This window comes from Nicotiana tabacum, chromosome 6 (assembly GCF_000715075.1).
Source record: "Nicotiana tabacum cultivar K326 chromosome 6, ASM71507v2, whole genome shotgun sequence".
NCBI classification, from domain to species: Eukaryota; Viridiplantae; Streptophyta; class Magnoliopsida; order Solanales; family Solanaceae; genus Nicotiana; species Nicotiana tabacum.
The window spans coordinates 148,599,626-148,671,714 of NC_134085.1; the positions used below are offsets into that span (position 1 = coordinate 148,599,626).

Below are 72,089 nucleotides of genomic sequence, written 5' to 3' on the forward strand. Positions count from 1 at the left end.
TATGGATTTTTATAAGGCGACTGTAAACTCAATAACATGAAGCAGGTAAAAAATTCTTTTGTAAATAGGAGATTTCCAAATTTATTTTCATCTTTTAACAATTTATATCTCCGGCCAATGAGGCCACATCAATTATCAAAAATTCCAAAATAGTCAATTAAGTCATGCGCAAATCATGTCGAGGTCGTACGGCCCGATCCAACATAATATTTAAACTGCGCACTGCCGAGGGTCGAACGACGCGAACCATAGATACATATATTTAATCTGCCGAGACGTTCGGCCTGCTCCATAAAAGATAAACACATTCAACAGTCAATCAAGAATTATTTAAGGAGCAATTATCCAAGAAATTGTCAATCCTCTTTTAACGGTCAACAAAACGAAGTTTAGCCTTTTATAAATTTATTTACTAATTCGATATGATTTAAGCAGTTTAAATTGACAAGAAGGTTACAAATATTGCAAGTATAGCATGCTTTTGGGTCCTAGACTACCCAGACTTAAGCATAATAGTAGCTACACATGGACTCTCGTCACCTCCTGCGTACGTATCCCCCACATATAGAAGCACATATTGGATTATTTCACCTATGGGGTTAATTCCCTCTTACAAGGTTAGAAAGGAGACTTACCTCGCTTCGAAGTTCCATAACCTGCTCCCAAGCCCTTCCCGCAACTCAAACCGATGCCCAACACTCCAAAACTAGTCAATAATTACGCAAACCCATTAATATATACTCAAATACTCATTATAATCCTATTTACAATGATTCCCAACTCCGCTTGAAAAGTCGATAAAATCACCCTCGGGCCCACGTACCCAGATTCCAAAAAATTTCGAATATAAACTTTACCCATAACCCCACTAACTCAAATATATAATTTGTTTCCAATTCCATGCCCAAATTTATGGTCAAAATCCAAAAATATCAATTTCTAGATTTTCTTTAAAATCCCAAATTTTCTAAAAATTTTCATGTCTAAATCCATATATAGACCTTGTATTTAACTCAAAACTAGTAGAAATCACTTACCTCTTGATGATGATAGAACCCCTCTCAAAATGCTCTCAAAAATCGCCTAAGACCAAGTGGGAAATGGGCTAAGTCTCGGAATAAAAAGCCCTTATCTCAAACACAGATGTCACATTTGCGACATCTGGCTTGCAAATGCAATGGTCGCATTTGCGACAAAAGCATCGCAAATGTGAAGCCAAGTTGTCCCTGCTTAGGTCACATTTGCGACCAGGATCTTCGCAAATGCGAAGAGGACAGTCATCGCAAATGCGATCTTTCCCTCAACACCCCCATGCTCGCAAATGTGAACCTTACCTTCGCAAATGCGATGGGTCGCATTTGCGACCAATACATCGCAAATGCGATCATACCAGAACCAGCAATCCAATTTCTTCACCAGACACTTCGAAGTTACTCTTAAACTCACCCGAGCCCTTGGGGCTCCAAACCAACACCCACACAAGTCTAGAAACATAACACGAACTTGTTTTAGGCCTTAAATCACATCAAACAATGTCGAATTCATGAATCTCACTCCCAATTCAAGCTTAATGAACTTTAGAACTTCAAACTTCTACATTCGATGCCGAAACCTATCAAATCACGTCTAGTTGACCTCAAATTTTGCGCACAAGTAACCTTCAACATTACAGACCCACTCCAACTTTCGGAATCGAACTCCGACCCCGATATCAAAAGGTCCACTTTCAGTCAAACTTCAAAAAAAACTTCAAATTTCTAACTTTCGCCAAACGACTCCAAAATGACCTAGGGACCCCCTAATCCACTTTCGGACATGCCACCAATACCAGAATCACCATACGGAGCTATTTCCAGACTCGGAATCCCAAACGGACATTGATAACATAAAAATACACCTCCACCCCAAATTCATGAAATTCTTCCAAAATGCTAACTTCCACAATAGGCGCCAAAACGCTCCTGGGTCATCCAAAACACAATTCGGACATACACCCAAGTCCAAAATCATCATACGAACCTGTTGAAACTTTCAAATTCCGATTCCGAGGTTGTTTACTAAAAAAATCACACCTTAGTGAATTCTCCCAACTTAAGCTTCCGAAATGAGAATTTTCTCTCTAAATCAACTCCGAATTTTCTCTGGATGTGGAAGAAGCACCAACACAATCCTACAAGAAAATGTTACTTAACAATCATGCAATAAGCCAAACAGAGTATTACAAGGAGGAACCTCCACAATCGTTAAAGATGATAAATGAAAAGGTATTGATGGCTCAATTTCCCTCTCATAGGAAGATAAAAAATGCCTATACCAGCAGTGGTGCTTTTCAGTAATCATAAAGGGGAAAATATGGCTAAGGCACTATATCTAGGCACATGGTTCATTTATGAGAATTTTCTATCAGTACGTAAATGGGAACCAAAATTCATCTCACAAGAAGTTACATTATCTTCCACGGTCATTTGGATACGTCTGCCAAAACTACCAATTGAACTTTATGATAAAGAAATACTGGAAATAGTTGGGAGAAAACTTGGCAAATTATTAAAAATTAGTTTATGCACATCCTCCATACTAAGAGGAAGGTATGCATGCATCTGTATCCAATTCCCACTTGAAACCCCAGTGGAAACAACAGTAATCATAGGGGATCATAAACAATCAGTGATCTATGAAGGTGTAGACTCTATAGACATGTCACGACCCGGATTTCCCACCCTCTAGAGTCATGATGACATCTACTAGTGAAAGCTAGGCAAGCCAACTATTCCGATTAATTTACCATTTTCATTTTTAAATTCTTAACAATTGAGAGCTAACATATTATAACCAGCGGAAATAATAAAACAGAAGAACGAAATTTAACGATTAAGCTAATGCCAATATGAATCCATAAACATAAACCGCCAGAACTGGTATCACAATCTTAAGGACTATCAAGAATACTACAAATAGGGTCCGAACAATATAAATATGCGTATGTCTCTGAAATAGTAAAGAACAGAAGAAAACTAGATATGAAAAGGATGCCAAGGCCTGCGGACGCCTGCAGGACTACCTCGGGTCTCTTGATGGACTGAAGGCAGCAACCCCTAGCTAAGGTCCGTATGCTCCAGTACCGGAATCTGCACAAAAGAGTGCAGAGTGTAGTATCAGTACAACCGACCCCATGTACTGATTAAGTATCGAGCCTATCTTCGGCGAAGTAGTGACGAGGCTAGGACACAACAAACAATCATAACCTACAGTGAAATAGTATCTAGCAGAATAACAGTAATATAAGTAATTCAAAAGTAACGGGGGAGGGGTAACATGCTATGGGGGAAATACCAACGTAAAGAATCACGGTAATAATGGAATAAGACAATTAAGGCACTTAGACCAAAAATAGCAAGAAATCATAACAACAGGCAATAAGTGTAGGGCATCACTCTTCGTGTTTTTACTCTCAATCCTCACCAATTCAATCAAGTATGAAAATGTGCACGGCATCACCCTTCGTGCTTTATCTCTCTTCCTCACCATGTAAATATTAAAAATGTGCACGGCATCATCCTTCGTGCTTTATCTCTTTTCCTCACCATATGCATCAATATCAATAAAAATGTACAGGCATCACCCTTCATGTTTTATCACTCTTTCCTCACCAAATGCATAAGTATGAATGTGCACGGCATCACCCTTCGTGTTTTATCTCTCTTTCCTCACCCAAACAATAGCAACAACAACATCTCGGCAAGGGAATCAATAGTAAGAAATAAATACGTTCCGACAAGGGAATCAGCTATAACCAAACTTGTACCAACAATTAACTTCACAAATAAACCTCAACTGGAGCCAATGCTCAATAATAAACCAATACCAAGAAGATAATCATACGTCTTGCTCAACATGGATAACCAACAATTTTGGCAATTGAAGTACTTATTAAGAAACACAACGATCACAATTTAAGACTCACGGTAACACTTGACACCAATGTATTGATACTCGTCACCACACCTATACGTCGTACACTATACTAGCACATAGCAAATAAAGCACAATAGCTATTTCCTCAAGCTAAGGTTAGACCAAACACTTACCTCGAACTTCCACGGCCAACTCAAGCCTGAAACTGCGCTTTTCCTTAAGAATTCGCCTCCAATTTACTTGTATCTAGCCCAAATTAATTTAACAACATACAAATGCTAAAGAATTAATACCCAATACTTAATTATAGGTTTTCTATCATTTTTTTCAAAAAGTAAAAAATCGACCCCGGGCCTGCTTGGTCAAAACCCGAGGTTTAGACCAAAACCTGATCACCCATTCACTCACGAGCCCGAATATGCAATTAGTTTCGAAATCCGTCCCCAAAATGAGGTCTAAATTCCAATTATTCAAAAAGCCCTAATTCTACCCAAAATCCCTAATTCTACCATGGAAGAACAATATTTAGGCCTAGAAATCTAATGGGGTGTTGATAGAAAATGAAGGAGATGGGTTTAGGAACACATACCTATGATTTGGTGTTGATTTTGCTCTTCAAAAATCATCTAGGTTCTGATTTTGGGGAAGAAGATGTAAAATATGGCTTATTCCCGTTTCTGTTATTGTGTAAGTGTTGGGCGACAGTGTTCATCATGTTCGCGAGAGCACTGTCGCATTCGTGAAGAACTGCCACTAGTGGACATACGCGATCGCGGGAGAAGCTTCGCATTTGCGAAGGCTTAGCCTAGCCTAGCTTCGCGTTCGCGATAGAGGGGTCACGTTCGCGTAGTTCTCCCTAGGTTCCATAACCAGCCCATCATAAAGCTACGCGTTCGCGGTTGACCGGTCACGTTTGCGTAGAGCAAACCCCCAATACTCCGCGTTTGTGACCTAGGTCTCGCATTCGCATAGGGAAAATTCCACCCCCAGCCTAGTTCCCCTTCGCGATCGCGAGAGTTTCTACGCAATCGTGATACACAAAATGTCTGTGCACCAGAAGCAGCAAAACCTGCAATTTTCAAAGTGTAAAAACATCCCGTGGCCTATCCCAAATTCACCCGAGCCCTAACCAAACATGCACACAACCCAAAAAAATCATACGGACTTACTCGTCCGATCAAATCACCAAAATAATGCCTCGAACTATGAGTTTAGCATCAAAATCAAAGAAAAATCTCCATAACTCTTAAGTTCAAATTTTAACAACCGAGGGTTTGATTCACGTCATATAAAGTATGTTTCTTACCAAATTTTATAGGCTCAACTTAAATACCATATAAGACCTGTACCGGGCTCCAGAACCAAAATACGGGTCTGGTACCATCAAATTCAAACACATTTAAATTTCCAAAAACTCTTAAAATTTCAGTTACACAATTTTTTTCAAAAATTCATTTCTCGAGCTTGGGGCCTCGGAATTCAATTCCGGGCATACGCCCTGTTGCGCCCCCTTTTTCCTCTCCTTTCGGATTAGTAAGGGGTTTTTGACATTGAACAACTCTTTTCCTTTTGGGAAAAGGGATATAAGGAATTGAAGAGTCGCCATCTAACGAATTAAGGTGCATTAGGGCACCTATTATAGGTCATTTACAACACTAATTATACAACCAAAGATTGGGTAAGGGCTTGAAGTTACTTCAAGAGGAAGGTGTTAGGTACCCCTCAAAGTCCACAATGGTGGGTTCCGTCCAAACTTACTTTGTGAATTAATCCGATGCAAATAAACTGTCTAAGCACACATATGTAAAGGAAAATTGGTTTTAATAGTTAAGCAGTCTAAGCACACATATGTGAAAGGAACATTGATTTTAATAGTTAAGCAATCTAAGCACACATATGTAAAAGGATAAAGGGGGGTCCTAAGTTGTTTATCCTATAGGACCACATCTATGCAATACCCGGTAATCACTCCTCAATGAAGGGCTATACGTTGCATTAGCGCACAAGTCATCATATCCTTTTCTACCCATTATCCCACCCTTTAGTGGTTATTAAGAGAGTTTTACTTAACGAACTCTAAACGTGTTGTTACCCGTCTCTTCCTTGTGGTCCCGGAGGTGTTTGGGAACTCTAAATCTGGGCAGTTCTAGACAATCCTAAGGTATTTAAAATGGCAAAAATCTAGGCGACAGTCAAATAACATATAGGACCAGCAAATAGGGATAAGAAGTAGTTAAAAGGCTCATGTTTATCTCCGCACAGATACAACAAATAAACAGCACGTCTCAAACACAAATACATGTAGTTTCTTTTTAGAAACAATCCTAGGATAGGATCTCCAGGTGAACATTAATATACAGAATATGCAAAACATTCAATGGCAGGGTCCTAATCGATGTGCCTACTGATTTTAAGTCCTGTAAAACTTTAGCAGTTTAACACAATCAGAACGCAGTTTCCGATTTCATATAGAGATAGGTTACCTAAGGCTTGCCTAGGCATGGGATTGTATGCAATCACAATTACAAGAGATGATTACCAGTTTTAGAAATTGTTCAACCTACAATCATAATGTTCTAGGTGACACAAATTATAATAGGTGATTTATACTGATTCGTGCTTAAAGACATGATATCTATACAGGAAGTTACTTTTATACCTTTTCATGGACATTGACTTATTTCAATTGAATTAAGCAGGTTCAAACAAATGCAAACAAAGTTCCTAAAAACATGGTATCTAATGCATACAAGGATGACAGTTTATTAAGGCGAGATTATTAACCTAGTAGCAGGATTTCTAAGTGGAATTATTTATGCAAAATTGAATCATGGAATAGTGATGTAAAGCGTGCTGAAGTAATAAGTGTGAAGCCCTAAAACAGGATATCTAATGCAGGTTCGACATGGTTTGAATGTAAATGAGCATATCAATCCTAAGACATGGCTTCTAATGCAGATTCACACAATATAAAACCTATAGCATGTTTTCTACCCAGGATTACCAGCAATATCATATAACTACCCTCTCTTTTTACTAGCCACCCCAATATCAGTTTACAATTAATTATTACAAACCAATGATTGAATAAATTACATAAATAAAATAGAAATTAATTATAGGGAACCTGAAGTAGGCCCGAAGCAAATCCTGGTAATGCCAGGCCTTCAGTAGTCTCAAATGCCAAGGATTTCATAGTCAATTTCATGTCCAGATGTGTCAGAGTTCCCTAAGGACCTCAAGGATCCCCGGCAATGCTCGCACCCAGACTTTTCACAATAAGGCTTGAGTAAGTGCAGTGTGGAATAGCCATCCCACTGTGCCAGAGTTCAAAGAGATCTCAAGAAGATCCCAAGGCCGTACACACACTGGAGGGGCAGAACCTAGGGACTTAAGAGTAGAGTGAGAGTGCTTGAAATAGTTTTGACAAGAAAATAGTACCAAAATGACTCCATAAGTAAAGAGGTTTTTCTGAAAAATAAGAAGTGATTTAGTAGTAAAACAGTTTGAGAACTAGATAAACACTTTTGAAAAATCAGCAAGCAGCCTGATTGGTTATAGGAAAAACAAGTTTAACACCATTCAACACAAATTTCACACAGGGATAGTGGGGGATTGGGGACACATAGAATACACATTAACATATAGTAGCAGCACATAAACAACAGGATGCACAGAAGTTTTCAATAGTTTTATAGGATTAAGAAGTTAGTCATAAGAATGGCTGGAAGAGACATAGAGCAAATATCACAAACAACCATGTAGAAAAAAAACATATTAACACTGGACAAGTTGGCACACAGTTTTGAGATACTAGACAACTGAGCAAAGCAGATTAAGCAAGAACCTAAGTGAACAGCTTAGGCAAACATCATGAGTATTCCTAGTTCAAACATGCTGGTGTACTTAACAAGCAGATTGAAACATGCTGGATAAAGTAGTAGGCAGAATTAGACATACTAATCACAGGTTTTAACAGAAACCAAATTCAGACATGCTAGGTGAAACATTAATCAGGTAGTGTAATTTAGACATGCTAGTTACATATTAAACAGCATGATGGTAAACAAGAAACCGGATTGGGAGTCATAACTAATGAACTAGAACAGTAATAAAACACATAGAGTTTTGGACTTTGAAACTGAATCAAGATATATCAGTTAAGGAGAGAAAAACACAGAGTGTAGAGCAGATGTATGCAATAGCTAGCCTTGGCTTACAGCCTGCTAGGTCAGTGAAAATTGCAAGTAAAAAAGAAGAAAAGAAAGAGAGCTTTTAAGTGTAAGAGAGTTTTTTGAACTAGTGTTCGTGTGTAGAAGTGAGAATAGAAGAGAGTATATATAGTAGTCAAGAGTTAAACAGAATAAGGTAAAGAATTAATTATGTAGCAATTAGAAAAATTTACAGAATCAATCATACGTAAATCAGTAAAGTCTCCCCTAATCAAGGGGTAATCAATCAACGGTAAAGAGCAAGACAGATATTTAAGGAAGGAAATCAAAAAGAGACTTAGGTACAGAGTAGGCAATTAGGGGTAAATAAACAGGAGTTTAATTAAGGAAACAATTAGTGAAGAATCTGTAAGTGTCACAGCTAATGAAAATAAGGTAAGAAAATAATTAAAAGGTGTAAAAGAATAATCGAGAAATTAGCACATAAATATCAATATAGCAAATTAGTGAATCAAATACTCAAAAAAAATAATACTAATTTAAGGAGAATTAATAGGTTTCCATGAATAAATAGATAAGCCAAGTATAAACACAGAATTAGTCAAGAATCGAATCAGGAACCTGAATAGAGGCACATTATGGTAAAATCACAAGACATTAAAATTAAACGAAGGAGAAACCATGCGAATCAAAGCACAGAACAAAATCATGTAGTAAGTAACACGGACAAACTCAGAATCCAAACAAAAATGTCAAAAAACTGGGGTTTTAGCATAAACTAGTTAGGGTTGAGGCAAACTTAATATAATCGGTCAAAAACATATAAGAATAGAAGATGAAACATTTAAAACTAGAAAACATTTTGAGGAAAAAGATTTTCAGGAAACCCTAGTTTAGGAAAGTGAAAAGCCACTCGAAAATCAGAAGATTTTCACAAAAATCATGTGAAATAAGTTCAATCCATCTCAGATCTTGTACAGATCTGAGAAGTTCAAAGGACGAAATTAGGGTTTTAAAACAGATAACACAGAGATGAAGACACAGGCTTCGAAATCCATAGGTTTAAGGCGAAATAGGAAGTTCTTACTCGAAATCGAACCAGAACGGCTTGAAACAGGCAAGAGAGGGCCAAAGGTGTGAGAGGACTGACCCTGGTCCCTCGAGGACCTTAGAGACGATGGTACCCAGCATAGGAGAGGCCATTAGAGGCTTGGGGGTGGTGAGAAACCACCATGGACGGCGGTGGATGAGTGACAGAGATGGAGAGTTAGGGTTAGGATTAGAGAGCATCTGAGAGAGAAGGGGAAGGGGTGATGGCGGGGTGAGAAGAGAGAATGAGAGGTTTGGGGGGGGGTCTTTGGGTTTAATTATGGTAGGAATAATTTGGGCCGTTGATCAAAATGATCAACAACCAGGATTCCACAAGACTTGGGTCGGGTAGGTAAAGGGGTTGGGCTTGGGTTTACTAGGCTGATTATAAGGATATTTGGGCTAGTTAATTAGGCTGAAATTGAGATTAAATAAGGTCACTTTGTAAATACCCCAAATAAATTAATTAAAATAATTTGTAAAATAATTACTAATTATAAAAATGAATTTCATGCATAGAAATGTTTTTAAAAAAAGGTTATTCCTGTATTTAAAAATACAAAAGACTAATTTCTGGAAAAATAATGCAAGAATTGTATGCTTGGGCTATAATTGTAAAGTCATTGCAATTATAGCCAAAAGATATCAATTAGGCTATTTATGGAATAATTTGGACTTAATGAGACCATAAATAGTAAATTAAATCAAGAAATATTTTTGAACTCATTTATGATGCGATTTTGTAATTATTTATTAGAAATAAAATACTAGGCGAATTAATAAAAGGTGTAGAAATTATGGAAAAAATACCAATTGATGCTAATGCATGATTTTGAAGACATATATGTATTTTAAAATTATTTTGGAAAAAAATGGGTATCAACACGCCCAAGTCCCATATTTTTCTACGGACCCTCCGGGACCGTCAAATCACTGGTCCGAATCAGTTTATCCAAAGTATTTTCCGAAGTCAAATTAAATTCAATTTAAAGGTAAAATTAGCATTTTTATCAATTTTTCACATAAAAGCGTTCTGGATATACGCCCGAACCACGCACGCAAATCGAGATGAGATAAAAGGAGGTTTTTAAGGCCCTAGAATACAGAATTGACTCGTAAATCAAGTGATGACCTTTTGGGTCATCACATCCTCCACCTCTAAAACAATCGTTCGTCCTCGAACGGACATAGAAAAGAAGTACCTGAGTCAGGGAAAATATGGGGATATCGGCTCCGCATATCGAACTCGGACTCCCAGGTAGCTGCCTTGGCAGGCTGACCTCTTCACTGAAGGGACCTTCTTCGATATCAACTGACGAACCTGCCGATCTAGAATAGCTAGCGGCTCCTCCTCATAGGTCAAGTCCTTGTCCAACTGGACAGTGCTGAAGTCTAACACGTGGTATGGATCGCCGTGATACTTCCGAAGCATGGACACATGAAACACTGGGTGCACAGCTGATAAACTCGGAAGTAACGCAAGTTAATAAGCCACCTCTCCCACTCGATCAAGAATCTCAAAAGGACCAATGAACCTAGGGCTTAGCTTGCCCTTCTTCCCAAATCTCATCACGCCCTTCATGGGCAACACCTGAAGCAACACTCGCTCTCCGACCATGAATGCCAGATCACGAACTTTATGGTCGGCATAACTCTTCTGCCTGGACTGAGCGGTACGAAGCCTATCCTGAATGATCTTCACCTTATCCAAGGCATCCTGAACTAAATATGTAACCAACAACCGAGCCTCTCCCGGCTCAAACCACCCAACCGGCGACCGAAACCGCCTACCATATAATGCCTCATAGGGAGCCATCTGAATGCTTGACTAGGGGTGTGCATTCGATGTATCGATTCGATTTTGACCCTTATCGATAATTACTTATTAATTATCGATTTGTACATATGCTTATCATTGTTGTTTCAATAAGGTTTCGATTTTTTCGATTTCGATTTATCGATTTTTGGAGGCTTAAAATTCGGTTATCGATTATACCAATAAAAAAATTTGCGGGATTCCAAGCAAGTATATCACTATAATCACGCTTAACTAATATGGACAAAAAAAAAAGCTAAATTAAGACTTTTTTAGCAAATGCCATGTTACAGGAAACGCTAATAGAATAATTTCCTCAAAATACTTCTTCCTTTCATCAATCATCCTTTAATAATGGATGGCTGTTGGATTCCATAAGCATCTCATTCTCCTTCGCTCAAGATTGGTACGATGAGTGGTTTCAACTGGCAAGATACACAATCGCCCACCTATCCATAAGAACAATAAAAGTGTTAGAAACAGTTAACATTCCATCGATATATCACTCATGTTGGTTGAGTGTCATTACTTAAACCTCTCACTTGTTATATCCAAACGCTAGCATACTAAAAGAACTTATGGTAATTCAAGCTGCGAGTAGTAGTAATCCAACTACTACTTTTTAAAGTCGCAAGTGAAATGACATTATTTCAAGTCTAAGAAAGCATGACAAAACAAACCATGAACTAGTACTCTCTCCCTGCTGTAGGGCAACTAGAACTAGCAACATCTTTAAAAGGTGACTAATCCGTTAACAATACTAGTTTAACAAAACAAACAGTATTTCCAAAGCATAGTTCAAGAGGTAGTTGAGTCAACTCTTAAAATGCCTCATCCTCTCCAAATCTTATACCAAACTGGTAAGTTCTAATACATTTCCTCTAAGCAAAATAAAATACATCATTAATTTGAACTTCATTCCCTTGAGCTTTAAATATGATCATTCCTTAAATATGGTATCCCTTGCTGAAAGTCCTAACCTTTGAACCTGGAAGAAATTAAGAAAAATATTAAGAACTTTGTAATACACCACATTCTTTTATAAGTATATTATTTAAAATGGAGAACTTACATAGCAGCTAACAAACTCTAGCAAACATCGTCGGTGGAAGCTTCTTTGCCAAGATTAGTAAAATCTAATAAGAATATATATTAACAAGTCAAGCAATTAATATATTATTTAAATATCTTAAGTAATACAATAAAATTAATTAAAATATACATACCTTCCTCGAGTGTCTCGAGAAAATCTAAATCTTCCTCAACATTTACAGAAAGTGATTCACTCCGAAGCCAATCTTGAAGGCACACTAGAGTTTCAACCAATTTATGAGTTAATGAACTCCTAAATTGGTCAAGAATACGCCCTCTAGTACTAAATGTACTTTCAGATGCCACACTTGAAATAGGAATAGCAAGCACATCTCGAGCCATCTTAGCAAGAATAGGAAATCTAGGTGTGTTCACCTTCCACCAAGCCAAGATATCAAAGTCTGGTCTTTCATTTTCAGGATCTTCTGCAAGATACTTTTCCAATTCTATTTTAGAATCTACACCTCCACTTGCATCTTTATGTTTCCTTATTTCATCTAAAAGTTCACCTAAACCAGGAGTTGAAGTTTCCATTGTGCTGAATGAAGAGCTTGGCAAAGAGGTAGAAACTTTACCACCAGTATCTTTTGAAACCGACTTAGAGACATACTCATTAAACAATGAACTCATATAAGTATGAACCTCTTTTTCAATAATTGTCCCTTCATCTCCAAACATCTTCTTAAGTACAAAACTAACAGTAGTAAACTTGTAGCGAGGATCCATAACACAAGCAATGAAAATTATTTTGTTCATTTTTGTTGGTTCACCCCAATACTTTTCAAATTTTTTTCCACATACTTGATGCCATCTCACACAAAAGTTCATCTTCATTTGTTATTAATCGATTTAAGTAATCATCAACTTGACCAATTTCAAGAAAATGGGCATTTGATGTTACATAAAGTGATCCGGACATTTTCAAAGTGAGATTATAAAATATTTCAAGAAATTGTGCAATTCTCTTTACATCATCCCAATCAGTTCTTGTAAGCATACCTACAGGCTTTCCATCTGAAATAGCATCAAACATAAGATAACGTGACAAGACGATATTACGATCAGAATATTCTTTAATTGCACGCTCATATTCAATAGCCCCGCTCAATATCAAGTAGGTGGAATTCCACCTTGTAAGAACATCTAAGCATAAAGACTTCTTGACAATGTTTTCACTTTTACAACATTCCTGAAACTTCCTCAACCTAGCAGGAGACTGTCTAATGTATCTGACTGCACATCTAACACGAGCAATAGAAATACCTGACTCTTTTAAACCATCTTTCACAATAAGATTTACAATATGAGCCATGCATCTCATGTGAATGTGTTGACCATTCATGGAATTGGTTCCCCAATCATCTAATTTGTCAGACAACTTCTCTACGGTCACATCATTTAAACTAGCATTGTCAACTGTGACAGAGAAAATCTTTTGCAAACCCCACTCATGCAAATAATCAATAATACACCTTGCCATATCTTCACCTTTATGACTAGTAATTGGAGAAAAGTTAATAATTTTTTTATGCATAATCCATTCACTATCAATCCAATGGGCTCTGATGCACATATAGTTAATTTTTTAAATAGAAGTCCATGTATCAATGGTAAGACTTACTCTTTGACTTGTTCCTTTAAAAAACTTCATTAATTTATTTTTTTCACATTAAAAAGAGCAAAATAATCCTGTGTAATGGTAGTACGGGAAGGAATATGAAAACAAGGTTGTGCCACTTTCATAAAGTTTCTAAAGCCTTCTTTCTCAACAAAACTAAATGGAAGTTCATCAACAATCACTATATGACACAAAGCCATCCTACACTCTTCTTGATCAAATTTTCATGGAATAAGATCACCTTTATTATCCCTCGGTACTGTTTGATATGGTAATAGTTTTTGACCTTTTTCAACTTTATAAGGATTCCTTGGACATTTACTGATATGACTATTCATTTGTGTCATACTTTTGCCTTTTGTCTCAAAATATTTTTGTCCACAAAATCTACATGCATATTTATTATTTCCTTTAGCATCAACTTTTTCTTCAAAAAAATCCCATGCTCGAGATCGTTTTTTTCCTTTCTTTTGTAACTGTCGAGTGAGTTGTTGCAGCAGTAGACTCAGAACCTCTACTTTCATCAACCACTTGATCAATTTTATCATTTTCAGCCATATGAAGTGAATGAAGAATGTAACTTACAGTCTTAAACGAGTTGAATGAAGCAAAGCAAGACGATGTCAGCACTCCTCGCTCTTGACCTAAAAATTATGGCTGGAAAGAAATCAATTTAAATAAGTTCCTTATCAAATTACTAGGAAAAAGTAGCTTCAGTTCATTTACACATACTTGCAGTCAACATACATGAATACATTCCAAACTAAAGCTTCAGGGCAGCTTAAAAATACATACTACTTTTAATAGTTGTCTCACCCTACGCTAGACTCTTTATCAGATTCATTAACCTGGCCAAGACATGGTCCCTTTTAAAATAACATTTTATTAGACTCTTTAGTGCAAAGTTCTTACTGATACCAAACTATAACAAGGAATAGAATACATAACAGAACTTCATGTGCCTTTCATTAGCACCTGATGGATAGCAAGAAAGTGCATCTATTACTTTCAATGTGACGAAGCTACTTTTTCAAATTTCCTACTTTAAATAAGAACTCAGACATAAACCCTAACCACAAGCTGCTCACAACAATCAAAAATTCAAGGTAAACCTCTCTTATCTCTTGATGTTCTAGATAAAGGAACCCTTTTTCACAACTATTTTCAGATATAAAACAAGACAACCCAAAACTTTCAACAACTTTCAATAAAAACTGAATTTAAAAGAACAGTGTCTTACCAATTGAATCTCGTCTTAGAGCTGTCAAGTGAGCGCAACTGCAAGTAAAAGTTTCAGCTTTGGTTTGTATCCACTTAGAAGAACATTAAGAATTAAAAAGGAATTATGCATCACTAAAACTTTGTCATTGCTCATCATCTATCACAAAAATAGAACCTTTTTTAGTATTAAAACAACTATAATCTTTATATGGTACCTGCCAAGAGCTTTCTGGAAACGGCGATAATCAACGGCGACAGTGGCGAGTGGCGATAGAACAGAGCTATGTTTGTACTTTGTAAGCAGAAAGTGAAGACTGAAGACTAAAGAGAAAGCGGCGCTGAAGGAAGAAATAATAGGGTTAGCCGGTTAGGGACTTAAGTGAAGGAAATGGTAGTATTATAGAATAAGGGTATATTTGTCTTTTTAGTATATCTTATCGGTTTATCGATAAACCGATAACCGAAGAGGACAAAATCGAAATCGAAATCGATAACTCAATTAGGAAAATTTTGAAATCGAAATCGATAAATCGATAAACCGATAACAAATAATCGATTCGATTTATCAATAAACTGATTCGAATGCACACCCCTATGCTTGACTAGTAGTTGTTGTTGTAGGCAAACTCTGCTAATGGCAAGAACTGATCCCAAGAACCTCCAAAGTCAATGACACATGCTCGGAGCATATCCTCCAAAATCTAAATTGTATGCTCGGACTGTCCGTCCGTTTGAGGGTAAAATGTTGTGCTCAACTCGACCCGCTACCCAACTCACGTTGTACTGCCCTCCAAAAATGCGAGGTAAACTGCGTACCCTGATCAAAATTGATAGACACGGGCACTCCATGAATATGAACAATCTCCGGGATATAGATCTCAGCCAATCGCTCCGAGGAATAGGAAACTGCCACAGGAATGAAATGTGCTGACTTGGTCAGCCTATCAACAATAACCCATACTGCATTAAACTTCCTCTAAGCCCGTGAGAGTCCAACAACGAAGTCCATAGTGATTCGCTCCCACTTCTACTTAGGAATCTCAATCTTCTGAAAGAAACCACCAGGTCTCTGATGCTCGTACTTTACCTGCTGACAATTCAAACACCGAGCTACATACGCAACAATATCCTTCTTCATCCTCTTCCACCAATAGTGTTGCCGCAAATCCTGATACATCTTAGCGGCGCCCGGATGAATAGAATACTGGGAACTATGGGCCTCCTCTAGAATCAACTCAAGAAGTCCATCCATATTAGGCACACAAATGCGACCCTGCATCCTCAGAACTCCATCATCTCAAACTGCAAACTGCTTGGCACCTCCGTGCTGCACTGTGTCTCTAAGGACAAACAAATGAGGGTCATCATACTGCCGATCTCGGATACGCTTAAATAATGAAGAACGAGCGATTATGCAAGCTAGAACACGGCTGGGCTCAAAAACATCCAACCTCACGAACTGATTGGCTAAAGCTTGAACATCCAAAGCAAGTGGCCTCTCACCGACCGGAATATATGCAAGGCTGCCCATATTGGCTCACTTCCTACTCAAAGCATCGGCCACTACATTGGCATTTCCTGGATGATACAAGATGGTGATATCATAGTCTTTCAACAGCTCCAACCACCTCCTCTTCCTCAAATTTAGCTCCTTCTGCTTGAACAAGTATTGCAAACTCTTGTGATCCGTGAACAACTCATATGACACGCCATATAAATAATGCCTCCAAATCTTCAGCGCATGAACAATGGCTGCTAGCTCCAAATCATGAACTAGATAATTCTTCTCGTGGATCTTCAACTGTCGCGAAGCATATGCAATAACCTTGCCATTCTGCATCAACACCGCGCCAAGTCCAATACGCAATGCATCGCAATACATTGTATATGGACTTTAACATGTGGGCAATACCAACACTGGCGCCGTACTCAAAGCTGTCTTGAGCTTCTGAAAGCTCGCCTCACACTCGTCCAACCACCTGAACTAGACACCCTTCTGGGTCAACCTGGTCATCGGGGTAGATGAAAACCCCTCCATAAACCATCGGTAATAACCCGCCAAACCCAAGAAACTCAGGATCTCTGTAGTTGATGTGACCCAGTCCTTGATTGCCGTAATCTTCTTAGGATCCACCTGAATACCCCCTGCTGATACAACATGACCCAAGAATGCAACCGAACTCAACCAAAACTCACACTTCGAAAACTTAGCATACAACTGAATATCCCTCAAAGTCTGAAGAACGACTCGTAGATGCTACTTGTGCTCCTCCCGGCTGCAGGAATAAACCAAAATATCATTAATGAAGACTATCACGAACGAATCCAAATAAGGCTTGAACACTCGGTTCATCAAATCCATGAAAGCTGATGGGGCATTTGTCAACCTGAATGACATCACTAGGAACTTATAATGCCCATACTGAGTGTGAAAAGCTGTCTTAGGGACATCGGATGCCCTAATCCTCAACTGATGGTAGCCAAATCTCAAATCAATCTTCAAAAATACCTTGGCACCCTGAAGCTGATCAAACAAATCATCAATCATCGGCAATAGATACTTGTTCTTGATGGTGACTTTGTTCAACTATCGATAATCTATACAGATCCTCATCGACCCATCCTTCTTCTTAACAAATAACACCGGCGCACCCCAAGGCGAGACACTCGGTCTAATAAAGCCTTTATCCAGCAAGTCCTGCAATTGTTATTTTAATCCTTTCAACTCTAGCGGGGCCATACAATATGGCAGAGTAGAAATGGGTTGAGTACCCGGAGCCCAATCAATACAAAAGTCAATGTCCCTGTTGGGTGGCATCCTCGGCAGGTCTGAAGGGAATACCTCTGGAAACTCATGAACAATAGGCATAGAATCCATAGAAGGAACCTCAGCACTAGAATCACGAATATACACCAAATGGGCAAAATATCCCTTATCAACCATACGCCGAGCCTTCATATATGAGATAACCCTACTGGTAGAATGACCAGGAGTCCCTATCCACTCCAAACGAGGTAACCCCGACAATGTTAAGGTCACAGTGTTGGCATGACAATCCAATATAGCATAATAAGAGGATAACCAATCCATCCGCAGAATGACATCGAAATCCACCATATCGAGAAGTAAAAGATCTACATGGGTCTCAAGACCCCCAATAACGACCACGCAAGCACGATAAACATGATCTACCACAATAGAATCACCCACCGGTGTAGACACATATACAAGAGCACTCAAAGAATCACGAGTCACAACCAGACAAGGGGCAAAACAAGATGATACATAAGAATATGTGGACCCTGGATCAAATTGAACTGAGGCATCTCTACAGCACACTAAAATCGTACCTATGATAACTATATCGGAGGCCTCAGCCTCAGGTCTACCTGGCATAGCATAACATCGGGGTTGGGCCCCATCACTCTGAACTGCATCCCTAGGACAACCTCCTGCTAGCTGGCCTCCACCTCTAATACCTCGATACCTGCCTCTAGCTAGCTGAGCGGGTGGTGAAAATCCCGGTGCTAAAACTATAACACGAGAACCATAGTGCTGAGAACTGCTCGAGGCTCGAGGGCAAAACCTAGCAATGTGCCTCGTATCACCATAAGTATAGCAAGACTTGGTCTGCTGACCCTGACGGCCTGGATAACCACCCTAAAAACTCTGGAGCGGAGGTGCACTGATAGGATCTAGTGGTGCACTGTAGGGTAAGTGATCAGAATACTGCATGTGAGAACCACAGCCACCTAGAGCACTATGAGAAACCTGAAGTACTGACTGAAATGGCCTAGGAGGATGGCCTCTACCAAAGGAATCCCTGCCTCCAGACAAGGCACCACTGAATTTGCTAGAATGACGAGGCCTCTTATCAGACCCCTGAATGCTCCCCTGAGCTAAAACCATTTCAACCTGCCTGGCCACATTGGCCGCATCCTAGAAAGAAATCTCACTACCTGTCTCCTTATCCATCTGCAGTCTAATAGGCTGAGTGAGTCCCTCAATAAACCTCCCCACCCTCTCTCTCTCTCTCTCTCTCTCTCGGTGGGGAGTATCAGAAGAGCATGACAAGCCAAATCAATAAACCTTGTCTCATACTAGGTGACAGTCATAGAACCCTACTGGAGACATTCGAACCGCCTGCAGTACTCCTCTCTCTGAGTGACGGAAAGAAACTTCTCGAGAAATAGCTGTGAGAACTGGTCCCAAGTGAGAGCCAGTAATCTAACTGGTCTGGCCAAACAATAATCTCTCCACCATTTCTTGGCGGAACCTGACAGACGGAAAGCAGCAAAGTCGACCCTATTGGTTTCCACTATCCCCATGTTCCAAAGAACCTCATGACAGTTGTCTAGGTAATCCTGGGGATCATCTGAAGATATACCACCATAAGTAGTAGTGAACAGCTTGGTGAACCTGTCCAACCTCCACAAAGCTTTGGCAGACATAGCTGCTCCATCACCGGTCTGAGCTACTACACCCGGCTGAACTACTCCAACTAGCTGAGCTGCTGGAGTCTGAAACTGGGGAGCCATCTGCTCTGGAGTGCGGGTAGCGGGAGTCAGTGCTCCTCCCCCATCCTGAGAGACGATTAGTGCTACAAGAAGTAAGCCTGCCTGGGTGATACTCTCCATAAGGCCCACTAGACGGACCAAAGAATCCTGGAGTACTAGGGTAGCAATGAACCCCTCTAGACTTGAGTTGGGCCCACCGAAACTGTCTGGGACGGAACCTCATCATCAAGCTCTACCTGAGGCTCCGCCGCTAGGGCTGCTACTTTAGGCTAAACTCTGTCCCTGCCTCGGCCCCTAGCACGGCCGCATCCTCAACTCCTCGTGGGAGCTGCTGCTGAAGGCTCGGGCTGCTAGTCAACGGATGAAGAAGCACGTGTTTTCGCCATCTGCGAAAGAATAGAGTAGAAGTTCAATTAGCATTAAAAAACCAAATCGCACGATAGAGAAGAATGGAAGTAAAACTGTTCCTAACTCTGTAGCCTCTAGAGGACAAGCACATACGTCTCCGTATCGATCCCTCAGACTCTACCAAGCTTGTCCGTAAAATTTGAGACCTAAGAAACCTAGAGCTCTGATACCAACTACCACAACCCGGATTTCCCACCCTCTAGAGTCGTGATGGCGCCTACTAGTGAAAGCTAGGCAAGCCAACTATTCCGATTAATTTATCATCTTTATTTTTAACTTCTTTACAATTGAGAGCTAATATATTATAAACATCGGAAATAATAAAGTGGAAAAACGAAATTTAACGATTAAGCTAATACCAATACGAATCCATAAACATAAACCACCCAGAACTGGTATCACAATCTCACGGACTATCTAAGAATACTATAAATAGGGTCCGAACAAAATAAATACATGTATGTATTTGAAATAGTAAAGAATAGAAGAAAACTAGATAGGAAGGGGACGCCAAGGCCTGCGGACGCCTGCAGGACTACCTCGGGTCTATTGATGGTCTGAAGGCAGCAACCCCTAGCTAAGGTCCGTATGCTCCAGTACCGGGATCTGCACAAAAGAGTGCATAGTGTAGTATCATTACAACCGATCCCATATACTGAGTAAGCGTCGATTCTAACCTCGGTGAAGTAGTGACGAGGCTAGGACACACAAACAATCATAACCTGCAGTGAAATAGTATCTTGCAGAATAACAGTAATAGAAGTAATTCAAAAGTAATGGGGAAGGGGTAACATGCTATGGGGGAAATACCAACGTAAAGAATCACGGTAATAATGGAATAAGACAATTAAGGTACTTGAACCTAAAACAGCAAGAAATCATAACAACAGGCAATAAGTGCACGGAATCACCCTTCGTGCTTTTGCTCTCAATCCTCACCAATGCAATCAAGTATGAAAATATTCACGGCATCACCCTTCGTACTATATCTCTCTTCCTCACCATGTAATTATTATAAATGTGCACGACATCACCCTTCGTGCTTTATTTCTCTTCCTCACCATATGTATCAATATCAATGAAAATGTATACGGCATCACCCTTCGTGCTTTATCATTATTTCCTCACAAAATGCATAAGTATGAATGTGCACGGCATCATCCTTCGTGCTTTATCTCTCTTTCCTCACCCGAACAATAGCAACAACAACATCCCGGCAAGAGAATCAACAGTAAGAAATAAATACGTCCCGGCAAGGGAATCAACTATAACCAAACTTGTACCAACAATTAACTTCACAAATAAACCTCAACTAGAGCAAATGCTCATTAATAAACAAATACCAAGAAGATAATCATACATCTTGCTCAACATGGATAATCAACAATTTTGGCAATTGAAGTACTTATTAAGAAACACAATGATCACAATTTAAGACTCACGGTAATACTTGACACCAACATATAGATATTCGTCACCACACCTATACGTCGTACACTACACTAGCACATAGCAAATAAAGCACAATACCTATTCCCTCAAGCTAAGGTTAGACCAAACACTTACCTCGAACTTCCACGGCCAACTCAAGCCTCAAACACCGTTTTTCCTTTAGAATTCACCTCCAATTTATTGTATCTAGCCCAAATTAATTTAACAACATCAATAAGTGCTAAAGAATTCATACCCAATGCTTAATTATAGGTTTTCTATCATTTTTCCCAAAAAGTAAAAAATCGACCTCGGGTCCGTTTGATCAAAACCCGAGGTTCAGACCAAAATCTGATCACCCATTCACCCACGAGTCTGAATATGGAATTAGTTTCGAAATCTGACCCCAAAACGAGGTCTAAATTCCAATTATTCAAAAAGCCCTAATTCTACCCAAAATCCCTAATTCTACCATGGAAGGACAATATAGGCCTAGAAATCTAATGGGTGTTGATGGAAAATGAAGGAGATAGGTTTAGGAACACATACCTATGATTTGGTGTTGATTTTGCTCTTCAAAAATCGCCTAGGTTCTGACTTTGGGGAAGGAGATGTGAAAATATGGCTTATTCCCGTTTCTGCTACTGTTTAAGTGCTGGGCAATAGTGTTCATCACGTTCGCGAGAGCATTGTCGCGTTCGCGAAGAGCTACCAGTAGTGGACTTACACGATCGCGGGAGAAGCTTCGCGTTTGCGAAGGCTTAGCCCAACCTGGCCTTCACGTTCACGATAGAGGGGTCGCGTTCACGTAGTTCTCCCTAGGTTTCATAACCAGCCTATCCTAAAGCTACACGTTCGTGGTTGACCGGTCGTGTTCGCGTAGAGCAAACCCCCCAAATCTCCGCGTTCGTGACCTGGGTCTCGCATTCGCATAGGGAAAATTCCACCCCCAGCCCAGTTCCCCTTCGCGATCACGAGAGTTACTACACGATCGCGATGTACAAAATGTCTGTGCACCAGAAGTAACAAAACCTGCAACTTTCCTAAGTGTAAAAACATCCCGTGGCATATCCAAAACTCACCTGAGCCCTCGGGGCTCCAAACCAAACATGCACACAACCCAAAAAAATCATACGGACTTACTTATGTGATCAAATCGCCAAAATTTGTAAAGGAGACATTGACACCTCCTTGAATAATTTTTCCCTGATGAAGTCTTGATTGACTGTTTGAATGTGTGATTCTATGTGTACCTACGTCGCATATATGATTTGCGAGCGGGGAGATTGTTTATTTATATTTGACCGCGTCGCATGTATGATTATTGAGTGGGGTAAAAGATGTATCTATGATTCGCGCCATTCGACCCTATGACAGTGCACAGTTTAAATATTGTTGGATTGGGCCATACGACCTCCGCATGATTTGCACATGCTTGTATTGCTTGCCTTGAGACTGATAGATGTTGATAATTGTACTCCCAGTCCTGATATAAATGTATAAATGATGAAACTTAATTTGGGAGTTTCCTATAAAAGAAAGAATTGTTTATTTGCCTCATGCTATTGAGTTACAACCATTTTATGAAAATTCTAGATTTACTATATTTTATGTATATTAGTATTGGACAACTAGTAAGTATCGAAGTCGACCTCTCGTCTCTATTTCTTCGAGATTAGACGAGATACTTACAGAATACACGATGTTTTTGTACTCATGCTACACTTGTTGTGCATTTTTTGTTGCACATGCACATGTACCTATAGCGGCTTAATGGGCATAAATAATGCCTCGAACTACGAGTTTAGCATCAAAATAAAAAAAAATCTCCATAACTCTTAAGTTCAAATTTTAACAACCGAGGGTCCGATTCACGTCATATCAAGTCCGTTTTTACCAATTTTACATGCTCAACTTAAATACCATATAAGACCTGTACTGGGCTTCGGAACAAAAATATGGGCCCGATACCATCAAATTCAAACACATTTAAATTTCTAAAAACTCTTAAAATTTCAGTTAAATAATTTTCTTTAAAAATTCATTTCTTGGGCTTGGGACCTCGGAATTCAATTTCTGGCATACGTCTAAGTCCCATATTTTTCTACGGACCCTCAAGGACTGTCAAATCATGAGTCCGGGTCCGTTTACCCAAAATATTGACCGAAGTCAACTTAAATTCAATTTTAAAGGTAAAATTAGCATTTTTATCAAATTTTTACATAAAAGCATTCCGGATATACGCCCGGACCGCACACGCAAATCGACGTAAGATAAAAGGAGGTTTTAAGGCCTTGGAACACATAATTGACTCGTAAATCAAGTGATGACCTTTTGGGTCATCACAGGACAACATGTGGAAAAATTGGCCACCCAATAAAAAATTGCAAGTTCAAGAAAGTTGCACCAACACCATCACAAGAAGTCCTTTAATGTTTAGAAATGCACCACAAAAAGGAAGATAATGATGGATGGAAGATAGTAACCTTGCCAAGATGGAAGAAGCCAAACCACCAACCCATAAAGGGAATAACAATAGAGTAGGAAATGAAAATGAACAACATCATGCACCAAAATCACAAAAGATCCAGGTAAAGATGTTTGATGCAAATTTTGGTAAGCTTCTGGAAACCAAAACTTTTTAACACAATTCAAAATCAAATAGTCACAAACAAGGCCCAATGGACCAATGAACAAACACAATCCCACCCCCATTCCCCAGTAGCCCAACTCATAAGACCTTAGCCCAAGCACAGTTCTGAAAGAAAGGTGGGGGCGAGGCTTGATGGAAAAGATACGGACAAGTCAACTGGGACCGCCCAGGTTGCATCGCTAGAGGCCCCCATCATTAGCCCGATTTCAAGGCTACACCTGACAAGATCTACTGGTTTGGGCCATCACTCCTCAAACCAATCAGCCAATTGGGTCCATACTCAATCGGACCCGGTGACATCTCCAATGTTTGCGACTAAAGATCCCCAATCCCAACAAACTTCATCGTTTTCTGCTCTAGCAGAGAAGAGCCAGTCTCTACCACTAGGGAACATTACAAAGAAGATCAATAGAGCCGTAGAGCTTCTGAAAGGGAAAAATGCCTTGAAAATGGAGGGAGAGGGTTATGGACCTCTACGCACGGACTCCCTTCTACTGGCTCTATCAGGGCGATAGAGTTAAGTATGAAGAACATCAAGAGTCTAGGGCCCCTGTGTCCCAAGACATGAGTCTAGGCTCTCACCACAGTCGAGGAGTGATCAAGCCACTTCTAAACCTAACCCCATTGTTGAACATGAGGAGCAAGAACCAGAAGGAACTAATGATACCTCCCTAGGGGATGGAGAAGGCTCACAGAAACCAGTTCCCCACCATGCAACCACCCCTAATGAACTACATCATGTTGAATATTAGGAGTGGAAACAATACAGAGTTCAGGAGACTCTGCCTTGACATGGTTCAACTCCACAAACTAGCACTGCTGGTTCTGCTAGAGCCAAAAATGGCTGATCATAAGAAGCTGACTGAGGATTTGCAATTTGATATGCTCATCCAGTCTCCAGTCGTGGGTTTGTTAGGTGGGATTGTCATGATGTGAAAAGCAGATTGTGTGCAGGTTGATGAGGTGTCCACTACTCCACAAGGCATTCATGCCATGGTGAAGGTACTCCCCTCCCAAACTCCCTGGTTATTTTCGGTCATCTATGCTAGCACCATATTAGTTGATAGGAAACTATTATGGGATAATTTAGTTACTATCTCTAAAATTTATACTGAAAATTGGTTTGTAGGTGGTGACTTTAATGAAGCATTAAAAGCTAGGGGCAACCCCATTAAACCAAACCGTAGCAACCTCTTTTGGAAGTGCCTTAATGAATGAAGTTAGTTGACTTAGGATACAAGGGTAATAAATACACTTGGACCAACAAAAGATATAAAAATAGGAGCAGTTTAATTTTAGAAAGAATAGACATATATTTTGCTAATGACTGCTGGATTTCTTAGTACCCTGAGGCTTGTGTAAACCATCTTCCTAGGACCCACTCTGATCACTGCCATTTGCAAATAATGCTAAATGAGGATACTGTCAATAATACTAATAGGCCCTTCAAGTTTGAATCCATGTGGACTAGCCCCCATCTTTTCCTAGTATCATCACTGAGGCTTTCACCCCAAACTCTCTGCTAATCCAATCAACCAGCACCTTCAAAACATAGTAACTAAGTGGAACAGGCACACCTTTGTCAATATCTTCCACAAAAACTTAGAAGGATCCTAGCAAGAATTGCTGGAATCTAAAAATCCCTCAACTACTAGTTTAGCAACTTCATACTGAATCTTGAAAGTAGCCTGATTAGAGATTTGGACTTTATCCTCAGAAATAAGGAAGATTCCTGAAAACTCAAGTCAAGGGTCAATTGGCTAACTGAAGGTGATGCCAACACTAGTTTTTTTCACACCTCTACCCTTAATAGGAGAAGGAGGAATATGATCCTACCCTTTAAAGATGACAGTGGGAACTGGCTCTATGACCAAGGAGATTAAGAACTCCATAGCACTTCTTCAGGAGCCTTTACACTTCCGCCCACACCCAAGCCCCCATTCACACTACCAATCATCTAGACATGACCCATACTCTCTCAAACTGTCAAAGAGAAAACTTGGACAGATGGTCCAGATGGGTTATACCCTTTAAGGCTTCTGGTCCAGATGGGTTACACCCTTTTTTCTATCAAAGATACTGGAGCATTATGGGAAAATCAATGATAGACTTTTGTAAGTCCTATTTTGACACACATTCCATGGATGAAACCATGAACCAGACTCTACTTTGCCTCATCTCCAAGTGTCCCCAAGCTACTATGCTAAAAAACTTTAGACCAATAGGGCTTTGTAATACCATCTATAAGACCATTACAAAGGTCATTGTTAATAGAATCAAGCCACTCTTCCCTAACATAATTGGCCCTAGCTATGCAAGTTTTTTATCCAACAAAAGGGCCTCAGATAATGCCATTATAGTCCAAGAATATATCACTCACTTTGGTAAAATGAGAACGAATCAGGCTCACATGATCCTTAAAATTGACTTAAAAAAGCCTTTAACAGGAAGGAGTGGTCCTTCATTCGAGACACACTACAAGCTTTCAACTTCCCACCTGGGTTAACTAAGTTAATCCTATCCTGCATTAGCTCCTCTAACATCTCTATCCTAGTTAATGGTGGTAATACTGACACCTTCAAACCTTCTAGGGAAATTAGGCAAGGGTATCCCATCTCCCTATACTTGTTCATCATGTGCATGGAGATGATCTCCAGGCTCATTTATAGGACTACATGAAAAGCAATGGCTTCCCATCAGTATTAGTAGGTCCGTCCCAAAGATATCCCACCTCTTTTTTGCTGATGATCTTACCTTGTTTGCAAATGCAAACATCAGGAACTACAACACAATCTACACTATCCTGCAGTCTTTCTATGAAGGTTCTGGCAAATAAATAAATCTCACTAAGTCTAGGGTGCTTTTCTCCTCTAACATAAAGCCTGACACTATATAGAACCTTATAAGTGCTATTTCCATTCAAGCTACAACATCCTTTGGTAAGTATCTGCGATTTCTAATATTCCATAAGAGACCCTTCAATAGTGATTTCAAGTTCATATTAGATAATATGCAATCCAATCTTTCTGGCTGGAAAACAAATTACCTAAATATGACTAGAAGAATTGTCCGGGCTAAAGCCTCTCTTAGCAGTATTGCAAGCCATGTCATGCAATACATCAAGATACCCACCAAGGCTACCAACCAAATTGATAGAACTCAAGGGAATTTTATCTGGAGTACTACACCAAATAAGAAGAAAATGCACTTGGTCAACTATGACAAAATCACTAAGCAGAAATCTCATGGTGGGCTAGGATTATAGAAAACTGAATGCAAGAACAAAGCCTCCCATGCTGGACTGGCCTGGAGGATTTACCACAACACCTCTAGCTTGTGGGCTAGAGTCCTCATCTCCAAACATTGTAACTGGAAACATACCTTTAGGAAGCATAAGTCCCCAATCTGGCAATGTATCCTCAAAGGTTGAGATACATGTAATAAGGCCAATAGATGTGTGTTCCACAAAGGAAATATGGCGAGCTTCCTTAATGATGCCTGGATTCCCAATCATCCAACCATTAGGGACATGATTGAGGGTCCACTTACCCCAATGATATTCCTACCAAAGTGGACACTATCTATAATTCTGGAAATTGAAATACTTCATCCATCTCCATGAACCTCCATGAGAATATAACCAACTCAATCAAATCCACATTCATCCCTACAAACTCTGCCAAGGAAGATATGTTAATTTGGGGGCTGACTCAAAATGGTTCCTTTACCACCAAATCAGCCTATGCCTTCCTTAGAAACAACAATAAACTTCTGATGAATGAGGAATGGGTTAACTTCAGCTGGATGTGGAGGTTAAAAGTTCCAAACAAAATAAAAACCTTCATCTAGCTGCTTGCACATGACAGGTTCCCACTGGTGCTTTCCTACACATAATTGGAATCAAGTGCAACCTTGCATGTTGTTTCTGCTCTACCATTCCTAAAAGTAGTGATCACATCATCCTTGAATGCCCCAATGCAACCCAATTCTAGCATGATCTAATATCAGAAGGAACTATTGAAAGCCAACAATCGAATCCTATCTTTTTAGCCCAATTATGGCCAACCACATGGAATAAGTTAAGGAAGCTGTCCTTTAATAACATTATCTTATGAGAAACTATTATCCCTTTCTGCTTCTGGCACATTTGGCTAACGAGGAACTATAATCTATTTAATAATAAGGAAGATACCATCTCAACTGACAACATTATTGCCAACTCAACTAAGTACTACACAATAGCACACAAAGGAGTGATTAGGAAGTTTTTTCCTATCAGAGTTAAATGGGAGCCCCCCATGAGGGAGCACTATACACTGATGGGGCGACTAAGGGTAACCTAGGCATTGGAGGAATTAGTGGGGTATTTAGGACACATAATGGAGACTGAGTTCTGGGGTATATGGAAAACATGCCACACACCACCAACACCGTGTCAGAGTTAACTGCATTGCTAAAAAGTCTCCAAATTGCAGAACAAAATGAATGGATACCGCTGGAAGTAGCTACAGACTCGGCATAGGTAATAAGGTTGCTAATCACTGGAAATATAACTTATGTTCCTATTATATGTGAACACAGGTTGTTGATCCAAAGGATGGAGTAGTAGTGAGAGACTGTTACAAAGAGCAAAATAGAGTGGCCGATGCATTGGTAAAAGAGGGAGCAAAAATAGAATTTTTTTGGAAGAATTACCATGCTAGCAGTTCCTCCGATGTTTGCAAATGAATTATTTTGGGCAGACATCCTATGAACTGAAGTAACTTGATATTTTTTGACATGTAATATTGATACACTGGAAGAACATGTCCGTTTTAGGGGGGATTACCATACCCCCAGCTAACCAGCACTTTGTAATGTAGTTTTTGATATATATAATTTCCCTTTTGACAAAAAAAATGGCTTAGTAATATACGTATTGAAACAACCAAAATAACCTTTATGTATTAAATAACATTTAAAACGTAAATACAATGCCTATTTTAATCCATGCAATACAATTCATGCACTAGTAATCACTTATTACAATTTTTTATTACTAATCCTTACATCAATAACCTACTAATTTGATACACGGTCAGTAATTTTTTGCATATAAAAAATTAATTTTAAATTAATATCTCATTTATTTCAATATGGGTTAGACTTACCTCTTTAAGGATCAGTATAACTCGCTTTATTTATCGAAGGCGTTATATTTCATTAATATCCTTAATACATTTCACGTTTTATAAAACCTCGTTGCAAGCGTGCAGTCTCAAAAACTTCACCATTTGTGGATAGATGCCATATGAAATGTTAACTATAGTTAAGTATATCTCATATATAACACGACTATGACTTTTCTCAATCAAAATTTTGAGGGGTCTTTTGGTTTCAGAGAAAGTTATTTAGGGATTAATAATCCTAAAATTATAATTCTAAGATTATTATCCCACATTCGCTATCGGTTGTCCAATACCATCATTTTGATATAAATTTTATATCCATATTAGTTAATACTCAATAACTAAATATCAAATAAATACTAAAATTTAAATTTTATTTCGCTTTTATAATCCTAATCCCGATAACCAAACAACCGCTTAAGTATGAAAAGAGAAAACCTGTAAACAGTCAAACAGAAGGGGTTAAAAGAAAATAAAGCAAAATCGAGGTAATAAATATAGGAAAAATGATACTGTATAGTCGCTTTCAAGCTATTAATTAAAAAAGTATATATATTTTATATATTATATATAAAAATTATATAAATTTTATACGTTTTTTCGGCTACAGAAAGTAAATAATTTTTGGACCGGGCTAAAAGTGAAAAAAGCCCATAAATCTACACCGTGCGCTTTATAGCTCAAAAAGCCCTAAAATCACGAGCTCTAACGACGACGAGTCACGAGTGCAGCACTAGGAGAGAACCCGGTAAGAAGCGGAGAAGAAGCTGATCGCCAATTTCATCAAACCCTAATTGATAATCCAGGTAATATCTAATGGATTCTTCCTCACCACACTGTTCTACTTTTAGGGTACATTGTTGATCACCATTCCCTGGAAAGGGTCGAGACGGGAAGAAACCCTAGTTACGAATCTATTAAAATGCTCATCGGCTTCCGATATTTCTGTATTTCCTGCCTTCCTTGTGTTGAGAATTGATTTATGTTCGTGGCAGAATGGGTTCATACATTTATCCCTAGAGTTTGTTTTGTTTTTGGTGTTGTTTTTCAGCATTTATCGTCTTTTGCTAGAAAAGCTCCAATTTTTTTTGGTCTTACCTCCTGAGGTGATGTTACTTGTGTTAAGCAACAGTGAAGTTCTATTTTCAAATATTAGCATATTTCCCCTGCAGAGAGCTTCAACCATAACATCACACTTGCTCCAAAGGGCGAGACTGTCAGGAAATAATTGGAATGCTGGAATTGCAAGATGTCATGAAAAGATTTTTTTTTTTTACTTGTGTAATAAGAAAATTCTTGAATGTCAGGGGTGTGTTTGGTTACTTTTATTTGTTGAAAAATTCTCCAGCAAAGGGTTAAAGTAACTATTAGTTAGTCATTTTCCTCTGAGGATATTCCGAACTTTTTTTTTTTTTTTTTGATGAAGTGCAAATATTCTGAATCTTACTATATGACTTGCTTCAGCCAACTATTAAACATTTTTGTCAACTTTAGCTTTAAAAGATATCACCAAAGCACTGTCTTTCATCTTTTACGATTCCCATACATACTCTATTTTTAGACCCAACCAAATATTGAAGATGATTTAATTGTTGCCAAAGTGAATCCTTTTCCACGGACAATATTTTAATCATATCCTATTCTTATCTTGGAAGTTGTCCCCAGAGTTCTAGCAATGTTTTACTGAGCACTGGTTACTTAGAAATCCTTTTTCGTGTCTTATCTTAGGGTTCAGGAAATGACATCATTTGCAGGAAACTGGTTTTCTGTTAACTTAAATAGGAAAGGATATATTGCATGTCTTGTAGGATGGTTCTCAGGTCTTAAAAGTAAATTGAGAAAAGGTAAAATGCATAAAGTATATGGCGATCTTACCTCATCTTATGACACGAATGCTTTCTTTATGATAGATTTCAAGCGCTTGGACAAAAATGAGCTTTGGAATCATACCTAGGGATGTATTTGGGGAGTGGGACAAGTCAGGGTGGAGTTTATGGTTTTTATGTATAGTTGGAAGTTCTTCCTCACTCTCAGAAGAGCTATCATCTGCAATAGTTATTGAGTGGATGAGGAGATCAAATATTAATTCGAATAATTATTGATTTGGAGCATCTTGGAGCATATGAGCAATGGAGCTTGTGGAGCTTAGTTTAACTGGGGGATTGCTCTCTTGGTTTCATTATTTTTCTGTTTGAATCTGTTATTTTGGAGCATCATGGAGCATTTAGGCAATGGAGCTTGTGGAGCACAGCTCAATTGGAGGATTGCTCTCTTGGTTTGCTTCATAATTTTTTGGCCTGAATCTGTTATTGTCAAGTCAAATACAGAATGATAGAAGTTTGCATTGTAATTGTTTTAATTATTTCTCATCAGTTTTAACTGGAAGTTCAACTGTTTATAAGTTACATCTTTGTGCAGTGTTGCAGTGAATTCTTCCTTCATTGCTGAGAATGAGTGGCCGTTTTTCACGCACGATTTATGTTGGCAACCTTCCAGCTGATATAAAGGAATCGGAAGTTGAAGATCTATTTTATAAGGTTGGTCATCTTCCACCTATTTAGACACTATCAGCTACAAAGACTTTTTTTTTTAGGAGAATGTAGACATCAATTGTACTTAACTCATAGGGATCTAGACTCAACATTTGGTGCATAAATTATACTTGTTAAAAAAAATACAATGGCCTTTGCTTGAGATTACATTGCACACGAATGCATCCTGAGATGTACGCTGAATTTCATTTTAGCAATGTCATCTGTATAAATGGATAAATTTTGATTTGCTTCTTGTTTGCAAAATTATGCAAGAGAAAGCTTAAGTGAGTCTCTTAAGCCGTGGCAGTACCAGTACCCATATTAAGTTATGGCTGAAAACATAATGGTGAGGATGCTACTTCTTTGATATCCTACACTGTATCGTCCTTTTTATTTCCTGTGTGAGGCTGAGTGCTTTCTTCCCTACTTGGTAATATAAGCTAGACATTAGTGGTCAATACCACCAGTATACTATTTACCCAATAGGGAGTAAACAGTTTGGAGGCATTGATTTGGAAGCATTCAGTCTTGTCTTGGAAAGTAGAGCTGGTTTAGCATATATTCTTGCTAACACTATATAAACTTAGAAAGCTGCTTCCTGATTTTAGATATTCTCTCTTTTGCAGTATGGTCGTATATTGGATATTGAGTTGAAGATTCCACCTCGCCCTCCTTGCTTTTCTTTTGTGGAGGTATTTTTATTTTGTATATATACATATATATGGTTTTCTGTAGTTTGAGGGTTGAATTGCTGTTGTCAATTACTGCCTTTGTTTGCTGATTGTCTGTGATTTCCTTTCTGTTTTCTATTCTTTAGTTTGAAAGTTCTCGAGATGCAGAAGATGCCATCAGGGGTAGAGATGGTTACAACTTTGATGGCTGTCGCCTGAGGGTAAGAACAATTCTTACTTGGTTCTGTCATATTCATAGATACAAAGACCTAAGTAGGAAATATGAGCATCCACGTGGTTGATACATGATATAGGTTGAGCTTGCTCATGGAGGAAGAGGGCCGTCATCTTCAAGTGATCGCCGAGGCAGCTATGGCAGCAGTGGTGGTGGAGGGCGTTATGGTGTTTCTCGGCATTCTGATTACCGAGGTTCCGCTATAATTTGTTTGGATGTCTCATGAAGTTTCCTGTCTTGAATGCTGTAGATGTAATTGTCCCTGATGATGTAGATGTCTCTTTAACTTTTTCTTGTCATACATATACAGTTATTGTTCGAGGTCTTCCATCTTCTGCTTCTTGGCAAGATTTGAAGGTAAGTGAAATGGCTAAGATATTTGCTTTTGATGGCTCGTATGTGTAGCAATTGCAGTAACCTGCTGGAAATGTGTCAGGATCATATGCGGAAAGCTGGTGAAGTGTGCTTTGCTGAAGTTTCTCGTGACAGTGAAGGTATGAGTTGACATAGCTTGCAGGATCGTTTTACGTGTGAATTTGCACAATGCTCAAGAATCCCAGAATCCTGGTGAAGAAACTGCATGAATGCGACGGTGTTCTCCAAGGCAAAAAAGATTAGAAAAAGTGCCGAAGTTTACTGAGGATTTAAGTGCAACTAAAGAGTGGGTTTTTGTCAAATGAAGGAAGAAAGACAATAAAATACACATATCATGGAAGGCCAAATCGCTACAGAGAAACTAGTATAACTTATGTGAACAAAAGAATTAGAAAGCTTCAATTAAGTGCATGGAATAAAAATCATGCCATTCTAGTTCAAAAACCTTAATTAATTTCTAATTTAAATGCATATCAGCTTAAGGTCTTCATTATTTAATGTATTTTTCTTAATTCTGAATTCCCAATTTTCTAATTCTAATCACTATGTTATTCATTTATACTGATTCTTTGATGATTAATATATCACTTTGCCAACTATATTAGTTTTGCCCTCTTCAAGACAGTGCATGGTCAATGATTTGTAGAGCCTAGCACCTTGGTGCTCGTAGTGAAGTGCTGAGACAGCAAGGTGAAGGCCATGCTTCAATGCACTTAGCTTTTGGCCTTTATTGTGCTTCAAGCAAACTTTTGAAAAAAAAAAATGGACTGCAAGAACAAAATGCAAATATTATATTTTTATTTTTGCGAGAATTAAATATTCAGGAAATCTCCTTAGCAAAGATAAATAAATCAGAAAAGCTGTTTTTAGGTGACATTCGTGTTATGTTCTCTTGCTGTGTTTATGCCTGTAGTTCTGAATTTTATTATCCATATCAGGTACCTTTGGCATGGTTGACTACACAACTTATGAAGACATGAAGTATGCTGTAAGTTTCTTTCAGCGTCACCATCTAATGGTTTTAAACACTTGTCTAGATGCTGCTATCTACTTCTATTGTTGAGGAGTCCAAACCCTACTTGCAAGGTTACTTTTTCCAAAACCTTAAGTTCTTGGTTTCATTAATATTTGGAAGCATGGTTATTTTCTGGATTTTAACAATTTCCTCAAATATGAGTAATTCTTGTGTTCTAGTTTCAGTACTCACAAATGTTTAAATTTTGAACTCCATTGATAGTAGTTAATTTGTTCATTATTTCCCTTTGGAAAAGTCCAGGCTTATGGCTAACATGTTTTCTTCTTGTTCAGATAAGGAAACTTGATGATACTGAGTTCAGGAATCCTTGGACAAGAACCTACATCCGGGTATTTGTCTATCTTTGTTTTTCCTTATGCTACCATTTTTTATTTTTCCTTCAACCCGAACTTTTGGGAACACATCCTTTAATTCATGTTTAATCTCTCAGCATATTTAAGGGGGATGGTGGTGATTGCCTAATTGTATGGGTGGTAGCAGGGATGTTCGTTTTCACAATGTAACGTGTTAATGCATGTTAGTTTGATGCTCACTTTATTTTTTTCCCCCTTCGTATAGGTGAAAGAATACAAGCGAAGTCCTTCAAGAAGTCGCAGTAGGAGCAGAAGTCCAAAGAGGAGCAGGAGCAGGAGCAGAAGCAGAAGTCCAAAGAGGAGTAGGAGGTATTGATGTTCCAGATAATAAATGAGCCTGTTTATGCACATTCCTTTTCCTTTTGATGTCTTACCAGGAGTATCTTCTGCAGCAAATCACCCGGCCGATCACTTTCGAGATCACCATCGCCGAAGTCTAGATCTGCGTCTCCTGTTAAGCCAACCAGGTATATGAGATTGCATTGCTACGTAATATTGTTGTCGTAGGTACTAATTATAGCCTTTTGTTTTCTATTTTCAGTTTAGCTTTTAAACCCCCGAGCTTTTCATTTGCGTTCAGGTCCAGATCAATGTCAAGGTCGAGGTCTAGGTCTATATCGAGGTCACTGTCAAGGTCCAGATCGGCATCACCACGGCAGGTTAGGCTATGTTTTTGTATTTAATGTTTGATTTTAAGTCTGGTAGAAGCTTAATTATGTCTTGTTGCAGACAGTACTGATCAGAACTTTGGATGATTTATATTTGTCCGTGCCTTAAGACCTTTCTAATGTTTGCTTAATATGGTCATATTTCAGGCACGATCAAACAGTGGCTGATGCTGATGCAAGATTTGTTTAGTGGTGTACTCCTCTTGAAAGGAGAGTCTAAAACTTTGTGCTTAGTTTTGGTTAGAATATGCTATGGACTAGAGCTATGTATTAAATGTGGAACCTTTGGAGGTCTGTACTAGTAATATGTGTTCTTATCTGAGAGCTGCAGTATCCTGTTCTCTCGGCTGTTAGTAGTCTATGGTCAATCAACGTGTATGAGCTATTTTTTCAAGTGGTTTTGCTTCTTAGTGGAGTTCTGACTATCAAAGTTGGACATTGGCTTGTTGAGTTTGCTATTTTAGTGTTGACTAACGGATTGTCTCTTTTCGAAGTTGGCATTCATTGAAGCTTTTGATGTTCCGCCTAAATACTTACCCATGATGAAGTATTATTCTGTTGATAATCCTTGTAACTACCTCTGAAGTTTTGTTGCGGAAAACGCCTGTGTAAGAGGTAGCCAGTTAATAACATTAAGACGGGCCTTGAATGAATATTGCAGGATGTAGTCTGTCTTATCGGCTTACAGGTGTGGTGCTTTATAAAAAATGGGTGTAAGACACGTCTGTTAATTTAGGTAACTACATGGGAAAAAAATTTAGATGGAGACTGGTTTCGACTAAGATGGGACAGGTGATTATTGGCATTTCATTTTCTTGACCAATTCGATTTGAATTCAAGTGGTACAACACATTTGATGCATATTTACCTTTCACAACTAGTACAAGGACACGACATATATAATCTAACGAACATTGATACTTGTATAGTTCCAATTTTATAAGATGTCTCCGAAGGACTCTTTTAAACATTGATACTTGCCCCTGTTGGGAAAATAGCAGAATAAATATTGAAGATACTACTAAAACGATTATAAAGGTCAGGAAAGCTATTTCTGCGTAGAACCGTTAGATTCGTGGCAACACCTAGGCTACCTGTAATCCGTAACGTACGCCTTGATTAGGCTTGATATTTCGTACCTCTTAATTTACCACTCTTCTATAATCAAAACGTCTTTTCCTTCTCAAAGCGATTTTGCTATATTTTTCTCATACCTTTCCAGTTTCAGATTTAGATCTATCGTGCAAAAATGTCATCAGTTGGGGAACTTGGTTGTACCTACGCTGCATTGCTTCTCTACGATGATGGCATTCCCATCACTGTAATAATCTTTCGTTACCCGCTAATTAATCTTGCTTACATATGAAAGCTAATGTTAGTTACATAATGTTTTTTTTTTAATATGGAACATGGAATTTCAGGCTGAGAAGATTGCTACGGTGGTGAAGGCAGCAAATATTTCAGTGGAGTCCTATTGGCCTAGCCTTTTTGCGAAGCTGTTTGAGAAGAGGGACGTCGAGGACCTCATCTTGAATGTTGGGATAGGTGGCGGTGGTGCAGCCGTTGCCGTTGCTGCGCCGGTTGCCGGAGGTGGTGCTGCCGCTGCTGCTCCCGCCGCTGAGGAGAAAAAGGTAAGAAAGTCACAATATTATTATGAATGTACAAGTTTTTTGATTGGTAAACAGATGAGAAAAACGTTAATTTTTTTTTAGATTATGACGTGTGTAATTGATTATGTGTTTGCAGGAGGAGAAAAAAGAGGAGAGCGACGACGAGGACTTGGGATTGAGCTTGTTTGATTAGGAACTTCTTTTAATATATGCAGCATAGTGCCAGTGCTTATTCATGTTTTGTTTTATCCTTTATCCTCTGTTTTCCTTTCCCTTTTCATAAAAACTTGAGTCCTTGACTTGTGATATGAGGGATCAATTCTGTTTTCTCCGTCATTAATCAACTCCTTTCATAGGACATTTATTTGCAATACTAGTTTTCACTCTGAGGTGTTGTTTGATTGGAAAACAACATTAGTTATCTCGAGATGGTTAAGTATACCCCAATTTTATCCCAATTAAATATGGGATAAACTCATCTCAAATTTAATCCCGGAATTAATAATCCTTTATCCCTCGTACAAACGATCCCTTACTGGTTACGCTGGACATTTCCTTTGATGCTTCAGCAAATTTTATTGAAGAGACAAGACTAGCACCCATCCTTGTGTACGGAGTGTAAGTACGTTGAGGCAAGGTAATTTACTAATTCGTGAGAAACTTTATGTTTTCTACTACCAACTCCATAGCCAAACTAATTACCATTTGTTGTAGGGTTATCGTCAAACTAATTACCATTTGTTGTGTTGCTGATTAGTATCTATCATGGTCAGGTTTATCCCAAGTTCTTTGTCAAGCAAATTGATAGGTCAAATTCAGTAGATATAACCTTTGTTGACACTAAAATGGTGTGTAAATATTACTGTGGTTTGCGACTTTTGTTCTCATGGTTTTTGACAACTGTTACATGAATGTTTGTTATGGCTTTTGTTTTTGTCATCTGCTCATTAAGCGCTTAGTGGTTCTACTACTGCAATAGATTCCGCGTGTTATGTTGCTAGTGATTTGGTACACAAGGATGTCCTATCTCAATTGTTTGTCTCACAGTGATTAGAAGTTATTCGTAGTCTATTCCTAGAAATTATTCCAAGTCTGTCTTAGCCACGATAACTGTGGAAGACCATCTAAATGGGGTTTGACGAACAGATATACATTTTACGTGCTGATGAGACCGCCATTTAAGAAAATAAATAAAAGGCAGTACTTATTCGGACTCTTTCCAGGTTATATTAGTGTATCCAGCTCCAGATGAGAGTTAAATCCCACTTGGAATATACATGTATATTACTCTGACAGCAGATGCAGGTTTGGAAGACTATTTTAAAGTTGGGAAGGGAAGATAATCCACATAATAATTCCCACGATTCATTGTGTGGTCCTTTTTCCATTTGTACCAAACTATCTTTCAACTTCTAAGCAACCATTAAACATTAGGCATTAATTCTTTCAGAGTACCAATTATTGAACAAGAGGACTTATCATAACTCGGATACTCCAAATATTTTTTTCGCGACAATACTATTGTTAAGGGTAAGCTCTACAGAGTGGTAGTCAGACTAATAATATTGTATGAGGCTGAGTGTTGGCAATCAAGATCGCTCATGTCCAGAAGATGAAGGTAGTAGAGATGAGGATATTGAGATGGATGTGCGGGCACACCTGATTAGAAAGGATCAGAAATGAGGTTATTCGCGACAAGATAGGTGTGCCTCCTATTGAGGACAAGATGCGAGAAGTGCGGCTTAGGAGGTTTGGTCATGTGAGGAGGAGGAGCACAAACGCCCCGATAAGGAGGTGTGAGAGATTAACATTGGAGGTCCTACGGAGAGGTAAAGATAGTCCAAAGAAGAGGTTGGGAAAGGTGATTAGGCAAGACATGTCGCAACTTCAACTGACCGATGACATGAACCTTGATAGGAAGGTATCTAGGTCGAAGATTAGGGTAGTAGAGTAGGTAGTCTAGAGTGTTCATAGCAATAGTATTGGCACGCTCTCGCTTTCTGTTGGTAGTAGATTTTTATGACTAACCGTTGTTTTCTTTCATTGTTGAGCACGGAAGGAAATAGTTATTTTATCACTGCAATGTACTTAAACTATTTAAGATGCCCAAGCGCACAAGTAATCTGCAAACAATGAGCATATGATATGTACTGCCATAAATAAAATGATTATAATGATACATACCTTAATAAAATATGGCTCAACTTAGCGGGAGTTAAGAATAAAATTAGAGCTTCGTGCTGATAACGTGTTATAAAATAAAAGCAATGCAGTAAAATGTAAACAAGAAGAGATAGAGAGAATGGAGAAGTGTTTTCTTCTTTCACTTTGGTGTAATTTTTCATTGCAATTACATGGCCTTTTATAGGCATAAAAAGTAAAGATGATGGACATAAAATAGGAAATTTAATCTTTAAGTTATTCACAACATGGGCATCCAATGTAGCATCCAATGTAGTATCCAATGGAGTATCCAAAGTAGTATCCAATGTACAAACTATTCATAACACTCCCCCTTAGATGTCCATGTAAGATATGTGCCTCATTAAAAACTTACAAAAAATAATAATATTGGGATGTACATAGTTATTTATAATATGCATTGTTTGCTGCCTCATTAAAAACCTTACCAGGAAAACCCAGTGGGACAAAACCTTGGTTAAGGAAAAGAGTGCAGCGTGTAGTTACTCCCCCTGATGAAAAATCACTTAATGTCTCGAAGACGACGCATTCCAATCTTATATATCAGCTTTTCAAATATTGAGGTTGGTAATGCCTTAGTGAACAGATCAACCAAATTATCACTTGAACGAACTTGTTGTACATCTATTTCACCATTCTTCTGAAGATCATGTGAAAAAGAATTTCAGTGAAATGTGTTTTGTTCTATCTCCTTTGATATATCCTCCTTTCAATTGAGCTATGCATACAACATTGTCTTCATACAATATTGTTGGAATATTCTCTTTCGAAGAAAGACCACATGTTTTCTGAATGTGTTGAGTTATAGATCTTAACCAAACGCATTCTCGACTTGCTTCGTGAATGACTATTATCTCTGCATGATTTGAAGAAATAACAACCATAGTTTGTTTTGTCGAACGCCATGATATGGCTGTACCTCCACTTGTAAATAAATAGCATGTCTGAGATCGACCTTTGTATGGATCAGACAAATATCCTGCATCTGCATAACCAATCAATGATGGATTGGATTCATTTGAATAAAATAAACCCATATCAATGGTCCCTTGGAGGTATCTGAATATATGTTTAATACCATTCCAGTGCCTTTGTGTTGGCGAAGTACTAAATCTTGCCAATAAGCTTACTGAGAAAGCTATATCTGGTCGGGAATTATTGGCAAGATACATTAATTCCCCAATTGCACTAAGATATGGTACTTCGGCACCAAGAAGCTCTTCATCATTTTTATGAGGTCGGAATGTATCTTTCTTTATATCAAGTGATCTCACAACCATCGGGGTACTCAATGGATGTGCTTTATCCATATAGAATCGCTTTAAAATCTTTTCGGTGTATGTCGATTGATGGACAAATATTCCATCTTTAATATACTCAATTTGTAGACCAAGACAAAATTTTGTCTTTCCAAGATCTTTCATTTCAAATTCTTTCTTCAAATAGTCTACTGTTTTTGGAAGCTCCCCAGGAGTTCCAATGATATTTAAATCATCAACATACACGGCGATTATAACAAATTCAGATCCAGACCTTTTTATAAAGACACATGGACAAATTGGATCATTCTTGTACCCTTCTTTCAACAGGTATTCACTCAGGCGATTGTACCACATACGTCCTGATTGTTTCAATCCGTATAAAGATTTCTGAAGCTTTATTGAACAAGTTTCTCGAAAAATTTTATATGCTTCTGGCACTTTAAATCCCTCAGGTACTTTCATAAAAATTTCGTTGTCTAATGATCCATACAAATAGGCTGTAACAACATCCATTAGATGCATATCAAGTTTTTCTTGTACTGCCATATTTATGAGATACCTGAAGGTGATAACATCTACTACAGGAGAATATGTCTCTATATAATCAATTCCAGGCCTTTGGGAAAACCCTTGTGCCACAATTCATGCTTTATATCTAACGACTTCATTTTTATCATTTCGTTTTCTCACAAAAACCCATTTATACCCTACTGGCTTTATGCCTTCAGGTGTTCGAACTATGGGTCCGAAGACTTCACGTTTTCCAAGTGAAGTTAACTCTGCCTGGATAGCGTCTTTCCATTTTGGCCAATTATTTCTCTGTCTACATTCATTGACAGATTTTGGTTCAAGATCCTCATCTTGTTGCATTATTTCAACAACAACATTATAAGCAAAAATGTTATCGATAACAATATTATTTCGGTTCCATCTTTTCCCGATTGAGACGTAACTTATTGATATCTCTTCATTTTCATTATTTTTAGGTACCTGGACCTCCCCTAAGGTCTTATCATTTGTTACGTCTTGGGGCTTTTCTTGAGCCACTACCTCTGTGTTATGTTCACTTTGATCACTTGCTCCTTTTCTTCTTCGAGGATTTTTATCTTTAGAACCGATTGGTCTACCACGTTTCAAGCATGGCTTAGACTCATTTGCTTTAATTAATTGTTCTGTCGGGATATCAACTCGAATTGGAGCATTAACAGCTGGAATATGTGACTTAGTCACCCTTGGTAGGTTAATGAATGCATCTGGCAATTGATTTGCAATATTTTGTAAATGAATAATCTTTTAAACCTCTTGTTCACATTGATTTGTTCGAGGATCTAAATGAGATAGTGATAATGCATTCCAATCTATCTTCTTTTTCAGCTGTTTATTTTCTCCCCCTAATGTTGAATATACTGATTCATTAAAATGGCAATCAGAAAATCTTGCCGTAAATAAATCTCCAGTCACCGGCTCTAGATATTTTATAATAGAAGGAGATTCATATCCAACATATATCCCCAACCTTCTTTGAGGACCCATCTTTGTGCGTTGTGGTGAAGCAATTGGAACATATATCGCACAACCAAAGATCCTAAGATGGGAAATATTTGGCTCCTGACCAAAACCCAATTGCAATGGGGAAACTTTATGATAACTTGTGGGCCTTATCCGCACAAGTGCTGCTGCGTGCAAAATAGCATGACCCCATACTAAAATGAGAAGTTTTGTTCTCATAAGCATTGGTCTAGCAATTAATTGGAGGCGTTTGATCAATGATTCTGCTAGACCATTTTGTGTATGAACATGAGCAACCGGATGCTCAATTGTTATCCCAGTTGAAATACAATAATCATTAAAGGCTAGGGATGTAAACTCACCGGCATTATCAAGACAAATTGTCTTAATTGCATAATCTGGAAATTTTGCTCTTAGCTTTATTATTTGAGCCAACAATCTCGCAAATGCCATATTGCGAGTTGATAGTAAACACACATGTGACCATCTTGTAGATGCATCTACCAAAACCATATAATATTTGAATGGTCCACATGGAGGGTGAATGGGCCCACATATATCACCCTGTATACGTTCCAAAAATGTAGGGGATTCCATCCTAACTTTAATAGTTGATGGTCTAATAATTAATTTTCCTTGAGAACACGCAGCACAAGAGAATTCCTTAAATTGAATAATCTTCTAATTCTTCATTGCATGTCCATGTGAATTCTCAATTATTTTACGCATCATATTAGAACCAGGATGGCCCAACCGATCATGCCAAATAATAAAATTATCTTGATTAGTAAACTTCTCGTTTACTACGGCATGTGTTTCAATCCTGCTAATACTTGTGTAGTATAAGCCGGAGGAAAGAGCAGGTAACATTTCAAGCACATATTTCTTACCAGACATTATTGTAGTAATATAAAGATATTCAATCTTTTCATCATTTGTAGTCTCAATATGATAGCCATTTTGGCGAATATCTTTGAAACTTAATAAGTTTCTTTGAGATTTATTACAATATAGTGCTTCATCAATAGCCAAATTTGTTCCTCCTGGTAGTAATAAATTGGCTCTTCCAGAACCTTCAATTAATCTTGTACTACCGGATATTGTATTAACATTCGCTTCTTTCATTACCAAATAAGAGAAATATCCCTTATCTTTTAAAATAGTGTGTGTTGTAGCACTATCCAGAAGACATATATCATCTTTATTAATCTTGAGTCCAACTGAAGACTGGAGAATTTTCATATTGTTCATAAAAGAAGACAAATAATACATCATAAGAAATATGAAAGACAAGCAGGAAAAAAACATTAAGAAATACATTAGAAATGTAGAAACTAGCAACACATGATGCATTAGGAAAATACACTCAAGAAAAATAAACTAGTTGCAAACATAAACATAACAACTTTTATAGCTTCATTCCCCAGTAAGATGATTAGTTCTTCAGTCAATATCCTCAAAGAAGTTCCCAACTTCTAAATGAGTAATATTTGTTAGGCCTTCAAAATCATCATCTTTATATGCAAGATGTGCCTTAGAATCATATTTATTTGAGGGACCTGCTTCATCATCATTATTTTGAAAGGTCAAGTGTGCCTGTAAGCACGTGATTTTTGACCCTCCCCGGGAATTTTTACGTTCTTAAGCTTAAATATCTAATTTAGGACTAGTATAACCATTTTAACTATTTTTACTTTATTTTCGTTGCAAAAAGAAAATTTCAAAAATATATATATATAAATTTTAGTTTATGTATCTCTCATAAACTTGAAAAATACAAAAATTGCACTTTATTTTTGTACTTTATATAATTTCAAAAATTACAAAAAAAATATAGTTCTTTTAAGGTTTTATAGTCATTTTTAACTTTGAAAAATACAAAAATATTACCTCATATTTTATCTTAATATTTAAAAACGAAAATTACAAAAAAAATAGTTTTATTAATATTTTGTAGCTATTTTAAATCTTGAAAAATATTTAAAAAAAAGATATAGTTTTGTTTAAATACTAGTCTTATTTTTGGTAGTTATTTTGCTTACATAGGACTAGTTAAGCAACGTGTTCCTATTTCTCGGGTCCGGGCAAAAGAATAATATTCGGGTTCAAACTACCCGGTTTTAGGCCTAATTTTCGGACCTAGCCCATAATAAACCGTGTCCAGGACACATGGGGAACCCCACCACGCGTGGGGGACACAAACCTTGAACCCCACCACGCGTGGGGCTCATTTTATGGGCATTGTGTATCAAATACACGGACAAAAAAGGCCAAAAGGAGGGGACTTTTGAATTTTGAAAAAATTAGTACTGTTCATCATCTTCTTCTTTATAAAAGAAGAAGAAGAAAAACCCTACGGTGAAAAAAGAGACCCCGTCACCTTCCCCCAGCTCCCTCTCCGCCTCAACACCACCACAAACGATCCCTTCCCTCCGTCGACCCACCGTCGTAACCCAAACAGGCCCGTCGCATCCCCGTCGCCAAAAAGCCAAACCACCTGAAGAGGAAGACACCATCGTCTTCTTCTTCAACTCACCAAACGACCCATCCATCCCCGGCCATCGACTACTGTCCGAACACTACCACCATTGCTGCCCGCAACCCCACCGTCCAAACGCCATAACCAACAACCCCAAAACCACAGTCGCACCACCCTATCCCCCGGCCAGCGAGCTCTTGCGTCGTCATTGTCCAAACCAACGCCGGAAACCACCACGCACCAGTCCCGTCATCCAGCCTTGTCGACCAAGCAGTCCACCAACAGCTGACCCCTCGTCGTCAACCACCAGCCCCGTCGAGCAGCAGCTGTCGCTGCTGCTGTTGCGTCACCTTCCCGACTGCCCAAAACCAACACCATAACCATCGTCACCATAGCACCTCCACAGCCCTCGACCCTACCGTCGCTACCTGCTACCCAGCTCGTCATCCCTCCCTGTCGACCCAACAGTTCCCCAGTCTCATCGTCCCATATTATCACTCACCCCCGGACAGCGGCGAACACCATAGCCAGCCATAGCAACAAGCTTAACCCCGCTGCCCGTCGTCAAACACCACCAGTCGACGGCCAATCAGCCCAGTTATCGTTGTTCGTTCACTATCGTCGTGCAGTCCATCGAGGTCGACTTTGGTTCGTCGAGGTCCGGTACGTCGAGGTGTTCGTCCGAGGTTTCATCATTGTTCCTCGTCGAGTGAAGTCCGGTTCGAGTTCCGTAGGAGGCACTGTTTGCCGTTCTAGAATTGTAGAGGTTCGAAGGTTGCTGTTTTTCGTCCTTTGTTTCATTTGTTCGTTTCGCATGTTATGATTCAATGCGAATGTGAGTATTTGATGCTGATGAATGTCGAATGCAATTTTTTGTTGTTTTGTTAAAAAATGTTTATTTTATGGATAGTTATTGCATGCTTAAAGTAAATGTGAGAATGTATGAACGGTTTGTGAGTCTTCTTGGTTGAATCGCTTTTTTTTCATTTTACCATGGATATTATTACTTATTAGAATCGTTGTTTTCATTTAACCTCAGATGACGTCATGGGTAGAAAATCACAATTGTTTTTAGGCTTGCCTTTAATAAAAATGAGACGAGCCTCGAAAAATGCACAAGCTGCGGGGCCCTCTGAATGTATATACTAAATACTTAGATTCCGGGACGGGCCGTTTAGCAAATTTCACGGCCCTACCCAAAATAATAATGCGCTAGTTGCTTTAGGCGCGCCTTTAATAATGTTATCTCCCTGAACTCGGGTGCACATTTATGTGACCCAAATCCAAATCTCAACGAAGTCGAAATATGTCTCTAGTCACGGGCACATTGATTGTGACGTGGCCCGAGATGCATGTCCATGACGTTGCAAATTCCTTTTAAAAAATAAGAATGAGATGAGCCTCGCCGAATAAAAATACAAATTGCGGGGCCCTTAGTAAATACTTGTTTAAAATTACTTAGAACTCAGGAGGGTCGTTTAGCGAATTTCACGGCCTCCGCAAAATAATAACGTGATAGTCTCTTTAGGCGCGTGTTTAATAATTTACTTTCTTAAACTCGGGTGTGCATTTCATGCGACCCAAATCCAAATCCTAAAACATCAAATAAAATATGTTTCGGATTGTGGGTGCATTTCATGTGACACAGTCCAAAGATATGTTTTAAGCGATGTTCACATTCCTAAAAAATAATGATAATAAAGCGGTAAAAGATAAAATTTGCACATGGTTCATAATTGTATTTAAAATCAGATAAATAAGCCGAATATAACAGTTGAGCGACCGTGCTAGAACCACGGAACTCGGGAATGCCTAACACCTTCTCCCGGGTTAACAGAATTCCTTATCCGGATTTCTGGTACGCAGACTGTAATATAGAGTCATTCTTTTCCTCGATTCGGGATTAAATTTGGTGACTTGGGACACCCTAAATCTCCCAAGTGGCGACTCTGAAATAATTAAACTAATCCCTTCTCGATTGTCCTTTAATTGGAAAAAACTCCCCTGCCCCCCCTCGGGTGCGGAAAAAGGAGGTGTGACAGCTCTGGCGACTTTGCTGGGGATAATACCCAGAACCACTGGTTCAGGGTTAGAAATTCGAGCTTAGATAAATTGTTATATTTGGCTTTATCTGATTTTTACATGTTTTGAGCCTAATGTGCTAAATGTTGCCTTTACCGCTTTGATATTATCTGAACTGTATATAAATTGTGCCGAAACCTTTCTCTTCTTACCTCCGGGGATGTGCTCACTGGTTGAGACTCCCTATTCTGTTAGTGTCATACCCTAAATAAAAGAGGCTCGGAAAGTTTCTAAGCCGGCTGGCCTTTTGGTTCCTGGTAAGTTGCCCCTCCTCGACTCGAGTTGTCCGCTCGGGTACACTGTCTAGAACACCGACCCAGGTTTTTGAACCTAGTATAACAAAGCCACATGCCGGATCCCTAGTAGGAACGTTTATTTGCATCATGTGCATTTGACTTAGGGGACTCAACATAGGGGTTGGGTCCGTCTAGGACAAGCAACCTGAAAATAATAGACAATCTTTCGGCATCCTATGTGCTACATGTTGTATTTAGTCAAGGGCGTATGGGTCATTTGGTCATTTCCAGCATGATGTTATTTTAATCAAAGCATGGGGAACATTTGTGGAATCCAAGAAGCCTTGGAATTCCCTATGTCCCCCACGCTTGCTTTTTGGGAAAGCACATGGGGAACATTTGTGGAATCCAAGAAGTCTTGGAATTCCCCTATGTCCCCCACGCTTCATATGTTGGGAAAAGCGCATGGGGGGCGTTTGCGGAATCCAAGAAGTCTTGGAAATCATTATGTCTCCCATGCCACATTTTTGAAAGAAATAATAAATATAAAAAATAAAAATACAAATAAAAACAAAACATGAAAATCCAAAAAGATTTTGTATGTTGTCATCATTTTCCACATATAAGAAAATCGTGAAAAAAGGAGAAAATAACAGCATAGAGAAAAAGTCCGAGTAGAGTCGAAGCTCTGCCGAAATTTTGAGAAAATGAAAAAATGTCTTATTAAGTTTGTTTTATTAGCAAGTCTTGTTTTGAAAAAATGTCAAAAAGTCCAAAAGTTTTATTATGTTAAAAAAAAAAGGGGAGTCGGGCGTTGAAAGTGGCTTTATTATTGCAAATATATATATAAAAAATAAAAATCAAATAAAAAAGAATCCAAAAAGTTTTTCTTTATTTCCAAAAATGTATATATGTCTTTATCTGTCGCAAGAACATTTGTCTTGCCAAAAGTTTTTAGAACCCCAAATTTTCAAAACAAATAATCCAAAAATATTTTCCATTATTGATTTCTTTAGAAAGTCTTTCTAGTTGTTTCTTTAAAAAATAAAATAAAATAAAAAATAAAAAATATATATAATATAAAAAATAAAAAAAAAACAAATCCGAAAATATTTTGATTCTTCTTTCAAAAATTGAAAAGAAAATTCAAAATTCAAAAAAAAAACATTTTAGGAGCATTTCTTATATTAAAGGTAAAATTCCGAAAAATATTTTCTTCTTTTCTTTAGAATAAAAAAAACGAAAATTCAAAAAATATTAGTCTTTCTTTTAAAAAGAAAATCAATCAAAAAATAATATTTCCTTGCTTCTTTTAAAGTAGTTCTTTTAAACGAAAATTCAAAAAAAAAGTTAGTTCATCTGCTTATTATTATTTGCCTACTTATTCTTATTTACCCGAACCACGCGGGTTTGATTCTCACCGGATGTGAGATACGTAGGCAACCCTCATCGGGTCCAACCCCACCTTTTGCTAAAAAAGCCAAAAACAAACAAATAATGAAAAACATGTCGAATTTTAAAAGAGTCGTAAATAAGTGAGGTGATGCTGTTTTGTCATAAATAGCCGAATGTTCCCGAAAGGGACGCCGGAAGGCTGACTTTGCATAAATAGCCACCTTCGGGTCATGTTTAGAATTTTTGGTCCAAGTTGACCCACACAGCCTTATAAATCTTCGTCCTCGAGGCGCTGGAGGGCCGTGTTTACAACGCCAAGTCTTTTATTGTAATTTGAAAAGAAAAAAAATCAAAGAGTCAGCGGTCATGTGAATACCGTCTTTTGTCATAATAAGCCGAGCCAGCTTTGGCCGCATTTTAAACCGTTCTTGCCGAAATAGCCTTAGAGTATCTTTCAGTTGTCGAAAGGTTATTTTCGTAAAAGAATGGACAAGTTTGTAAAGTGTCGAAATAATCCTCCCCGGCCTCAAAATTCATGTGAAATTTGGAAGGAGCCACATTTGCAAAAAAATAACCATTTGGTTGCATTTGTCGAACAGAGAAAGAGAGCTGGAATTTTGTTTTTGAGTCTACCATCTTTTGATTAGAACATGCGAGTTGTTTGATTTTCAAGTTTGCAGGTCATCTTTAAATCCTTGAAACCCAGTTTGTTTCAATATGAAAATTGGAAAAAATGTTCATTATTGTTTATCTTTTATTGGTCCAAACTACGCAAGGTCTGATTCATGCGGGGTCATGATACGTAGGCAATCTCCATAAGATTCGACCACACACAAAAAAAAATGATGAAAAAGAGAAAAAGAAAATGAAAAATCGAATATATATATATATATATATATATATATATATATATATATATATATATATATATATATATATATTGATAATAATAAGGACCGACTGAGTCCATTCTAACATATTTGGTTTTGAATTGTGAAGAAAGTTGAGGTGGTTGGTTTGTGCCTCAAAGAAAAATGACAACTAACGTCGAAGCTGTTACAAGTGCTCCAGAGACTCAGAGTGGGAAGGTTCCTCGTCATGAGTCACAATTTGCGACACAACAAGAGCAGTACCACTCTCCTGAGTACCACTCGTACTCGTTTGATCTTGCTGCAAAAACTGAGAAGCCTGCCCGAAAGATGGTACAGGAAGAAATGACCCGAAGAGTGAAAAGCTTAGAACAATGGTTGGAAAACATGCAAGGGTTGGCAGGCCAAAAGAGTGTTGCCTTCAAAGATCTATGTATGTTCCCCGATGTCCACTTGCCGCCTGGTTTCAAGACTCCAAAATTTGAAAAGTACGATGGACATGGAGATCCCATAGCCCACCTGAAAAGGTATTGCAATCAACTGAGAGGTGCGGGAAGAAATGAAGAATTGTTGATGGCTTATTTTGTGGAAAGCCTTACGGGAGTAGCCTCCGAATGGTTTATGGATCAAGACACGTCTCGCTGGTATGTCTGGGATGACATGGCACAGGCCTTTGTCAGACAGTTCCAATACAACATCGACATTCCCCCAGACCGCATTTCCCTTTCAAACCTGAAGAAGAAACCAAGTGAAAGTTTCAGGGAATATGCCATAAAATGGAGAGAGCAAGCAGCTCGAGTTAAGCCACCCATGGATGACCACGAGCTAATTACTGTCTTCCTTCAAGCGCAAGAGCCAGATTACTTTCAAAACATGGTGTCCGCAGTTGGCAAAACCTTCCCGGAAGCAATCAAAATTGGAGAAATGGTAGAGAATGGTCTTAAGACAGGCAAAATTATAAGTCAAGCTGTTCTTAAAGCCGCAACTCAGGCTGTCCTGGTTGAGTCAGATAATCTTAGCGACACAAATGAGGAGTTTGAAGAAATCATGATGACATCAGGGTCTAGAAGAGGTCCCAGGAGAACATCTCAAAAGTATGATCAGCCTCCTCAGATTTTCTATGGCTCCCCTGAGCAGTATTATCCACCTCAGGACGCTCAATACTCTGTCGCTCCACCTCAGTATGTTGTCCAGCCACCAAAACACCCCAGGAGGCGAGCACGAGCATCACAAAATCTCCAGAAGTCTCCACAAAATTTTCAGGTGCCCTATAACCCACAGCCAAGCCAGTGGTATAAAGGGGAACAAATGTTGAAAGATAATTTTACACCAATAGGAGAGTCCTATGAAAGCTTATTTGAGAAATTAAAGAATCATGACATGATTGCACCTATTCCTCCAAATCGTGTGGACCCACGTGCAAGAAGCTTTGACCCTTCTAAAAGATGTGAATACCATTCCAATGTCCAGGGGCACAATGTTGAAAGCTGTCGGGATTTGAAAAGAGAAATAGAAAGAATGATCCAAGAAGGGCGGATTGTGATCAATAACAGTGACATGGAGCACTCGAACCCTATCGAGAACTTGTTGACAGAGGGTGACGATGTTGAAGCGGGTAATGGTCTTGGCAATATTGATGCAAAGCTCAGTGGCTAAGATGCCAATTTTTTGGGGAGGACGCTTCGTTCCTTGGTCAGCAAGAGAGAAGCTTGTGGTGGCTTATTTTGTGGTCATTTCTGTTGTTCGGATTATTAAGGTTGTAATTGGGATTTTGTCATGTGTCAAACCTTCTTATCTTTCCATTTTGTCATAGCAGTTTGTTTAAATTTTGTCCAGTTTGTGTTAGGATTTTATTCTGGTTGTATTGTTTGTTTTATTTTTCAAACCATTACGCCGGTAGTCTAATACAAAATCCGGTGTTTTATTATTTCCAGTCATCTTTCTGTTAGTCCTTTTATCATTTTTGTTCAAAACCGATTCTAGGGACATGACATGCGCACACACTTTGGGCCTAGTCTTTAAAGTTAATCATAAAACCCTGGAAAGGCGATCAGACCATTTAAAGAAAATAAGGACGGTTTGAGATTATTCAGAGCTCGAGTCATGTGGAACTGGGGCAAGTTGAGCACAAAGAAAACCGTTAAAAGCAAGATTCGCCAAATTGGCATGAGGGTCGGTCATGATAATGAGAGTGTCGCCCAACGGTGCTTAGAAATGACAAAGGAAAAATAAAATGTTTAACATAATTGTCAAGTCCAGCACCATTAGAAGAGACTACAAATTTAAAGTGTGTTGTTTGCACTTGGCATGTTTTGAAGACTGAAATGACGAAGGCATTTTGTTCTGCTACCTAAACACTTTATCCTTCGTTACCCCTTTTGAGCCTTATTTATTTCTCTTTCATACCCCTCGTTCGGAATTAGTGGTAACGAAAAAAAGAGAGAGAAAGAAAGAAAACAACAAGAAAAAAAAATGATAACAAAGAACAAAAGAAAGTCAAATGAAAAAGAGGAATTGGGAACTACGTTTGACCTGATTCCTTAAAGAGGATACGTAGGCGCTTCACGGCTCGGTCATAGTTTTGAAAAATGAAAAAAAATCAATTAAAATAGCCCCAAGCAAGAAACTGGGCCAAAAGTTGCGTTTGTTGTAAATAAATCTAATTCCGAAGGTTGTAATTAATAACCCAAAATTAATGCATTTTTGAGCCTTTAATACCTTTTTTTCTAGCCTTATCCAAAACCCACGTTACGGTCAAAAGAAAGACCTTCTGATCAGTTTTCAAAAAATGCCAAGTCAGACAAATGAAGAGTCTTACCGGCGAACATAAAATTCTGTTCCACAGCAGAAAGGACTCTAATCTCCAACAGAAAGAGTCATACCAGCAACACTCCAAATCCCCAGCTGGAGAGAGATATAAAACGAGAGAGTCTTATTGGTGAAAACCTTCACAGGCACCATAAGGCAATGAAAGCTGAGAGAAAACCCAAAAATGAGAGAGACTTGATAGTGAAAACCCTTCGGGCACTACAAGTCGAATAAGATTGAGAATCAGTTGGGGAATCGCCAATTGAAGATCTTGAAAGATGATTGACGGTAGAGGATAGGCCACATACGCATGTCATGGCCATTAGAGTCGGTATCTGCATTTGATAGGGTTTTTATTTATAGTTTCTTTTGTTAAAGAGTCATGTTTTTTTCCTTTGTCTTTTTATTCTGTTCCCTTTTATCTTTTTCCTTTCATAGAAAAATCCCCAATAGAGTCTGTCTGGTCAGAACAAGTATGAAATGACTTCAAATAGGCCATCAACTTTCCAAAATGAGATCTGACTAGTACATCTAAGTGGTATAGTCAGCAGGGAACAAACGCGAGGCCAGTGTCAAAAAGATATCCCCAGCAAAAGGGAATTGACAGAAGGATTGACAAGCGTCAAGAGGGATACCGTTGCCTTTATCAAAAGTTATAAACCTCAAGGCCAAGGCCCATGAACAAAGCAAGGAAAGCAGTGAGCATGATTTGGCGAAATCCATACTAGACTAAAAGGTCGGGGAAATGCCAGTTTCCGAGCTATGCCACAAAAGAAGAGGGATATCCCCATCAGAAAGGGATTGTACCCAGCAAATAAAATCGTCCCCAACAAGTTGTGCAACGCAAAGCAAGGAAGGAAAAAAGGAAAAGCCATCCCGTTGGGAGTATCACAACCAACCACCATGTTTTAAACTAACAATTTTGTTTGATTTGAAACAGGTAAAGGAAGTGGCATTGATGCCAGAACTGCATGCCACAAGGGATATTATCAAACTGGGGCAGAAAATTTTCCTTCCATTTAGAAAATTTTCTGGAAGTCAGGTACCCCCAGCTGATAACTTTTTACCCAACAGTGTTATCCCTAGCAGGTAAGTAAATAATTCCTCAAAAGTGTTATCCCTAGCAGTTGCGAGGGGTCCAACACAAGGTTGGAAAGTCGGTATCCTCAGCGGTTCCTTTCAGGGAAAGGCAAAACGACTCTCAAGGGAGGTAGTCTTCGAAGGAAGAAGCTATGCGAAAAAAAAAGAATAAAATCAAAAAAGAAGAATAAAAAGATAATAATGAAAAAACAAAAAAAAGGGGGTAAAAAGTCATCCCCATCTAAATAATCCCCAACAGTTTCGAGGGAGGACAACACAGGTAAGTAAATAATTCAAAAAAAAAAGCGAAGGTTTCATTAATAGGAGACGCACTTCCTAGTTTGAAATCATTAGAGTTCTACCCATAGGAGATGCATTTCCTCCTAAGTTCGTTTTAGTTGCACCAATAGGAGATGCATTTCCTCCTAAGTTTTAGTTTTACCCATAGGAGATGCATTTCCTCCTAAGATTCATTTAGTTTCACCCATAGGAGATGCATTTCCTCCTAAGATTGTTTTAGTTTCACCCCATAGGAGATGCATTTCCTCCTAAGGTTGTTTTAGTTTTACCCATAGGAGATGCATTTCCTCCTAAGTTTAGTTTTTACCCATAGGAGACGCATTTCCTCCTAAGTTTGTTTGAGTCTTACCCATAGGAGATGCATTTCCTCCTAAGTTAGTTTTACCCACAGGAGACGCATTTCCTCCTAAGTTTATGTTTTACCCATATGAGACGCATTTCCTCCTAATTTAAGTTTTACCCCCTAGGAGACGCATTTCCTCCTAAGTTTTAGTTTCAGTTTCACCCGTAGGAGATGCATTTCCTCCTAAGTGGTTGTTAAAGATAAAAAAAAAAAAACAAAAAAAAACAAAAAGAAAAATCTTAGTCTGATGAATCTTTCTCCTAAGATACCAAAAAACAAAAATGACCTAGTCTGATGAACCTTCTCCTAGGATCAAAATCTTAGTCTGACGAATTTTTCTCCTAAGATAGAGACCTAGTCTGACGAACCTTCTCCTAGGATCAAAATCTTAGTCCGATGAATTTTTCTCCTAAGATAGAGACCTAGTCTGACGAACCTTCTCCTAGGATCAAAATCTTAGTCTGATGAATCTTTCTCCTAAGATAACCAAAAAGCAAAAAATGACCTAGTCTGATGAACCTTCTCCTAGGATCAAAATCTTAGTCTGACGAATTTTTCTCCTAAGATAGAGACCTAGTCTGACGAACCTTCTCCTAGGATCAAAATCTTAGTCTGATGAATCTTTCTCCTAAGATAACCAAAAAACAAAAATGACCTAGTCTGATGAACCTTCTCCTAGGATCAAAATCTTAGTCTGGCGAATTTTTCTCCTAAGATAGAAACCTAGTCTGATGAACCTTCTCCTAGGATCAAAATCTTAGTCTGACGAATTTTTCTCCTAAGATAGAGACCTAGTCTGACGAACCTTCTCCTAGGATCAAAATCTTAGTCTGATGAATCTTTCTCCTAAGATAACCAAAAAACAAAAAATGACCTAGTCTGATGAACCTTCTCCTAGGATCAAAATCTTAGTCTGACGAATTTTTTTTCTCCTAAGATAGAGACCTAGTCTGACGAACCTTATCCTAGGATCAAAATCTTAGTCTGATGAATATTTCTCCTAAGATACCAAAAAGAAAAGACCTAGTCTGACGAACCTTCTCCTAGGATCAAAATCTTAGTCCGATGAATCTTTCTCCTAAGATGCTAAAAAAAAACATTTTGAAAAAGAGTCATTTTCCTAAATCCAGGCGCCCACCTGTATAACGAGAGGAATACATTTCAGTCTTTACTTTCAGGTGTTGAAATTGGGAGCCCGCCCATAATAACAGAGGCATACATTCAGTTTTTTTCAAGTATCGAAATTGGGAGCCCGCCCATAATAACAGAGGCATACATTCAGTTTTTACTATCAAGTGTTGAAATTGGGAGCCCGCCCATAATAACAGAGGCATACATTTCAGTCTTTACTTTTCAGGTGTTGAAATTGGGAGCCCGCCCATAATAACAGAGGAATACATTCAGTCTTTAAATTTCTTGCCAGGCGCCCACCTGTATAACGAGAGGAATACATTTCAGTCTTTTTCATTTCAAGTGTTGAAATTGGGAGCCCGCCCATAGAACAGAGGAATACATTTCAGTCCTTACATTTCAAGCATTAAAGTTAGGCGCCCACCTGTATAACAAGGGAATACATCCTAATCTAGTGTTTAGTTCACTCTCAGCACTGCATCAGTAGTATCAGTGGGCTACGATTTTGCTAACGACTCACAAACCTCCCTAGTGCAAACTGGGTTAGGAAATTTCATTTGTGTTGTTTGTTTTGGTTGTCAGGAGCCTGCCTATAGAGCAGAAGATTGTTATATGTCAAAGATTGAAGAAGTTATGGATCCGCCTGTAGAACAGCGGGATCGTTCAAAGTCAAGCCGTAACCCATTGGAAGGCAGAAGGCTACAACAAAAATCCCCAGCACTCAATCCAAGATAGAAGCAACAAGAAGCTCGCCCCAAGAATGCGAGTCAACAGTCTGAGAGGGTCAACAAAAGCTAGTCACAAAAAAAAAAAAAAAAGAAGAAAAATGAATGAATCCAAAGCACGGAAGTGGAGAACAGATGTGATCTGCTCAAGAACTAGCGCCTACAACTAGCAAGTATCAAGGTTCAAATCCAAAGTCTGTATGAAGCACCATTCAAAACTCAAGATCAAGTTTCAGAAGACTTAAGAGATAGGAATCCTTGTAACTAGTAGCTGATAGGCTTAGTTAGTCTTTTTCAGTTTTCATTTTTGTTGTAATGACAGGACCGCGGACCGGAACCTCAACGGAACGGCACCTCGATCGGCTCTTCACCTCGGTACACTTCACTATCTCTCTCATTCCCGAACTACACGTGGCCTGATTCCTGTATAACCAAGGATATGTAGGCAGCTCAGATACCAGGGCTCGGTCACATTCCCTCCCTTTCCTTAAGTGTAGTCCGTCCAAGTAATGGTCGGGTCAAAAAACACGTCTAGTCGTTCTTTGTCGGAAAACTCTTCGTGTTTCCAGTCAAAGAGGGGCAGCTGTAAGCACGTGATTTTTGACCCTCCCCGGGAATTTTTACGTTTTTAAGCTTAAATATCTAATTTAGGACTAGTATAGCCATTTTAACTATTTTTACTTTATTTTCGTTGCAAAAAGAAAATTTCAAAAAAATATATATATAAATTTTAGTTTATGTATCTCTCATAAACTTGAAAAATACAAAAATTGCACTTTATTTTTGTACTTTATATAATTTCGAAAATTACAAAAAAAATATAGTTCTATTAAGGTTTTATAGTCATTTTTAACTTTGAAAAATACAAAAATATTACCTCATATTTTATCTTAATATTTAAAAACGAAAATTACAAAAAAAATAGTTTTATTAATATTTTGTAGCTATTTTAAATCTTGAAAAATATTTAAAAAAAAGATATAGTTTTGTTTAAATACTAGTCTTATTTTTGGTAGTTATTTTGCTTACATAGGACTAGTTAAGTAACGTGTTCCTATTTCTCGGGTCCGGGCAAAAGAATAATATTCGGGTTCAAACTACCCGGTTTTAGGCCTAATTTTCGGACCTAGCCCATAATAAACCGTGTCCAGGACACATGGGGAACCCCACCACGCGTGGGGGACACAAACCTTGAACCCCACCACGCGTGGGGCTCATTTTATGGGCATTGTGTATCAAATACACGGACAAAAAAGGCCAAAAGGGGGGGGGGACTTTTGAATTTTGAAAAAATTAGTACTGTTCATCATCTTCTTCTTTATAAAAGAAGAAGAAGAAAAACCCTACGGTGAAAAAAGAGACCCCGTCACCTTCCCCCAGCTCCCTCTCCGCCTCAACACCACCACAAACGATCCCTTCCCTCCGTCGACCCACCGTCGTAACCAAACAGGCCCGTCGCATCCCCGTCGCCAAAAAGCCAAACCACCTGAAGAGGAAGACACCATCGTCTTCTTCTTCAACTCACCAAACGACCCATCCAGCCCCGGCCATCGACTACTGTCCGAACACCACCACCATTGCTGCCCGCAACCCCACCGTCCAAACGCCATAACCAACAACCCCAAAACCACAGTCGCACCACCCTATCCCCCGGCCAGCGAGCTCTTGCGTCGTCATTGTCCAAACCAACGCCGAAAACCACCACGCACCAGTCCCGTCATCCAGCCTTGTCGACCAAGCAGTCCACCAACAGCTGACCCCTCGTCGTCAACCACCAGCCCCGTCGAGCAGCAGCTGTCGCTGCTGCTGTTGCGTCACCTTCCCGACTGCCCAAAACCAACACCATAACTATCGTCACCATAGCACCTCCACAGTCCTCGACCCTACTGTCGCTACCTGCTACCCAGCTCGTCATCCCTCCCTGTCGACCCAACAGTTCCCCAGTCTCATCGTCCCATATTATCACTCACCCCCGGACAGCGGTGAACACCATAGCCAGCCATAGCAACAAGCTTAACCCCGCTGCCCGTCGTCAAACACCACCAGTCGACGGCCAATCAGCCCAGTTATCGTTGTTCGTTCACTATCGTCGTGCAGTCCATCGAGGTCGACTTTGGTTCGTCGAGGTCCGGTACGTCGAGGTGTTCGTCCGAGGTTTCATCATTGTTCCTCGTCGAGTGAAGTCCGGTTCGAGTTCCGTAGGAGGCACTGTTTGCCGTTCTAGAATTGTAGAGGTTCGAAGGTTGGTGTTCTTCGTCCTTTGTTTCATTTGTTCGTTTCGCATGTTATGATTCAATGCGAATGAGAGTATTTGATACTGATGAATGTCGAATGCAATTTTTTGTTGTTTTGTTAAAAAATGTTTATTTTATGGATAGTTATTGCATGCTTAAAGTAAATGTGAGAACGTATGAACGGTTTGTGAGTCTTCTTGGTTGAATCGCTTTTTTTTCATTTTACCATGGATATTATTACTTATTAGAATCGTTGTTTTCATTTAACCTCAGATGACGTCATGGGTAGAAAATCACAATTGTTTTTAGGCTTGCCTTTAATAAAAATGAGACGAGCCTCGAAAAATGCACAAGCTGCGGGGCCCTCTGAATGTATATACTAAATACTTAGATTCCGGGACGGGCCGTTTAGCAAATTTCACGGCCCTACCCAAAATAATAATGGCGCTAGTTGCTTTAGGCGCGCCTTTAATAATGTTATCTCCCTGAACTCGGGTGCACATTTATGTGACCCAAATCCAAATCTCAACGAAGTCGAAATATGTCTCTAGTCACGGGCACATTGATTGTGACGTGGCCCGAGATGCATGTCCATGACGTTGCAAATTCCTTTTAAAAAATAAGAATGAGATGAGCCTCGCCGAATAAAAACACAAATTGCGGGGCCCTCAGTAAATACTTGTTTAAAATTACTTAGAACTCAGGAGGGTCGTTTAGCGAATTTCACGGCCTCCGCAAAATAATAACGCGATAGTCTCTTTAGGCGCGTGTTTAATAATTTACTTTCTTAAACTCGGGTGTGCATTTCATGCGACCCAAATCCAAATCCTAAAACATCAAATAAAATATGTTTCGGATTGTGGGTGCATTTCATGTGACACAGTCCAAAGATATGTTTTAAGCGATGTTCACATTCCTAAAAAATAATGATAATAAAGCGGTAAAAGATAAAATTTGCACATGGTTCATAATTGTATTTAAAATCAGATAAATAAGCCGAATATAACAGTTGAGCGACCGTGCTAGAACCACGGAACTCGGGAATGCCTAACACCTTCTCCCGGGTTAACAGAATTCCTTATCCGGATTTCTGGTACGCAGACTGTAATATAGAGTCATTCTTTTCCTCGATTCGGGATTAAATTTGGTGACTTGGGACACCCTAAATCTCCCAAGTGGCGACTCTGAAATAATTAAACTAATCCCGTCTCGATTGTCCTTTAATTGGAAAAAACTCCCCTGCCCCCCCTCGGGTGCAGAAAAGGAGGTGTGACAGTGCCTCCACATTATTTTCTTTTTTCTTGAAGGAGGCTTGATAAAGTTTGACAAAATGTTCTGGCGTACGACAAATGCGTGCCCAATGACCTCTCATACCACATCAGTGATACATACTAGCTTTACCTTTTGAATGATTAATTTGAGAACCCTTATTGTTCTCCAATTTATTTCCACCATATTGACGATAATTGTTTCGCCCCCTGCCACGTCCACGTTTACGACCATTTCTACGACCACGGTAATTATTTTGTTTTCTTTCAAACTTATCATATGTTGCTACAACATTCACTTCCGGAAATGGAACTGACCTAGTGGGACGGGCTTCATGATTTTTCATTAATAGAGTATTATTCTGCTCAGCCACAAGTAGGCATGTGATTAACTCAGAATATTTCTTAAAGCCTTTTTCACAGTATTGTTGTTGTAGCACCACATTTGAAGCGTGAAAAGTAGAAAATGTTTTTTCCAATAAGTCCTCATCTGTGATAGTGTCTCCACATAATTTTAATAGAGAACTTACTTTAAAGATAGCAGAATTATACTCACTTACGGTTTTAAAGTCTTGCAACCTTAAATGTATCCAATCATACCGAGCTTTCGGTAATACCATAAGTTTTAGGTGGTCATATCGATCCTTCAAATTAATCCAAAATTCAAGTGGATCTTTTACGGTTAAATATTCAGTTTTTAACCCTTCATGTAGATGATGACGAAGGAAAATCATGACCTTCGCTTTATCCTGATTTGATGCTTCATTTCCTTGTATAATAGTGTTTCCAAGACCTTTAGCGTCAAGGTGAATTTCAGCATCAAGAACCAATGATAAATAGTTCCTCCCGGTGATGTCAAGTGCCACAAATTCAAGTTTCGATAAATTTGACATAGTGAAAACTATCATAAAAGATGAATAAGTTAGAGAAATAATTATAATAATAAACAATTAATGAAAACAAAACGATTAAGGTAAAAGAAATGAAAATAGAGCTATATCATGTTAACAATCTACTATTTCATTTTATTCTTGCCATAAAGTAGAAATTACATACTTATTTCATTTCACTTTATATTATTGATATATATGTGTTAATAGAACTGAACGTGACTAACATTATTTATATGTTCCAATAAATATAAAGTAATTAAATTATAAAATTATTGTTTGTCAATTTATTTCTCACAGTTCTTCAAAATGCCTTAAAGATATGTTTTGATCTAGGGAGTCCATGAATATTATAAGTATGACATTAGTGCATAGCTAGTTTGATGACTTTGAGGTCCTCTAAGAGTTGAGCATGGAAGGAAATAGTTATTTTATCACTGCAATGTACTTAAACTATTTAAGATGTCCAAGCGCACAAGTAATCTACAAACAATGAGCATATGATATGTACTGCCATAAATAAAATGATTATAATGATACATACCTTAATAAAATATGGCTCAACTTAGCGGGAGTTAAGAATAAAATTAGAGCTTCGTGCTGATAACGTGTTATAAAATAAAAGTAATGCAGTAAAATGTAAACAAGAAGAAATAGAGAGAATGAAGAAGTGTTTTCTTCTTTCACTTTGGTGTAATTTTTCATTGCAATTACATGGCCTTTTATAGGCATAAAAAATAAAGATGATGGACATAAAATAGGAAATTTAATCTTTAAGTTATTCACAACATGGGCATCCAATGTAGCATCCAATGTAGTATCCAATATAGTATCCAATGTACAAACTATTCATAACAGTATTTCTTTTCTTTTTTATTAGCTGATCGTCCAAAACTCTCGTGGAGTGATCCAATTCTCTGATATTCATTGTCCTGCAGGTCTATTATTAGGCACCCAAGAAAGGATGGGAGCTAAGTTAATTATTAATCACTACCCTTAACTCTGTTTAATTAGATCACTTTGGTAATTTCTCTCTCCTTATTGCCATATATGCACCCTTGGGAATTACTATACCAATACTGAGTCAGACAGTCTCACATTACAATATCTCCAGGTCTTTAAGTTACATATACACGAGTCCGAAACTTAAATAGTGTCAAAAATGGCACAAAATACGTTTTTACTGTTAAAAAAAAGTTATATAAATACATAAAACGCAGTATTATACTGCATTTTACTTTAACGAAAAGTTAGTCGTTAAAGTTAAACGCAGTATTATACTGCTTTTTATTAAAAAATTAATTTTTTTTGGAAAACGCACTACAATACTGCATTTTTCTATAATATTTGGGCCCACTTCTGCAGGACATTTAAATCCCTATAATTTATTATAGGAAAACACATTACAATACTGCATTTTCCTTAAATGTAGTATTGTACTGCGTTTTCCTATTATAAATTATAGAACCCTTCTTCTTCCTTGGCTTCACGACAGAAGCCATTGTTCCCCACCACCGCTGTTCCCCTCTCCCCCCCCCCCCCGCGATTAAAAAAAAAATTCTTGGCCCCCACCTGTACACAAAAAGCGAAGAGTATAGGTCCCGCACACATCACAAGCCTTAAGTTCCTTCTTTCGGATTGAAAAATTCAATTTGGACCTATTTCGAAAAACTTAAATCGAGGTATTTCGATTTTGTTTATGTCGAAACTCGTAGAGCATATGCATATTTGTTTTATTAAATGTGTTTTCACGTTGATTTGTGTTATGCTTGTGTTTAAATTTGTATGTTATTTTTACCCGGATTGAATTATTAGCCTTGGGACAAAAAATAGTTAATTATTAGCCTTGAATTATTTATTTAATTTGTTGTTCATATGTATGTTATGTTTGTTATTTTTATATGTAATAGTGGCCTTTTAGCGTAGTAAAATATTAAGTAAAATGTAGGGCATTTTAGCGTAGTAAAATATAGAGTCTTTTAGTGTAGTAAAATATAGAGCCTTTTAGCGTAGAGTCTCTATAGTTTAAGTATGTACTAACTACAAACTCTATCCAATTACTCTTTACAAAATTTATTATTTAATTTATAAAAATAAACTTACATAAATAACAAATTAATATATGTTGTCAAATTAACTCAAATATCGAGCCCGGAACCCATAGATAATTACTCAGTCCAATTCAATAATTAATTATTTAATTTATTAAACTAACAAAATCTTAAACTTATTGAAATTGACACACATAATAATTAAGGATAACTTGGTGCTATTGGGCCTCAAATATCGAGCCTGGAACCCATAGATAATTACTAATTAAGGATAGGTTGGTGTGACCGGGCCTCAAATATCAAACCTGGAACCCATAGATAATTACTCAGTCCAATTAAATAATTAATTATTTAATTTATTAAACTAACAAAATTGTAAAAATATTGAAATTGACACACATAATAATTAAGGATAACTTGGTGCAACCGGGCCTCAAATATCAAGCATGGAACCCATAGATAATTACATAGTCCAATTCAATAATTAATTATTTAATTTATTAAACTAACAAAATTTTAAACTTATTGAAATTGACACACATAATAATTAAAGATAACTTGGTGCTACTGGGCCTCAAATATCGAGCTTGAAACCCATAGATAATTACTAATTAAGGATAGTTTGGTGCGACCGGGTCTCAAATATCGAGCCTGGAACCCATAGATAATTACTCAGTCCAATTAAATAATTAATTATTTAATTTATTAAACTAACAAAATTTTAAAAATATTGAAATTGACACACATAATAATTAAGGATAACTTGGTGCAACCGGGCCTCAAATATCGATCCTGGAACCCATAGATAATTACTCAGTCCAATTAAATAATTACTTATTTAATTTCTTAAACTAACAAAATTCTAAAAATGTTGAAATTGACACACATAATAATTAAGGAAAACTTAGTGCTACCGGGCCTCAAATATCGAACCTGGAACCCATAGATAAATACTCAGTCCAATTAAATAATTAATTATTTAATTTATTATAACACAAACACACAATTAATATTATTTAAATTACAGTAGACGATATGGACTTGCCGCCTATGCATCCTGCACCAGTCGAGGATCAGATATTAGTGTTGCAGGGCGACCATAGGTCCTCCTATGTATGAGAGGGATATCTATTGGATCAGACTCTCCGCGCCAGGAGACCTGGCGATTTGTGGGATTTTTTGAGGTAGAGACATTTCCATGCCCGCGTAGTCCATCACCTGGAGGCTACGGGCTTCCTTAGGATTTTTCAGATTGGGCGGATGCAGCTCGATTGGTCTCTCATCACGGCATTGATAGAGCGGTGGCGACCGAAGACACACACTTTTCACTTGCCCACTGGAGAGGCCACCATCACGTTTGAGGATGTTCAGGTTTTATATGGGCTGCGTGTAGATGGACTGGCCGTTGCACTGCCCCAGTACATGAGATCTATGGCGCGTCCCCTGTATTTAGATTTGATGGGGCAGTATACTGGTTACAGACCCCAGGGTAAGGCTGCACTTAGAGGGGGCAGTCGCGTTTCTATGACAGCTATCAGAGAGCATATAGAGGTATTGCACCCAGAAATTACCGGTGAGACAGAGGCTATCCATATTGAGCGGTACACGAGGTTGGCGCTGCTCCTTCTTTTTGGGGGTGTCTTGTTCCCTAAAACTTCGGGAAATCTAGTAAGTATGTGCTTTCTGCATCATCTGCAACAACTAGATGAGTTAACCCGGTACAGCTGGGGTGCTGCTATTCTAGCATACCTGTACAAGAGTATGTGCCGGGCGAGCATGGGCAGCCAGGTTAACATATGTGGGTGTCTGCCGCTTCTACAGGTGACAACATTTTCGAATACTCTGTTCATTACTTCGAATTCTATATGGTCAAAATGACTCTTAAATTTTACGTCAACCTTTTATCTTAGGTTTGGGCCTGGCAGCGGATCCTGTCGTTGCAGCCACCTTTACCACCACTAGAGACGGGTGTAGCACCTTCGTTTCTCCCTCTAGCTACGAGGTGGGTTCTCCGGCGTGGGAACTACCGAGGGACTGATGCTCATCATAATCTCCCCCTTGTCAGGGATGTGTTAGATATGCTGGTGGTCGGACAGGTAAATATGTACCTAAACTTACTTGTTATAAATTCACTTGTGTTGCGCATACTCACTTTTATGTTATTATTTAATAGTTCATCTGGACGCCATACATCGATGAGTTGCTAGCCCAGCTGCCCGATTATTGCTCAGTCGACCAACTGCTTTGGAGCACTTCCGTCTCGATGATCTTCTTCGATGTGGTTGAGCATCATGCCACAAAGCATGTGCTTCTCCAGTTTCACCGTCCCCAGCCTATACCGGGGGAGCCTGCATGGGTGCCTACACATTATCAGCGGGATGACCATACCAGGGTGGACGATGCATTTGTAGGATGGCTAGAGCAACAGGTCCATATTTGGGACCAGTGAGAGTACCGTATTGTGCTACCACCTTCGCATATCTAGGAGGCAATTATTGAGATGCATACGTCATGGTACCGCCGTCACACCCGACTGATGATCGGGAACCCCATTCATGTACTTGGTGATCGGTACAGACTATACGCTGGGAGGCACGAGGCACTGGTATGTTTTTGTGACTTATTAATATCTTATAATTGTGATATAGCATTATTTAATTAATATTTTAAATGTTGCGCAGGCTATTGGGCATCACATGTTCTACCAGTTGGGATAGGAGATACATCAGCATGGCGACAGTGCTGCAGTCGTTGAGTATGGCCGGTGGGTGGAAAAGCTGGCTCGTCGGACCCTGTATCAAGCGAGAGATGGCGCGAGGTTGGATCACGAGGCTGAGTATGCGGCGCCAGAGGATTACCATCGGGGTAGGGCTGTCCCACAAGGCATGGGTAGGGCACGAGGGAGGGGTGCCCCATGAGGCAGGGGTGCCCCACGAGCTTTATCGGGGAAATACATGCTCTTTGCCAGCACCGCTGGTCTAGACTCATCCCACATCGTTGACCGAATTTCATCATCATCCCTTGTGAGGGCATCCACGTCCGACATACTTGGCAAATTATCAAAGTAGGGAATATTCCGCTCATGAAATAACACGTGGGACTCGTACACTCTTGGTCTAGCGGGAGGTGGAGGAGCATGCTCCCTCGTCAGCTCAGGTTCGGCATCCACTTCCTCCTCGTCATCACCCTTATCATGGAAGGGTGTGTCATCTCTAAATTCATCTGCATTGTTGTCATAATCACTATCATCTTCCTAACTCTGCGCATCTGCCAAATCACGAGTCAGTACGTCGTCTATGGGCAGCTGTGTGAGGTCAGGAATATCAAGATGCTCGTTTTCACTGCACAAAAAGAACAAAATGATAAGCTACCCAACTAGATAAATACTTTACATATAGCTATATCACTTTACTTACAAGTCGTACTATCTTGCCGTTTCATGATGTATATTTTCTTGCTGGTGATGACTCTCGGATGGACCACCGTGGTCCAATACGCCAGAACTACGCATATTCCAACTAGGGGCAGGGTCATAACTTGTAAAATTCATATCCGGACGGTACCCCCTATGAAAAATATGAGTGTTAATACAAATCCAATTAAAACATAAAATAAACATCGCTAAATCGTAGAAAAATTAAAGTTTACCAGTCGTCTTGTGGATTATATAAAGTCGAAAAATTATTTTGTGGCTGCTCATTCGCCGGTGGTGTCAAGTTTAAATCAAGGCAAACTCTTTCATCAGCAATCTGTCCGGCAAAAACTGCTCTAAAATAACCACCCGATGACTGGGGGTTATCCCTGCTATGCACGCCCTCATTATTGGGAACGTCTTCAACCTTGACGTACATTTCCAATAATTTTATTACAATAAATTCCCTGTATTCATCCGGAATCCGCAAAAAATCTCTAAGAGTTTCATCATCTTCGATGTTAAACTCAGAATAATAAGCAAACTCCTGCGGAGTCACTGAATACGAAAATCTACCGGTTACTTTAAGGTTAACCGAACGTTTCCTCACACTCATTTTTTTACGTAACAACGATACCAATTTATCGTACTCTGTTGTAAGCGGCAATTTAACATTACACTGTGGAGGTGAGCTATATCTCACAGAGTTATTTTCCAGCACAACCTCACCCCCCAATATAATGAAACCCTTATTTTTGGCTCTTCAGACATTATAAAAAAATGATTGATAAGAAGAAGAGAGAAGTATGAACGGAAGTTTGAGGGAAAGTTTTGAATGGATTTTCATAAAATTCAAACGCCTTTAAATAAGGCAAGTCCGAGCTTGGGGTGCAGAATTATTTTTATGTAAAACGCAGTATACTACCACGTTTTATGTATTTCAATTATTGTTATGTTAATTATTCGCAGAACACTTGGTGGACCCAAAAATTAGTGTAAAATGCAGTATAATAATACGTTTCAGTGTAAAACGCAGTATTATACTATGTTTTACACTAAAAAAATAAATATTCTCTGCAGTCCTGCAGAAATTTATTAAGGTGGGCCATTTTATAGTTTTTTATAGTTAAGCGCAGTATAATACTGCGTTTAAGGAAATACTGCTTAAACGCAGTATTATAGTGCGTTTTCTTACAAAATTTAATTTTTTAATAAAATGCAGTATAATACTGCGTTTAACTTTAATGGCTAACTTTTCGTTAAAGTAAAATGCAGTATAATACAACATTTTATGTATTTATGTAATTTTTTTTTTTAACGGTAGAAACGTATTTTGTGCCATTTTTTGCACTATTTAAGTTTCGGATTCACATATACACTGTGTTATTCTCTCGCTTCTTGGTTGGTTTTCCCTGAGTCTGGATATTCAATAATCAGGGTCGAAGAAGATTCCTACATTTCAACACTTGTTAACAAATCAAGTTTGTGACTCTAACCTCCTTTACGTCAATCATGGTGTGTTTGAACTTTTGAAGGTTGACCACCAGACCCCATATATATATACAACTTGAGCAGCTTTCAATCAAAATTCATTGATCAGAGGTCAGCAGTCCTTTAATTTTTTAATGAAAGAAAGCCCCACCAATATAGTTTTGGTCCGATCTTATCCGCAACTCTTTCTCTCTCGACAATATAGCACGCTCCAAAAAAGGGGTAAAAGGACACGTATTCATCCTTAAACCAGAAAAATCATGACACGTTTCTATTGATATTTCCTTTTATACCCATTAAATTAAATGAATAACTGGAATTAAGCAACTTCCAGTTAAATCCAGAAGATATACATCATGTCATGTCGTTTAACAAATAATAATAGACCCAAAATATCAACGCGTTAACAGGGAGTGTTAGTTTTCGAAGTTCCAAACTTGCGAACCAATTCAACGTATTGGAGAATAGCCGAAATTTCCTTCCCCTATGTCCACTTCCAGATCTTTCTATTTTTATTTGGTAAAGGATTTCCTATTCTTTAATCCAACCCCTATATATACTTCTCCTTTGCATCCTTTTTTCTTCATATACAAGTTTAAAACACTGGTTATAAGCACACTTCTTATACAAACCAACAAAGCAATACTTTCAGTTTTTCGTCTTCTTTAACTCCATTTGTTTTCCAAGTTAGAAGCAATAAAATATCAAAGATGATGATGTCTATATTCAGTTCCTTTGATGCTCTCTCTGCTGAAGTTTTTGGACAAAAAGTGAACTCTTTTTGGGCACCCAGTACTGAGACAAAACAACAACAAAAAGGGGTTGGACCTCTTGTATCAGATCACAAGACTGGTGGTGTTTCTCCGCCGTCTACTTCCTCAACCGGTGGTCTGAAGAAGGGCGGAGAGGCATCGCCGCTGCCGTCATCTTCGTGCCAACAGAAGCAGAAGAGGCAGAGGTTTGCACTGGAATTGGATGGTGTCCACTGTTTCGAGACTATCATTCCCTATTGATTTTTTTTAAACTAAAATTCTAAGTAATTCATTATTCTTGTCTAGTCATGATCATGGTCATGTACTCTTCTGTAAATTCAGGAAGTTGATATACAATTCATTTTTTCACTTTTTTGCCTTTTTATTTGTAAGATGAAATTGAGGGAAGATTATATTGTATTCCGGAAAGGTTATTATGACTGTATTGTTCATGTGCGAGATTTCTTGCAACTTAATTGTCTACCTAGATTGTTTGGTGAGAATGCATATAAATACTACTCCGATATCGTCTTTCCATTTTGTGTGACACTCAAAAAGAATTTTTTTAATATATTTAAATAATTCAATTTTAAAATTTTATTATATCATTAATGAGAGATCTATAACCACATAAATATTTAGATCACAAAGCTTAAAAATTTAATTTGCCTTCTTAACTGTATGACCAGTAAAAACTATCATATGAGCTAAACTGATGAACAGGAATAACGAGTGAATTGAAGGGGAAAATGAGTAACGTAATCCAAATAAATCATGACATGTGAGACTCCCGGATTCACCTAAATGAGCTTAATAAAAAGAAACCTTTAAAAGCAAATTTCGAATAAAACCTCGTTGAAGCTACAACGATAGAAACTTTTGGCAAGCTAAATTAGAGTTTATGCAAATAAATCTAATAATGTGATATGAGGTAATTGATAATGGTAAATATTTCATGGTGTTTAAACTAAACTAAGGAATTTAACGTAAGCAGTTAAGAATTAAAGTGACTTCCATATCTTAATTATGATTAAGTGATTAATTTGTATATGAAAGACATATGTTTATAGTGATTAATAATGTTTGTATGAACGATATATGCTTGTATTTATTTGGTATTAAAAATACATAAATAGGACCTTGTGGTTAATTACCTTGAGAAATGAGAGAACCGAGACGGATTCAAACAAGAGAATCAGGAAAAGTAATTACTTTTTACTAGGAAAACCTTTAATTTTTTGTCAACAATCTACTTCATCTTTAACCCAAAATGCTGAACAAAAATTAACTTAAGAGGAAAATTTCTGGTCCTTAATTTAAAGCACTGCAGCTTGTAGTTTCAGGTTCTTACCTAACACAAACGTTGTGTTAATCTCTAAAATGCTTGTAGTTTAATTTAAAATGTTAATTTAATTTAAAGCACTGCAGCTTGTAGTTTCAGGTTCTTACCTAACACAAACTTTGTTAAAATGCTGGAAATTAAGTGGATATTTCAATTCTCAGAGTTGAGGAAAGATCCTTATTTGCAGCATTACGTGTAACAAACAGGCCAGGCCGAAGTTTCCGATTCTAACCTCCTATGCCGAAGTCAATATTAATTGCTCTTTGACCTCTTGAAGTTTTGTTGACTAATCGAGACCCCATATACAATTTGAATAATAGTCAACTTTTCAACTCATTGACCAGGTCAGCAATACTTTGATTTAGTTACGAAAGAAAGTCCTACCACCAGTATTGAGTTGGTCCAAACCTATCCACACGAAAAAATAATGGATAAACAAATATAAGCTGACATGCTCCAAGACGGGGTATAATAATCCATATGCTCAAACCAGCGTGAACAAATTTACTAGTTATATAGTATTTCCCTAATAAATTAACCTTTAGTTAATACTATAATCTCTTTTGGTCCAAAATAGAAAAGAAAATTTACTTCTTCCGTTCTATTTTATATAACAATATTGCCTTATTAGTTTATTTAAAAATAATAATAAATATATCTTTATATTTAAAAGTGAATTAGCTTTAAACTTCTTATTAATAAAATTGTTTTGTTGTTATACATGTCATAACATATTTAAAGATCATAATTTTTTTTAAAAAATTTTTTTTTTCCTTAAAAATCATTAAATTAAATAACGTCACGTTAACTAAAAACAGAAGAAAATTTTAGTTAGGAATTAGGCAAACTTCCCAGTTAAATCCGCAAGAAAATTATAACATCGTGTTAGCAATAATAGAAATCCAGTAACACGTGTTGACAGGAGAGTGTTACTTGCGAACCAATTCAACGAATTATAAATTAGGGAACAATAGGGGAAACCTCCTTTCTCCTCAAAAATCCACTTGATTCCATATGTTTCAATCTTACGTGGGAAAAGGTTTCCAATATTTAACCTCCTCCCCCTTATAAATACACCTCCTTCTCCAGCTTCTTTTCTTCGTAAACAAGTTTTAGTAAAGCAATAAGTACTTTAATTTCTCGTGTTATTTGTTTTTTCTGAATGAAGAAAAAATTACAGCAATCATGATGATGTCAATATTCAGTTCTTTTGATGCTCTCTCTGCTGAGATGTTTGGCCAAAAGGTGAACCGCTCTTGGGCACCGGCCAGTACTGAGAAGAAACAACAAGAACAAGGGGTTTCGCCTCTTGTATCCGATCGCAAGAACGAGGTTTCTCCGCCGTCAACTTCTTCAACCGGTGGACTGAAGAAGGGCGACGAGGCGGCGGCGCGGTCATCTTCGCGACCACAGCAGCAAAAGAGGCCGAGGTTTGCACTGGAATTGGACGGCATCCACTGTTTCGAAACCATCCTTCCCTATTGATTTTCTTACAATAATTCCAAAATTGTTTTTTTTTTGGGGGTTAAAATTGAAATTCTTTATTCTTGTCTGGTTGTAATTAACCATGGACATGTAACCGTAAATTCCGTTGATACAATTTATTAAATCTGATATTCTATTATTTTGATTTGCTTGTTGGAAGTACTTTATTTCATATAATTTTTTTTTAACCTTTGTTTATCTTTACTCCCGATCAAATACGGTTAAAGAACCGCTTCAACGACAATGTATTCAAAACTAGTATTGAAATATAAAAAGTAAGGAAGACTGTGTTAGAAAAGTGCAGGAAATTTTAGTACAATTCAAACTAATTAATCATGGCAACTAATTTTGACATAGATGGAGTCCGAGTTTAGGATTTGCAAAAGCTGACCCTCCAGTACGAAGTGATGACTAGTTATAGAATTTAGATTCCTTAAAAAATATTTTAGTGAATATTTTGTTTTTATTTTACTATCTAGTGTTTTGTGGTACATGTGCACTTGCAAATAGAAAGAGTTGTAGGCTAGAGGGGGGATCAGACCTTTTATAAAGAATATCATCAACATTTTCTGTGCAAAGATTCTCACTTTATTGAATCGAAGCAAAGCTTGACTTTACACTTCTTTTCTTTTACCCATCTCTTGCGATCCAAGAAGAATCAGAATATACACTTGCTTGTCATCATCCATCATTGTTAGAGAGCATATTTGATGACTTCATCCTTGTCGGGTGATCTTTGTCTTATTTACTATCTAAAAGCTATTTATTATCATTTATTACTACCATTTACATTTATTAGTCTTTATTGCTCCAAGATAGTCTTATTTAATATTATACGGCGCCCTGAAAGTATTAGATCTGTCATTAAATATTAATATTGACTATGATTAACCCTGTTTTTCTAAAAATCTAATTGTATAAAAATCAAGATCTAATTTTTGGGTCATATAGAGGCTCTGTCTGTGGGAATTTCTTAGTCAAACTATTAGTTTTCATTTAGATCTACAACTTTCGTAACTTATTAACCTAATATCTAATTTTTTTTCTTTGCATACAAGAATTCCATGGCAGGTAACCAGGGAAAAGACTGTAAGCACGTGATTTTTGCCCTATATGAGAATTACTCCCAAAAAATTCAAAAATAAAATGATTTTTCCTTGGTGTGCAATTTTGTGATATTTTGAATAATTATTTGTATTTGTCTGTGCGTGTTTATTTGCTAAATTAATAAAAAATACAAAAATATGTCGCATTTTGTGTGTAAGATTTAATTCTACAATTTTTAGTAATTAAATTTGTTTTACAAAAATTAAAAATTACAAAAATAGGCATCTTTTGCATTTTTAGCATTTAATGTCCAAATATACAATTTTACGCTTAATTATTACTTAATTGCGCGTTAATTATTATTGGGAGTTAATTTGCGCCTTTATAACTTAATTTAATTCTTAATAATAATTTAAGTATTTTTATAATTTAGTTTTTAGAAAAATAAAAGAAGAAAAGAGAGCGAAAATATAAAGAAAGTCGGAATTGGGCCTCTTCTTCGATTTCAAGCCACAGGCCCAAAAAATGGCCCAATCTTCCCTACGACCTAGTCCATTTCGAACTGGGTCGACCCAGTCCATAACCCAAAAGACCCAAAACCCTTTGTCTTACATTTTACAAAAAACAAAACAAAACAACCCCCCCCCTTATTCTCCTTCTTCTTCCTCAAGCTCCCCTCCCTAGCATCAATGGCTGCCCCTCCATCCTCAACACCCAAACCACCACCTTACGACCAGCAGTCCACCATCGTCATCCTCCTGCTCCAACGACCACCCACTTCACCTTCTTGTAAAGATGCTAACTTTGTGTTGAGATCTTTCAAGAACCCATCGTCTTCTTCATCCTCGTCATCGCGCACAACGCAGCGTTGTAGCTGCTGCTTCACCTTCTTCTTCGTCTTCGTCACCTCCCCACCTCCAAGCTCCTCATCGACACACACGCACACAGCCGCGTCAACACACTCACACGAGCACATCCTCCCCCGCCATGCTTGTTGCTCGTAACCCATGTTGCTGCCTCGTCGTGGCAGCTGCGCCGGCTTCCTCCGTCGTGCTGCTGCCGGCGTTTCTGTTGCTGCTGTTACCGCTGCTGGGTCGCCTCTGCTGGGTCGCC

General features: G+C 38.2%; 2 protein-coding genes across 4 annotated transcripts; both read left to right on the forward strand.

Moving 5' to 3' along the window:
* The first annotated feature begins 29,779 nt into the window (after nucleotides 1–29,779).
* Nucleotides 29,780–35,503, forward strand: LOC107769333 (serine/arginine-rich splicing factor SR34A). Of its 3 annotated transcripts, none has more exons than XM_016588539.2 (13): nucleotides 29,780–29,907; nucleotides 31,520–31,638; nucleotides 32,262–32,327; nucleotides 32,453–32,527; nucleotides 32,621–32,735; nucleotides 32,852–32,898; nucleotides 32,978–33,035; nucleotides 33,855–33,904; nucleotides 34,225–34,281; nucleotides 34,511–34,614; nucleotides 34,698–34,772; nucleotides 34,886–34,964; nucleotides 35,121–35,503. In XM_016588539.2, the coding sequence occupies exons 2-13, from the start codon at nucleotides 31,552–31,554 to the stop codon at nucleotides 35,139–35,141; spliced, it is 834 nt and encodes a 277-aa protein (XP_016444025.1). In that variant the 5' UTR covers nucleotides 29,780–29,907; nucleotides 31,520–31,551; the 3' UTR covers nucleotides 35,142–35,503. The 3 variants fall into 3 exon arrangements, with proteins under 3 accessions (XP_016444025.1, XP_075111704.1, XP_075111705.1); XM_075255603.1 differs by lacking the exon at nucleotides 29,780–29,907 and adding an exon at nucleotides 31,012–31,376; XM_075255604.1 differs by lacking the exon at nucleotides 29,780–29,907 and adding an exon at nucleotides 31,328–31,447.
* A 444-nt stretch (nucleotides 35,504–35,947) lies between these two features.
* Nucleotides 35,948–36,941, forward strand: LOC107769336 (large ribosomal subunit protein P1-like). Its single transcript, XM_016588541.2, has 4 exons — nucleotides 35,948–36,011; nucleotides 36,202–36,294; nucleotides 36,395–36,604; nucleotides 36,720–36,941. The coding sequence occupies exons 2-4, from the start codon at nucleotides 36,223–36,225 to the stop codon at nucleotides 36,774–36,776; spliced, it is 339 nt and encodes a 112-aa protein (XP_016444027.1). The 5' UTR covers nucleotides 35,948–36,011; nucleotides 36,202–36,222; the 3' UTR covers nucleotides 36,777–36,941.
* The last annotated feature ends 35,148 nt before the right edge of the window (nucleotides 36,942–72,089 follow it).

Coding starts and splice junctions, on each gene's coding strand:
- LOC107769333 (XM_016588539.2), top strand. CDS start 31,552: ATGAGTGGCCGTTTTTCACGCACGATTTATGTTGGCAACCTTCCAGCT. Junction 31,639..32,261: donor TTGAAGATCTATTTTATAAG/GTTGGTCATCTT, acceptor TCTCTTTTGCAG/TATGGTCGTATATTGGATAT. Junction 32,528..32,620: donor TTGATGGCTGTCGCCTGAGG/GTAAGAACAATT, acceptor TACATGATATAG/GTTGAGCTTGCTCATGGAGG.
- LOC107769336 (XM_016588541.2), top strand. CDS start 36,223: ATGTCATCAGTTGGGGAACTTGGTTGTACCTACGCTGCATTGCTTCTC. Junction 36,295..36,394: donor ATGATGGCATTCCCATCACT/GTAATAATCTTT, acceptor ATGGAATTTCAG/GCTGAGAAGATTGCTACGGT. Junction 36,605..36,719: donor CCGCCGCTGAGGAGAAAAAG/GTAAGAAAGTCA, acceptor ATGTGTTTGCAG/GAGGAGAAAAAAGAGGAGAG.